The sequence below is a fragment of the Eptesicus fuscus genome, chromosome 21 (genome assembly GCF_027574615.1).
Source record: "Eptesicus fuscus isolate TK198812 chromosome 21, DD_ASM_mEF_20220401, whole genome shotgun sequence".
NCBI lineage: Eukaryota > Metazoa > Chordata > Mammalia > Chiroptera > Vespertilionidae > Eptesicus > Eptesicus fuscus.
The window spans coordinates 7580567-7650568 of record NC_072493.1 but is presented as its reverse complement, the minus strand read 5'-3'; the positions used below and the strand labels follow the sequence as shown (position 1 = coordinate 7650568).

At 52.4% G+C, this 70002-nt stretch overlaps 3 protein-coding genes across 4 annotated transcripts in view; all 3 read right to left on the bottom strand.

Moving 5' to 3' along the window:
- CPNE7 (copine 7) overlaps nucleotides 1–1929 on the bottom strand; it is an 11703-nt gene extending 9774 nt beyond the window's left edge. Inside the window, exons 1-2 of the mRNA XM_054710507.1 lie at nucleotides 1756–1929; nucleotides 39–221 (exon numbers count right to left, since the gene is read on the bottom strand). Coding sequence (XP_054566482.1) covers nucleotides 39–221; nucleotides 1756–1929 — 357 coding nt within the window. The remainder of the gene's footprint in view (nucleotides 1–38; nucleotides 222–1755) is intronic.
- Nucleotides 1930–15003: 13074 nt separating this feature from the next.
- DPY19L3 (dpy-19 like C-mannosyltransferase 3) lies at nucleotides 15004–37076 on the bottom strand. 2 transcript variants are annotated; one of them, XM_054710857.1, is made up of 19 exons: nucleotides 36942–37076; nucleotides 35808–35960; nucleotides 35253–35389; nucleotides 28860–28950; nucleotides 26898–27019; nucleotides 26012–26157; nucleotides 24645–24768; nucleotides 23857–23991; nucleotides 22528–22659; nucleotides 21970–22071; nucleotides 20971–21044; nucleotides 20626–20784; nucleotides 19811–19951; nucleotides 19409–19520; nucleotides 18775–18831; nucleotides 17983–18065; nucleotides 17441–17573; nucleotides 17100–17258; nucleotides 15004–16141 (listed from the first exon to the last, which is right to left on the bottom strand). In XM_054710857.1, exons 2-19 carry the CDS (start codon nucleotides 35908–35910, stop codon nucleotides 15941–15943), a joined length of 2211 nt encoding a protein of 736 aa, XP_054566832.1. In that variant the 5' UTR covers nucleotides 35911–35960; nucleotides 36942–37076; the 3' UTR covers nucleotides 15004–15940. The 2 variants fall into 2 exon arrangements, with proteins under 2 accessions (XP_054566832.1, XP_027999198.2); XM_028143397.2 differs by having other exon boundaries at nucleotides 19811–19924.
- Nucleotides 37077–41410: 4334 nt separating this feature from the next.
- Nucleotides 41411–57522, bottom strand: ZNF507 (zinc finger protein 507). Its single transcript, XM_008140165.3, has 6 exons — nucleotides 57498–57522; nucleotides 48499–50630; nucleotides 47235–47352; nucleotides 43770–43884; nucleotides 42847–42981; nucleotides 41411–42755 (listed from the first exon to the last, which is right to left on the bottom strand). The coding sequence occupies exons 2-6, from the start codon at nucleotides 50626–50628 to the stop codon at nucleotides 42407–42409; spliced, it is 2847 nt and encodes a 948-aa protein (XP_008138387.2). The 5' UTR covers nucleotides 50629–50630; nucleotides 57498–57522; the 3' UTR covers nucleotides 41411–42406.
- Between the last annotated feature and the right edge of the window lie 12480 nt (nucleotides 57523–70002).

The window sequence follows — 70002 nt, the reverse complement described above, 5'->3', positions numbered from 1 at the left end:
CTCTCCGGCCTCGTCCCTCCCGCGGGGACGGTGCCCACCTGCCCCAAGGTGCACTCCATGCCGCCCAGGAAGTCGTCGTCCTGACAGCTGAGGCTGCCGGGCCCGTGGCTGTCGTAGACCTCGAACCGCAGCTTCTGCGCCTCCTCAAAGTAGTAGTCGAGCGTGAAGACCTTGGAGAACACGGGGTGCAGGCAGCTCCGGACCACCTCCGTCCTGTCCACCTGCAGCAGCGGGGAGCAGGCCGCGGGGCTTCCACCAGGCCCGGCCCCGGCCCCGGCCCCGGCCCTCAGACGCCCTCTCCTGGGGGCCTGGCTCCCAGGCCACACCCTGGGGAGACCCCCGCCCAACCTGTGCCCACCCGTCAGGACCCAGCTCACCAGGACCCTGGGCACCTCCCTCCCTGAAATGAAGGGGACCCCCTGGTGGACGTGGGTGGCCACGTCTCTGCACCTCCTCATCTGGTGCCCGCCTTGGCCTGCTCCATCCCCATATCAGGATGGGGAAACTGAGGCTCAGCTCTCTGAGTTAGGGACGGAGCCCCGGAACCTGGGCTGGGCAAACCCAAAGCAGAGACCTCTCTCAGCACCAGGGGGGCTCGGGTCGGGGCACAGAGGCCCTGGGTCCAGCTCTCTCTTCCATCCAACTCACCCCACCCCCACCCCCAGCACAATCCCCTGTCAGTAGGTTTCTGTGCAGCCCTCGGGGTCCCACACCCAAAAGAGCGTGTGCATTAGGCAGCGCCCCAGCCAAGGCACAAGGGCTAAGGGGGGGGGGGACCTGGGGCACAGGACTCCTCCCCGCACCCCCTCTCCAGCGCCCCTACTGCCAGGCAGACCCTGGGCTGAGCCGCCCTTCACCCCTGAGGTGGGTGACCTCGGGGTTCCTCAGCCCCAGGGGGCGGGGGCGGGGGGGGTGTGTGAATGAGGAGAGACTGCACAAGGTCAGATCTCGCCCCCTCAGGAGCGGGGTCCCCTCCGAGGCCCCCACCGAGGCTCCTGCAGCCAACACCAGCTCCCCTCCCCGCAGCACCCCTTGTCGTGAGATGGTGGGAGAAAGCGCGTTGTACAGCGGGGAGCGCCCAGGGCTGCGACCCCCGCCCCCAAAAAGGGAGGGCTGAGCCGGGCCGTGGGCACCACCCTCAGGAGGGCACCACCCTCAGGACCCGGGAGTGTCAAGGGGAGAACCCGGGTCGCGGAGACAAAAACGCCGCCCAGAGTCCGGTCCACGGGGCGCCCGAAAGCGGCCCCTGCGATCCCAACCCGGCCCCAGGCTGCCTCGGCGGGTCCCCCAGAGTCGCTCCAGGGTCGAGGCGAGGGGCTAGGGCGCCTCTCGAGGGGCGTCCGGGTCTCGGGATCCAGTCCCGGCAGGAGCCGCGCCCCCTCCCTGCTCCGGACCCGCAGCGGTGCCTCTACCGGAGGAGGAGGACCCGGCCCGAAGCGGAGCTCCTGGCTGCCCGGCGCAGGGACCCGCCGTCCCAGTCCCACTCCTGCACCCCACCCGCCCGCGCCCGCAAGACCCCCGGGACCCCACTCAGCGCGCCCTCTGTCCCGGGAGCTCGGCCCGCCGCTGCCCCGTCCAGTCCAGCCCCGCCCGGCTCCCTCGGCTCCTGGTGCCCACTCTTTAGCCCTGGTAACCCCGACCCCGTGCACCCCACCCCGACCCGTGCACCCCACTCCGACCCCGAGCACCCCACTCCGACCCCGAGCACCCCAACTCCCAGACGCCCCGCCCTGCGCCCCCAGCCCCGCCGCCTACCTGCACCCACTGGCCCTGCGCCTGCAGCAGCAGCACCACGCTGGGGTCCGACTTGGTGAGCGGGTCGCGGTCCAGCAGGTGCCGGCAGCTCAGCCGCAGCTCCACCTTCGAGGCGCAGGGCGCCGGCACCACTCGGGGGGCGCCCGCCTCCCCGCGCGCCCAGCCCGCGCTCATGCTCCCGGCGCCGGGTCCGGCTGGGCGCACCGAGGGGCCGCTTCCCGCCAGTCAGCGCCGCGCCGCGGGCTAAAGATGGCCCGGCCCCGCGTGGCCGCGCGTCCCGGCGCGGGCACAGGCGGTTCCGCGGCCGCGACCACGCGGGGACTGAGGCGGGTGGGGGCGGGCGGGACGGAGGTGCGGCCGTGGAGGGGCGGAGTCTGGGCGGGATGTGTGTGATGGGGGGATTGGGGAGCGGACAGTGGAGGGGGCCTGGGCCGGGAGCAGCTGGAAAAGGCTGGCCCAGGAGAGGGAGCCAGCGAAGGCTGGACTGGGACCCGCCCAGGACACGGGGTGGGGGAGACCCTCCTGGACGGCGCTGGCCCCGCAGGTGCCCTGGGCCGGGGCCCCTCCAGGCAGGAAGCGAGGGCGCAGCGGCCGGTTTAGCACCGAGTCCTGGCGCCCTCCCTGGGCCCTCGCCCATCTCCAGATCCGAGGCCTCAATCAGCCTTCAGAGGGCGCTGCTGTGAGCCTAGCGTGGGCCGGGCTGGGGCTGGTGACAGACGAGCTGGCGGCCACTTTGGTGGGACTTGCCCAAGAGGAGGGCCAGCCCCTCGCTGTCCTGGGGGTGCCAGGCTGAAGGCCAGAGTCTGACCAGGTGCGGGGGTGGGGGGCCCTTCCACACCCTCCCCCAGAGCCAGCCGGAGGGCAGCAGGTCGGGGTCCATGGGAGGAGCCCCACTCTGCCCCAACTTCACCCCCCATCACCCTGTCCTGACAGGCGAAGGGCTGTGGGTAGAGGCCAAAACCACCTCCCTGCACACCCTCTGCCCATTTTTGCCTAAAAGTGGGGCACAGACCTGCCCAAAGCCATGTGGGAAGAGGGTCTAGGTCAGTGGGTCCCAGCCTGGTTTTGGCCACGCCCCACCTGAGCATCTCTAACATCCTGATGCCCCACATAGAATTCTTATTATTCACAAAGTGAGCTCCTAGTCACGTGGAGGAAGCCTAAAAGGCCATGAACTTGGTCTAAACAAGCTTCCAAAGAGCATGGCATCCACAAAAGAGAAAAAATAAAAGAACAAAAGGGCATTTCACTAAGAAATCACTAAGAAATTGTTAAAAAATAATAATGATATGAAGTGATAGGAATAAATAGCAAATAAAGTTTCAACACATATAATAGAGAACTGAAATGCATAAAAATGTCACAATATACACTGAGTGGCCAGATTATTATGATCTCTGAGTGCATAATAATCTGGCTACTCAATATATATATTATATATTATACTAGAGGCCCGATGCATGAAGATTCATGCAAGAATGGGCCTTCCTTCCCCTGACTGCTGGCACCACCTTTGCTCCGGCCAGAGCCGCCTTTCCGCCTTCCTACACTGCCCAGAGGCCTGGAGTGGCTGGGGCGGTGTGGAACGCCTGCGTCCCACCCCCAGCTGCTTGGTGCCTGTGTATGCAAATTAACCCACCATCTTTGTTGGGTTAATTTGCATATTCATGCCTGATTGGCTGGTGGGTGTTGCAAAGGTGTGGTCAATTTGCATCTTTCTCTTTTATTTGTGTGTGTGTGTGTGTGTGTGTATATATATATATATATATATATATATATACATATATATATATATATATATATATATTAAGAGGCCTGGTGCATGAATTCGTGCATGGGTGGGGATCCGGCCAGCCTGGCCAGGGGGAGGGGACATGGGTGGTTGGCTGGCCTGCTGGTCGAACTCTTGGTTTAGGGGACAATTTGCATATTAGCCTTTTATTATATAGGATATACACTGAGTGGCCAGATTATAATGCATTCAGAGATCATAATAATCTGGCCACTCAGTCTATATTTATATGCTGTACATGAGGCCCCTAGAGCCATAAGAAATGCAAAAAATTCACTGTGAATAACTTATTCTTGAATTGCCCCCCTTTGCACACACCCCACACTGGGAACCACTGGTCTCAGGTGAAAGGGAACAAGGATGAGGGGAGCAGGAACCAGGCTCCATGCACTCATGCTGCTCAGAGCTCAGCCTTGGCCCCCAGAAGAAGAGCCGGGGGTCAGAGGGCCTGCCCCACAGGAAAGGGTGCTCCCCAGTGGCAGTGGACAGCGGGAGGTGCCCATGGAGGAGGAGTCTCCATGGGCAGGAGGCAGCGGACGGCGTCCCTGAAGGTTGGACAATAGGGTTGGGCGCTGGTGCCCCTGGGAGGGTTTGCCGAGATAGTAACTGTCCCAGGGCCGCCTGAGTGAGCGGGGGTCCCGGCTCCAGACCCACTTCCTGAGCCTCTGGCTACTGAGGCGAGGGGCAGGCCACACACAGAGGTATGTGGGGCCAGTCTGGTACCCCTTCTCCTGCCCCACCCACCCTCCGTGTCCACCTCTTGGAAGCTGGCCCAGGTTCAGGCAGCTTTGGAAATCAGCTGGCACCCCATGCGTCCTTCCTAGCCCAGCTTCCCAGGGATGGAGGCGTGGAGAGGGGGACTCCGAGTCCTTAGTCCACCAGCTGAGCACGTGGGCTGTAGGGGTGCCTCTGGGGCTTGTAGGGGCTCCAGGCTCTCCCAGAGCCAGCTTCCCCAGGACACCGGCCCGGCCGGCATGCTGAGCGGCTGTGAGGATAAGGATGGGGACCCCGGTGAGTGGCTTGCTCTGGTGGGCACCCAGCCCCACAAAGGCACGTGCAGTGGCTCCTGGCAAGCCTCAGGGTCTCCCCCACCCCCGTGCAGGCTCCTCCCGCCAGGCCTTGGGGAGCTATCGCGAGGACTGACCCCGAAGCCTCACTTCAGCACCAAGGACAGCACCAGCGCCTTGGGCTCTGCGTGCGCTTTGCTGTGCTGACTGCCATGGCGTTAAGCCTCACAACCATCCCACGGAAGAGGAAAAGGGGGTTTCGGCCCACCCGGCCTGGCTCAGGGCGTGAGCGTCGACCTGTGAACCAGGAGGTCACAGTTCGATTCCAGGTCAGGGCACAAGCCTGGGTTGCGGGCTCGATCCCCAGTGTGGGGCGTGCAGGAAGCAGCGGATCCATGATTCTCTCTCGTCATTGATGTTTCTGTCTCTCCCTCCCTCTCCCTTCCTCTCTGAAGTCAATAACAATATATATTTATTAAAAAAGGCAGGCTGTGGTGACTTGCCCACGGCTGCCCCGGTTCAGCTCTTAGACATCGCTGCTCGCACTCGGGAAGTAACAGGGGACATTTCCGCCAAAGAGTCGGATGGGCCCACTGGGGTCTCCGGCCACAGCCTCACAGTGACAGGTCCCACACGGTGACCTTGGGCCTCTGTTTCGGGCCACGGCGGCTCCAGAAAGCACTAACAGAGAAGCCGCAGAGGAAAACACTGGACTCGGTGTAGCCCTGGTCTTCGGGGCCTGGGCCAGAGCAGCCTTCCTGAGGGCCTGGGGGAGGCAGCCAGGCTGTGGGGCTGCACGACCCTCCTCACCACCCAGCCCACAAGGGCCCAGGGACCCGGGCGGGGCTGGTGGGGAGGGCAGGGCGCCCAGACGCAGGAAATGAGTTCCCCACACTTCCTATACTTTGTTGCCGTTTTACAGGAAATAATAACACATGTTCCCTGTTGAAAAATTAAAAAATGGAGATAAGCAAGTGAAAATAAAGATCCAGACGTAAACTGTGAGCAGTCTATTTTTGTCCCCAGCTTTTTCCCAGGCAAATCTATTTGAATTAATTTTTTATAAGTTGTCTCCAACCCCGAGCCCTTACCACACATGGTTGGTCAGATGGCCAGCCTGGGGGATCCTCCTGTCACGTCTCAGAGCCAGGTCCCCGGGCCCAGGACTGCGCCAGGCACCGAGTTAGCGCTCCGTGAACGTGTGGGCAGCGAGGTCAGGCTGCTTCTGTCTGGCAACCTGTTTCTCTCAGGTTTTTTTTGTTGTTGACAACATTGGATGGCCTTCCTCCTTCCACGGACGGAATGTTGTCACCCCAAGGCTCCCAGGTTGGAACCCTGACTCCCCATGTGATGGTGTCCGAAGGTGGGGCCCTCATGAATGGGGTTCCTGCCCTCCACCACCTGAGGACACAGGACAGCCGAGGGTTCTCGCCAGACACCCCATCTGCTGGCACCTTCTTCCCGGACTTCCAGCCCCCAGAGCTGAGAGGAGAAGGTGGCGTCTGTTACAGCAGCTGAACACACTGGCATTTCACACCTACAGCAGGGGTCAGGGAGCGGCAGCCCCCGGGGCCAAGTCTGCAGGCTGCCTGTTTGGTAAATAAAGTGTTTTTTTTTTTTGCAATAAAACTTCAGCAGCTCCAGATGGCAGCAACGGAGAGAACCCGCGGAGGAAAAAGCGGGAGCGTGTCGTCCCGTCCATGCAAATAGAGCTGTGTCTGAGTTCCCTCTCCAGGAACACAGCTGAGTCCTGTCCCAGGGACCATGTGGCCCAGAAAGCCAGAAATATTTAGTGTCTTCCATGTGGTCCTTTAAGAAAAGGGTTCCAGGCCCTGGCGAGCACAATGTGCAAGGCCCACTCTTCCTTCTGGCTCCCCTACCCCTAGCCCCCCAGTGCCCAGAGGGCATCCTGCTTGCCCAGGGCAAGGGATGAGAGAGAGAGGGAGACCCACTGACCTAATCCTGGAGACCTTTGTAACCGAATACCAGCCCAATGCCTTTCGCTTTTGTCTGTTCAAGCCGCTGGGTGCCGCCCTCACCCCTCACATAAGGACCAGGGGCCAGATTAGACCAGGCGTGAAGGTCAGGAGGCGGGGACACAGGGCGGGAGCATGAGACCCTGACATGGGCCAGAGAGGCAGACGGTCCACAGGGGCCGTGTCTCCAGCTGATGGACGGCCCGGTTTCCTCTCCTGACTCATCTGGGCGTTTGATGATATTCTGGGGAAGCGCCCGCCCGCCGCTGGGCTTTGCGTGTCCCTGCACTCTCTCTGTGCCTTTCATCCGTGACCCAGTTCTGCCGCCTCCTCCCCAGGAGGCGCTGCCCTCTCTGGGGAATTTCCAGAAGGGTGGGAACTGGCCGGGTTGGGCTGCGCTCTGTTGGCCCCCAGCACTGTGGGATTGCGAGTCCATCTGCAGCGTGGGGACCGAGGCTTAATGAGGAGGGAGCCCCACGGAGGCCCTGCAGCCAGGCCTACTGCGCCCCACACCCCCTCCTCACCTCTGACCAGGTGGCCGGACCTCAGCGTTTGGGAGGCGCCTGGAAGGGGGATCTGCAACTGAGGCCATGCCTGAGCCCTTCCCAGGAGGGGGTCTGGAGAAGGCTCCGGAAGACCAGCTCTCCTCCCGTGCTCCTGTTGCCTGGCAACAGGTGGCCGTCTTCACTGGCAGCCCTGGGGAGGGGCTCCTGGCTGTCACAGTCAGGGTCCCAGAGCCTCCATGGCCAGCCTTTAACCACAGCCTGCACTCGGCACCTGCTGTATCCTGCCTGTTGGCAGGTGAGGAGATGGTACAGCTCCATCCTGTTCACGGTGCCGCCCCCGGGGCCCAGCGTGCAGTAGGTGCTCAATAAGTGTTTGTCAAGTGAGCAGAACAGAGAGAACCCAGAGGACAGAGAGAATCAGGAGAGAAGAGAACGCAGAAAACAGATAAAATGGAGAGATCCCTGACCTTTCAGCCTTGACCCTTAACCCCTGACCCTGACCCTAACCCATTTCCTCCTGATTCTTTCTGTTTTGTGCATTCTCTCTGTTTTCTGTTCCTCTCCCGAGAGGAAAGAGCTACCAGGCCCCTGCTGGCTCTTATGTTCACCATGGATGCTCCCTCCCAGCGAAATCTTCCAGAGAATTCGTTCTGTTTTTTGAGAACGAAATCTCGGTGAAGACAAGAAAGATAGAGGTGTTTGTTTTGTTTGTTCCTGGCTGTGCCCCTGCAGCCTGGAACCATGCCTGGCACACAGCCGATGCTCAGAAACTATCTGAAGGAACGAATGCCTGTTTTCTCGTCTGTCTGTCTTAAATAATTCCCTCCATCATGTCCCGCCTCCCCTGGCCCCCACCTGTCTGCCTGCCCAGTGCCCACACCCCCTCAGCCCGTGTACTTTCCGTGGCCCCATACCAGCTGCGCCCGGCGTGCGGTCAGCACTCAGTGCCTATCGGGTGAGCGTCCTGATGGTCAGTGCCAGGCAGGCCCGGAGCCAGAGCTGGGTGAGCAAACGAACATAGGACATTTTTGGGTGGGGGGGGGGATGTCCCAAAGCCCATGAGGAGGACAGCGAGGTGGCATCACCAAGGATGGGCCCTGCCTGGGACAGGGGACCACTCACTCCGGCGGGGAGGGGGCCGGGGCCCGGGCCACGCCTGAGAGCTTGTTTGCAAGTCGGAGGGGGCCAATGGACAAAGAACCTTCGGTGGTGAAAGCCACAGATCGGCACGAGCCCGAGCTCCCCCTGGTGGCCACCACGGGCATTGCCGGCAACACATTGGGAAATTTGTGTTGTTTTCTGTTGCCATGGAATTGTATACATTACTGCAACCATTGAGCCACATGGCCAGGCCAAACTAGCTTAAACTATATCAGCTCGTGGCCAATCCTGTATCATCTATTTGCCCTAGACGACGGCTGGGTTCCTCCCAGCTCCCTGTCAAACCCCATTTTTCCGTCTTTGGGTTCCTTCAGGCCTCTCAGCGCATTGAAGCTGGACTTGGAGGAAGGGACTTAGGAGCTGACAAGGTTTGATGGAGTCACAACAAGATGACGCCGAGCAGGCAACTGCTCCCAGGAGCCAGAGGCTTAACCTCATCAACTGCCACCTGGAGACTGTTTAGGGGACAGGACATCAAATAAAAGGCGCCGCCAACCTCGCCGGATCGGCTCGTCAGGTGCCTCACTGCGCACGGACCTTACCCGCCTGCAGAGGTGAAAGACTCCGGGAGGACGCCGTGCCGCCATTGGGGGCAGACTGCTCTCCCAAGACACAAGGAGGCTGTGTGTAGAGGGGGATCCCTTTTCCGTGTCCAGCACGAATAGAAGGCGATCGGTTCCTGAGTAGGGGCGGCGGGGGATTGAGAAAATGAAAGAAAGAGACAGACACAGATACAGTAGGGAAAGCTGGGACCGGGTGGGACCACTGCCCTCTGATGGAGAGACAGGGACCCAGAGCGGATGCAGCGTGTTTATTTTATACCCCAAATACCAGGAAGTTTTACTAAAAGTCAAGACAAAGGAGATTATTCGCATTCTTGGGTGGGCCCGAGTTGTATTCATTCCTGGTGCTTGGCTGGATTTACATAATAAAACCCACTCCGGGCACCTGGGCTGAAGGTCAAGCTGAGAACACTTCTGCCTTTTGGCAAAGTGTGTTTCCAGGGCGTGGCTTTGCCGACTGCCCTGGATTCAGCTGACAATTTAAAGCAGTGGTGGCAAACTCATTAGTCAACAGAGCCAAATATCAACAGTACAACAATCGAAATTTCTTTTGAGAGCCGAATTTTTTAAACTTAAACTTCTTCTAACGCCACTTCTTCAAAATAAGACTTGTCCAGGCTGTGGTATTTTGTGGAAGAGCCACATTCAAGGGGCCAAAGAGCCGCAGGTGGCTCTCGAGCCGCAGTTTACCGACCACGGATTTAAAGAAATGCCCATGTGCCTTCCCAGGTGCTCTCTATAGCTGTGCACCTACAGAGCGATGCTGAACTCAGAAGCCAGACGTGCGTCTGCCTGTCTGCCAATGACATTGGTCAGAACAACAGTTGCACGTGTGTGTTGTGTTTTTGCCCACGATTACAGTAGCTGCACAAGATAACGGCCAACACTCTTCATGGCTTATGTAACTATCACCCGAGATGCAAAACACGGAACACGTGACACAGAGGCCAAGCTTGGGCCATCCTAGGTCACAGCAGGGGGACGATCCAGAGTGCTTTTCACCAGGAAGGCCATGGACCGACCGCCTTCCCTTTTTGGGGAAATTTGGCCTCAGCTCACATCCCACGGTCACGGTGTTGCCCCATCCCAAGGGCCCCCCATTTCACCAAGAGAAGGTTGGGACTGAGGCCACACTGTGCAAGCCGAGGTCTGGCCACCAGTCCATCCTTCCATTGATTTGTTTTTTTCTTTATTAAAGTTTTATCTTTTATTTAAGCAAACCCTGTTCATTGTTTTTATGCATTTGAAATGCTTCATATATATATATATATATATATCCTCCTTTCCCCCAACTGATGGATGGAGAATGACGTAAACTGTACCTGTAGCACGGACATTCCTGAACACCTAACCAGGCACCTTATATGGACTGTACATTGAACCACCAATCAGCACCTGCCAAATACCCTAAGCCCTCGATTCCTAAGTCCCTAAGTGCCTAATCATGTGCCTTATATGAAACCACCAATCAGCGCGTGCCGAGTACCCTAAGCCCCACCCCTTCCCTTTCCTCCCCTCAAAAGGCGTGTTCACCCCAGCACGTGTGCTCTCTTCCTTTGGGAGGCAGCCCAGCAAGGTCCTTCTCCTCTAATAAAGCCTGTAGTCCTGGTCTCTGGCCCTCTGTCTCATCTTTCATATATATATATATATATTAGAGGCCTGGTGCATGAAGATTTGTGCAAGAATGGGCCTTCCTTCCCCTGGCTGCAGGCACCGCCTTCATTCTGGCTGGAGCCGCCTTTCCACCTTCCCATGCTGCCCAGAGGCCAGGAGCTGCTGGGGTGGTGTAGAACACCTGTGTCATTGCCATGGTGATGACGCAAGCGTCTCGCCCCACCCCCGGCCACTTGGCACCTGTGTATGCAAATTAACCCACCATCTTTGTTGGGTTAATTTGCATACTCAGCTCCTGATTGGCTGGTGGGTGTCGCGAAGGTATGGCCAATTAGCATGTTACTCTTTTATTAGTGTGTGTGTGTGTGTATGTATGTATATATATATATATATATATATATATATATATAATTGATTTTTTAAAGAGAGAAAGGGAGAGGGATAGAGAGTTAGAAACATCGATGAGAGAGAAACATTCATCAGCTGCCTCCTGCACACCTCCTACTGGGGATGTGTCCGCAACCAAGGTACATGCCCTTGACCAGAATCGAACCCAGGATCCTTCAGTCCACAGGCCGATGCTCTATCCACTGAGCTACACCAGCCATGGCCCTTCTATTGGTTTGTGACCAGAAGGGTTATTGTGCAGGGGAAACAAGTGTTTTGGAAAGTAACTCCTCAGGGGGGTCGGATCATAACCCCCTCCCTGAGCAGGCCACCGTGGGTAGCCATGCCCCAGGCACATGGCTCTTTCAGCGAAGGGTTCATCTTTGCTTTGCGCAAGCCCCGCTCCGTTCCTGTGCGTCAGGACAGGTGAGCACACACCTTCCACCGCCTCTTTTGTCCTGTCATCTGATCCTGGCCTCCCCTCCCCGCTCCCTGCCATTTTCCTTAGATTCCAAGCGTGTACAGGCATGTGCCAACCGTCGTTCCCCCAGCGTTTCAGGTCTTGCTTCCTGGCAACTGTCGTCGGTTGGGGCCAAATGAACTTGTAAAACCCCTACAGCTTGGAGGTCCCTGCGTGGCCACTCCCCTCTCCCCTTTCCCCTTCTCTCTCTTTAATGACATTGGTTGCAACTCACTACATTGATTTCACATTCCATTGAGTGCGGTTACTTGCATTTGAACAAAGCAACCCTGTAGAGCAGCCTCCCGCGTATGAAAGGAGCTGAACGGTTTAGGGGTCTCAGAAACCTCTTGGTGTCCCCGGTCAAGTCCTGTAACACGTGGCTCTCTCCCATCCCAGGTCCCACCGACCCACATCGTCATGCCCTCGCTGCAGACCCTCCTCCGTACAAAGAGGGCACTCAGCAGCTAACGTGTGTGGCCAGCTGCGTACAGGGTCAGCACAGAGCACCCGGGCCCACAGCGTGTCCTTTAAGGGGAGGGATACAGTCTTTGCAAGCATTTCCGCTTGCAATTCCCACATGGGCTTTGAACAAGCACACGCGTGACCAAATGTGTGCAGCCCCACCTCCCGAATTGCTAAGGGCCCAGGATCTACCCAGGAAGCAGAAGCAAGTCCAGGGCCCAGACCAACAGCACGCGCCCTCCTTAGGGACCGAAACGGCACGACCGCGAGGCGCCAGTGGGACAAGCAAGCGGCTCCTTGGGTTCTGACCGTCACTCTGACCCGCCGTGTCTGAAGCAGAAGAGCCTTATTTCGTATTTTTTTTTTTTTTTTAAATAAGTTTTTATTGGTTTTAAATCTTTTTTTTTTTATATTTTATTGATTTTTCACAGAGAGGAAGGGAGAGGGATAGAGAGCTAGAAACATCGATGAGAGAGAGACATCGACCAGCTGCTTCCTGCACACCCCCCACCGGGGGATGTGCCCACAACCAATGTACATGCCCCTGACCGGAATCGAACCCGGGACCCTCCAGTCCACAGACCGACGCTCTATCCACTGAGCCAAACCGGTTTCGGCTTATTTCGTATTTCGTATGTGCTCTCCATGCAAGCCAGCTATAAAAGCTCCTGGTGAGCTCTCGCCACTGGACGCGAGACACACAGGACATCGGCGGCCACGTCAGCCGACCCCTCCCAGGAGCGTTTCCCCATTACAGCCCAGCCCCCTCTTCTAGGCCAGAAAACTGCCTGTCATCCAGGAAGTGTTGTGACAACAGTAACCGAGACGCACGCACGGAGAGCATTTCACCATCTTCCTACTAATCCCAAGGTTTAGAAAATGGAATATTATGTCCGCTCAAGTAGGTTTTGGCCAAAGATGAGCTCAAGTCGCTGTAGCTCAGACGAGGCTCGTGTGGAATGACGTAGTATCTCCCCCACCCCGTCCTGTGTCAGTGCTTGTCCGTCACTCACCCGCCCCTGGAGGTCAGAGGGTCAAGGACCCCATCGTCAAAGGGACAGCAGCCGGCCTGGATGGCGCCCCACCTGTGTGACGCCCCTGCAGGAGAAGTGACTGGAATCCTTCCGTCCTCATGGAGCCTCCCCAGCCCCTGGGGCCGTGGCTGGCGTTTGGAGAAGTAAGGGTCCCGGCAGGGGCCCTGACCCTGCACACACACTGAGCTTCGTCTGCGACTCCCTGCACGGGGTCCTGCCTGTAACTCCCTTGGGGCATAAACCCTGCCGCCGATGGCGGGGTACAGTCTAGTACCGCCTGGCCGCCGATGGCGGGGTACAGTCTAGCACCGCCTGGCCGCCGATGGCGGGGTACAGTCTAGCACCGCCTGGCTGCCGATGGCGGGGTACAGTCTAGCACCGCCTGGCCACCGATGGCGAGGTACAGTCTAGTACCGCCTGGCCAGTCTAGATGTTTAAAAAGGGGAAAAGTACTTAAATCTATGAAGCAATCGAAGCTCAGGCAGTTCCTTAAATTTTGTTTTCCCAATATGTGATAATTTCAACCACACCCAATTTCAAAGCAGTTTTTAGGAGCAAATCAGCCTTGATCAGATCCAGTCATTCCTGTTCATTTTTGCAGAAGCAACTGTTGGTTTTACCCCATTTTCCCGGGTTCAGGGGAACGCTGGACTCACAAGCACAGAACTTCCTGGGAGGAGGGAGCGGGGAGGAGCAGCCCTGGGTGCTGGGCCGGCAGCCGGTGGAGATGCTGGTGTCACTAAATGGGGTCAGAGCACTTCCTGCACCAGAGGCCCCGGCTGCTGCTTGGAAGCAGGTGCGTGTCATCCTATCCCTGGAACAGCCGCCACCTGAGGCCGTCCCACATCATAGCTGCCCCCGAGGTGTGGTGGGGCTCAGGCCGGGCACCTGCTCTGGGCCGTCGGTCATGCTGCCCTCCCCCGGTGCTCCGTGAGAGCATTCATTTACATCTCAGAGGGACCTGGTCACCGGGAAGGGGAAGTGTCACTGTGTGTGTGTGTGTGTGCGCGTGCACGGGGACTCTGTCTGCAGGGTTTCGGGCACTCATGTTTCTCTCCGAAGCCTAAACACTGCTTGTGCGGCACCAGCCCCTGGAGAGACCCCCAAGGCCACACACACACACACACACACACACACACACACACACACACGGAGAGGACAGGCCTGGAACCTGCGCACGTGCTCCTGAGACTCCGAATCTGAGAAAGGCTGCAGCTACCACGAAGGGACATCTGCAATGAATGGGATTGTGTCTGAGCAAGAGGATTTAAAATGGAACCTGCAGCCAGGTGGCTCTGCAGTTCAGCGTTGACCTAGGAACCAGGAGGTCACAGTCCGATTCTGTCAGGGCACATGCCCAGGTTGCAGGCTCGATCCCGTGTGGGAAATGCAGGAGGCAGCCGATCCATGATTCTCTCTCATTTCTGATATCTCTTTCTCCCATCCTTTCTCTGAAATCAATCAAAACATATTAAAAAAAAAAGAACCTGCAGCCCATCAGGCTGTGCCCTGCGTGTGCTCGCGCCCTCAGCTCTCACCAAGTGTTATCACGCATCATCCCGACTGCAGAGGCTCCCCTCCGGGGGCACAGGAAAGGTGTGATTCAGGCGTGCCAGTCGCATGATCTAAGAAGCCCAGCTACCGTCCATTTTTATCTCAACAGGTTTTGATAAGAGCTGAGCAGCCTGGCGCGTGACATTCCTCTAGAACAGGTTTCCTCAAACTACAGCCCGAGGGCCACATGCGGGTGTTTTTGCCGTTTTGGTTTTTTTACTTCAAAATAAGATATGTGCAGTGTGCATAGGAATTTGTTCATAGTTTTTTTAAACTATAGTCCGGCCCTCCAACGGTCTGAGGGACAGTGAACTGGCCCGCTGTTTTAAAGGTTTGAGGACCCCTGCTCTAGCTGCTTAGAAGGCGTGGACGAGTATAGAATCACGGGACGTGTCACACACACGGCGATGCCTGTGGAGACGGACTTCACTCTAACCGCAAGGGGACGTGGGAATCACTCCCAACGGCAGGAACCGGGAGAACGTTAATTTCAGTGGCCATCTTGGTTTAATTAAGCGTACAAAATGCTTTTACCAACAGCTTTACATGCCCCGTTATTAGAAATTAATTATGAAAGCGATGACCGAAACCTTTCGAGCAGATGCAGAGCCCTCGCTGTTCAGGGGCGAGCGGGACTTAGAGGCACTTGGGTACTTGGAGGGAGGAGGTGATCCGCCCCCAGGCCCCTCACAGTGACGCCGGAGACCAGTCAGACTTGGTAGGAAAACGCCCTCTGCCAAAAATACTGTATTAGTGACTCAGTTAAGATACAATATTTAAAAAATATTCAGACTGTGCAAGGTTCTAGGCTGTAAAAAATACAAAGGCTAAAAACAAAACGTTTATAAAATTTTGCAAACCCAGTAAATTTAAACAAGTAAGAAATAAGGAAAAGTTATCTTTCTTGCAGGATAGGTTAGTGGTTTTAAAATGATAACACTGGACAGGGACACACACACGGCCACACACACATGCCTGCCCCTTTAAAGACTTATAATGTGGTGGGGGGACAAGGACAAATATGTGATACCTTAATCAATAAAGAAATTAAAAAAAAAAAAGACTTATAATGTGGAACCTGAAATGTTTCTGTGTCCGGCACTAACACACGCACATATATGCGCCCACGCACACACATGCACCCACAGTACATGACACGTGTTATACATTACATTCCAGACTGAGCACAGCAAAAAGTTCTGGTTACAAGGACCTAACATGATTGTTTTGGAAATATTAAAAGCATGGTAATTTGAAAATATTATAAAACTTTTAGGTGAAACAGGACAATAAAGAGCCTTTAAAAAGCCACCGATGGGCCTTCACTAGTGAGACAGTGTTACGTGATTGAGTTGCGCACCCTCGATGCGTTTCAGTCACCGCGGCCGGAAGTCACCGGAAAGCTCAGAGGGTTTCAAACCCTGGACGGGCCACGGATTTCCCACAGGACACGTGGCTGTTCGGGCCACCGATGGACACGTGCTGTTTCCCGGCCACGGAGTCCTACGTCCCTCCTGGGAAGTGGAGACCATTTATGCTGGAGAACATCCCAGAGAAGGACAACGGCGGGGACAGCGGTGTAAACATCGCGAAGCTACACTGCGGAGCGCAGAGCCTGCTGCGATCACAGCGCCAAGCTCCAGCGGCCATCACCACGAAACGCCAGCTATCGCGTTTGCCCTGACGGAGACGGAGCGGGAGGCCCGGCCACTTCCTTCTGGAGCCTGTAGACGTGGAAGGTCTTGTTCTGAAACACGCGGGTGAAGAGCGCTGAGTAGGCCGGCAGGCCCCTCCTTATCTCCTCGCAGAAGCGGGGGTGGCCTGCAGGCTGCAGACCTGCCTCGTTCTCTCCCGGGCCATCCATCATCTGAAGCCAAAACAAAACCAAGAATAATTTGGTAAAAAAACCAAACTTGTAAGAAACCACACGGTAGGGACAGGAGCTAGGTTTCTTCAGTGAACGTAAGGGACGTGGTCCCTATGGCAGCGGCTGCTTGAGGTCCCACGGCATCCCAACCCCGGGGTTGGGGGCAGAGCCAAGGCTGAGAAGGCGCGGGGTGTGGGGCACAGGGCACCCTTAGCGGTAAAGCTGAGCTCCATCTTGTGCTGAGGGGACCACACTGTTGCTCTCACAAACGCGGCCAGGAGGACTCGCTAGGACCCAGCAAACCTCAGCTCATTCAGTGGCTGCGTGAAAACGCTACACAGAGCAGAACTCACGCCAGGCCCATGCCTCCCTGCATTCGAGGAGGAGAGGAGGTACTCTGCTTGGGCAAAAAGCCGAGTTTCACATCCTTTTCCCCGGTTCCCTGAGGCCTTTAAGGGTGTGGGAGCGGGCGGTGTGGCGGTGAATCGAGTCACACACTGGGTGGTGGGGGGACAGGGAGGGCTCTGGGCCAACCACAGCTGGTGGCCACAGTCCGGATCCTGTGCTGGGCACCTGAACTTCTCTAGAGACTAGCTCTTAGGTCTCTGAGTCTTGAACTTTGTGCAGTGGAATCTTTCCCAGAGTGCACCTGGGCCCTGTGGACAGGGCCCGGGAGAGCAGGGAGACAGTACGGCTGCCACAGCCACAGCCACAGCCAAGCGGGGCTAGCCCACTGATGCTCGAGCAGAGGCTTCAGAAAGGCTGAGGTTTGGTTTTGGTTTTAACAGCAAAACCTTCCACATGACCTGTGGGCAGAGGCTCCTGACCAGCCAGCTGTAGGCCGGTGCCCGTGGGCGGGCGCCTGGAGACCATGCCGGCCCAGGGCCTGGGCCATCCACACTAATGCCGGGCGCTGGCCCCTCTCAGGGCCCCAGAGCCAACCCACGCCCGCGCTCACGTGTCCGTTGGCCACGTCCAGCAGGTCTCGCAGGCGGCAGCCGCGCCGGTGCCTGCGCTCGAAGCAGATGCTGTCCTCCAGGATCACGAAGTCGGTGCCCAGGGCGCGCAGCAGCGCGTGCACCTCCTCGGGGGGCCTCCGCGCATACACCTGGTACACCTGCGGGGCGAAGAACCCAGGATCGGGGCCTGGCCAGGCCCTCACCTCCCACGGGGCGGGACCTGAGCCCTGGACACGCCCCCGCCTCATCCCGGGGCCCTTCCCAGGTCCCAGGTCCCACACAGGCCAGGCGGCTCCCGGAGCATTTCCGCCCCGTCCCCAGCCCAGCGCAGGGCCCTCACCGCCCGGGTGCGCGCCCGCAGGCCGCTGTCCTCATAGTGCGGGTGGTTGGTGAGCGTCCTGCCCGTGCACAGCTTGACCCCGGCCAGCAGCTGCATGCTGCCCGCGAACACGGCCGTCCGCGGGGTGTTGGAGCTGAAAGGCGAGCGTCTCAGCCCCAGCGCGGGTTTCCCACCGGTTAGGTGACGGATGGGGGTCCGCCTGCATCGTTAACCCCCACGCTCTGCAGAGGAGCAGAGCGGGCATCCTCGGGGTTTGACCCGGGCTGGGACCTGCGCTGAGAGCAGCCGAGACCCATCCCCGGGGCTGCGCGTTTACCGCCACTGATGCCAGGGCCACAGCCCAGCGCCCCAGTGCACCCCGAGCTGCCTGCCAGCAGGCGCCCTGCACCGCAGGGGACCTGCCCATCACTCACTTTCCAGCAAAGGCTCTCACCCACTTAATGCCAGGAGCTTCTAAGGGAGGAGACAGTGGCGGGACCCCCATGAGAGGCGGGCAGGACCCAGGCGCAGGCGACCCCTGAGTGACGGGAAGGGCCTCTTACTTAATCCAGTGCATCAGCTCCACGGTGTCGGGGTCATAGAACTCCCTCAACTCTGACAGCTCGTCCATCACTCCTGGCCAGAACTGCAACGGAAAGCAAACAACAGTCTCCCTCACCCCAGCGGTCCCTGCGGCGGGGACAGGGTGTGCTGGGGCTGCAGGGCAGGAGCCGACGGGGAAGTGCTCGCTGCCTCCCCCTGCTGGGCTGGGCCACCCGCCAGGCGACAGTGTCCGCCTCTAACTATCGGAGGTGACAAAGCCTCAGGGTCCTCAACACGACCAACGCCCCTGTCTCTCAACGGAAGGCCTCGGACCTTAAGTCAGACTGTGCCATTTCGTCAGCGAGTCCACTGCGAACAGGGATCATTTTCCCCAAACCTGCGTGGCGGGAACCGTGCCTGGGCTGCCCTGAACTGCGTGTGCCCGGCCGTCCTCACGGGACGGGAGCCTCTCACACACGTGGTGAGGGCCACCGCACTCCGTAGAGAGCAGGTCATGGGGGAACAATGCTCCTACTTCATTCACCTCAAAACAGGTCTGGAAACATCTCTATGCGCAGGATTCGCATAATCTGAATAGTAAGTCAAAACCAAAACTAATCAGAATGACTAAACTGTGGTCGTGTTTACTTGACTGTTTGGAAACAGATCAGTCCTCCTACCTAAGCCAGCTCCCCAAGGCTGGGAGGGGGTCCTAACCCCGCCGGCCACTCTGCCGGTAGCCCACCAAGTCACCGCGTCACAGCGGCCATTCTGCGCCAGGTTAGCGACAGGAAGGAGGCACCGCGTCCTACCTTACAGCCCAGGCAGAGCAGCATCAGCATGGGGACCGCGTGCCGCACCACACACACCTGCGGAGACAGTATTCAGGTGACAAGTGTTTGGAACACGTTTGGCTCAGTTTTGCTTTGTAAACATATGACTTTTTTTTTAAATAACAGAAATACAATTTAAGGGAGCATTTAATGGAGTGTCCAACATGCACAGCCACCGAGCTAAGGTCAGGGCTGGGATCGCTGCCCACGCTGCCCGCTAGTGAGGCCAGAGGGCAGGACACTCAGAAGTGCCCCTGGAGGCTGGTCGCCACTGCCCACCGGCCACCACCGCCAGGGAACACGTTACAGTCACACCAGTGACAGCTCTGGACAGTAGATTATTGGTGATTTTTAAGTTTTCTTTTTGTGCTTTTCAGGCCTTCTAAATTCTGTAGAATGAGTATATCTAATTGATGGCTGGGAAAAAAAGAAGTGATTACAAAATAAAATTAAAAAAAATCCTCATGAAGTCATAATGTATCAGTTCTCTACTTTTAGCTTCACATTTCAGTATCTGTTTTACCAGGCTGATGTCTGGCAACTCCTCCATAAAACAGCTGGTAGGAGGAGACACTAGAAGCCGTGACATGGAGGGGCAGAGGCGGGCACTGACCCTTGCTGGGGTGTGAAGGCGGGCGACCTTCAGAAGTGACCCCCACACTCCAGGGCTGCACAGGCCAGAAGCTGCAAACACGCACACGTGCGGCGTCCACAGGTACTTCATTCTGCGGGGACAGTGGGCAGAGATCAGCCCAGACAGCCGTGCGGTCAGATCCTACCCGACGGCGCAGAAACGCCGGCCAGGGGAGCGATGACCTCCGGCCCGAGAGCCGACGCAGGATCTGGGAAAACCGGCTGTGACTGCCGTTTTGTCCTCGGAGGAGACGGCAGATGAGGACGTTTTGTGGGAACCAGGGCCATTAAGGAAGACGGTGACAGCCTCCCATGATACTGCTAACGGAGGCCAGGTGAGAGCGGCTGGATAAAAGGATAACCAGCGATGAGACGAGAATACCTCATTGTGCTCAACGCCAAGGCTCCGAACACGACGGTGTGTGTTAAGTTGTAGGCGATGTCGGGCCGCAGGCTGACCGCGCACCTTCCCGTGGGACCCTGGGCGGGGGAGTCGCTGGACAAAACAGCAGACACGTGAGAGCTGGATACAGGATTGTAACTTAGTCAAATCTCTTGTAGAGACAATACACGTACCCTCTCATGTATCCAGAAATGTATTATTTCCCCAAGATAAAACGAATTGCTATTGGTCATTTTAATTTGTTTATGAGGCTAAAGGTGTCATAAGAAGCAGAAAAACTAAAATGTAACGAATTTAATTTTAAGTAAAAAAAGTACTTCAATCCTTAAATTGTAAGAGAATAGCAAACAAAAAAAAATCCTTTTGAAATGCGGAAACTAAGATCTTGAAAGCTGTTTTACGAGTTACCAGTATTTTTAAAGTTTTTACAAATAAGAAGTAAAGACGTGCCATGAACTTGGGCTTCAGTTCCCGCTGAACCGAGGACAGTGCCCCTGGTGCATGTCCAGCCGATGACTCTACCAGCCGCGCCCACTAGAGTGACGCGGCCACGGTTAGCCACGCGCCTCACGTGTCTACACCGTCCGCCCTGTTTCCTGTTCACGGCACCCGCTTCTCAGGTGGTTTCCGCGAGTCAGGACCCCAGCCTTGCACACGCCTTTCTCAGTCATCTTTCCGTCAATCAAGTCCCCCACCCGCCTTGGGGCCGTGAGGCCGAACAGTGCCGCCTGTTCTGTCTGCTTCCCTCGACACCGAGCCTCACGGCCCAGCGCTGGAGTTTGAAGCCCGCGCACCTGAGGTGACGGAGGGCGACAGCCAGCGCCGTGGTCGCCGTGACGCCCAGGACGAGCACGTAGGCGTGGAGCAGCAGGGTGTCCGAGAGCCGCCCGAAGGTGTCCCAGGGCAGCAGGCCGAACGCCTCCTCACAGAGGTACAGGTTCGCGTCGAAGTCTCTGGGGACAAACGGAAACCAGGATTAAACCCAGGGTCAGGAAACGTCCATCTTTCCCTCAAAATGAGCCTGAAACGAACATTTGAAGGCACAATGATAACTTTAAAAGTCCTTGCTGATTTAATATGAAAAGTGAACACACATTTAATTGTTTAAAGAAAAAAAAAGATTTTAAATGTAGCCATACCTTGTTGCTCCAAATCCAAACTTTGCCTTCAGAAATTTAAAGATGTGCTCATCTGACTTCAGGTTCAGCGTTTTCTGTGGGGAGGGAGAGGCCGGAAACTGTCGGGGCCCTGCGTGCGGCTTCCGGGGCCTTCCAGGCTCAGGCTCGGGGCCTCACAGAACCAGCGGTGGCCAGCACGCGCCACCACGTCCTCAGGGTCCAGGACTCCTAAGCAGGGACCCTGAGGCTGTCCCTTCCTTTTTTATAGCAGAATCGCTGTGTCAGACGGGATCTCATGCGTAAGTTTAATATGTAAAGTAGATAAAAGATGGGCTTCTTCGGCTTTAGAAGCCCACTGAGTATGATCTTTTATTTTATTTTTTTGGAAATATATTTCTTTATTGATTTCAGAGAGGCAAGGAGAGGGAGAGAGATAGAAACATTAATGATGAGAGAGAATCATTGGTCAGCTGCCTCCTGCATGCTGCCTACCTGGGCATGTGCCCTTGGCCGAAATCAAACCTGGAACCCTTCAGTCTGCAGGCCAATGCTCTATCCACTGAGCCAAAGTGGCTAGGGCTGAGTATGATCTTTTAGATCAGAAAACCAATAACCCGATAATCTGCAGCCTCCAAGGGCCACAAGAAGAATTTTTTAAATTGAGAGAAATACTTGTTTAAGGCTTTTACAGTTGAGTTTCTAAAAAGTTTAATAACTCAAAAGGTGAGTTCAAGGTAGAACATGTTAGAGTGAATAGAAAGCGAGGACTAAAATCAATAAAATAATCCCGTTACTGAAACAAGTTAAAACTAAGCCTGTTCAGATCTTGGAACATAGAAACCCACACCTGAAACCTATATGCTCATGTTGACCAATGTCACCCCAATCAATTTAATAAATAAATATAAAAAAATACACCCCCCCCCCCCGCCAAGCTGAGCCTGTTTAAAGTAAAACTGATAACTCTTTAGAAATGCTAAATTAAACATGCCATTTTATTAACCTATTTTATTAACCTACCTTAATAATGTTGTTGAGAAAAAGCGTCAAACATAAAACCACAAGTAAATGTAACAATAGTTTCCCAAGCCTATTAAGGAAGTTTCCAGTTTTCAGATTTTTCTAGAAATTAAAAGAGTTGAGTTTTAATTCTTAAATTTTAATATAACTTCATATACACGTAAGGTTACATAAGGATTTAAAACATTGGGTCATGCAACACATAGGGGGAATATGTGGAAAACGTAACCTACTGGTTTTCTTATAATCTCAGATAACTTTGCAGATGACCAAATATAACAGCATCTAGAGTTCAAGTACGTGTGACATTTACTTATAATTAAGGTTGAAGCAGGAATGAGAACGAATGCTTTTGAGTCAACGAACAGCCTGTTCTAACCATCTCTGTGACGGCTTGTCCGTGGCAGCTCTCACCAATGCTAACCATGAATTTCCAAAAACCCAATGATGCCCTTCCCACTTTTTAGTGGGAATTTGGTCTTAAGTTTTCCTTTGAATGCTGCATGGAAGGTCCCACGAACCAAAAAAATTTACAGAAAAAAAAAAGAGAATTCCTACCTGAAGTTTTCTTGCAATTAATACTGAGAGGTTAAAACTGATAAGCAGCGATCCAAGAATCATGGAATTGAAGAACTGCAGGGCGCAGACCAGGAGCAGAGCTGTGACCTGTATGGAGTACAGCCACGTCGCCTGCCGGAGGGAGAGTCGAGGTGAGGCAGGTGATCAAGAGACCAGCGCCCCATCTCAGGTTACAGACACGCAGAGAACACCCACTGGAGTACAAGCTAAAAAGAAACTAAATCACACACACTTCTGTTTACTTTAACCACAAAACATTTGGAGTTCTGTAACGTTAAAGAGGCAACAAACTGGATACTATGAAGCAGAGGAAGCAAACGATGCTTTAACTGTATCCTGGACACAGGCAGACGCAATCTGTAGCCTTCAGCTTTCTTCCAAATTCTTTTAAGTTACTGTTGACAGCCGGCCATCAGTATTTTATCACATTCCATTCCGTCCCAACTCCCCACCCATATCGCCCATTGTTCCCTTTCATCTGCGCGCACGCGCCCACTTCCTCAGGGACTGGGACTGCAGGGACCCGCCCGTGGTAGACAGGGCCGCGCACCTGCCTCCGGGCCGCGGGGGGGGGGGGGGGGGCGGGCACAGGTGCCAGCTGAGGTGACTGGCGCAGGGAAATGCGCATGAACAGCTCTGACCAGGGACACTCTGGACAGAATAAACACTACAAGCAAGACTCCACCCACGTGGAGCCACGCAAAAATGCCTCAAAGAAAAAATTAAGAGCTGGTACTTTTCCTCTTCTCTTTGAATTAGACCATCCCAGGTTCACTGGTTTATGAAAATTCTTATTCAGCAGCAAGTCACATTTCCCCCGTTTTGTGTTCCAACCTCAAAGGAAACAGATCCTCGCCAGCATTTAAAAGTCAGGCCCTCACACACATGAGGAACAAACAGGTTTGAAATTCCTTATTTCAGAGGGAAGTCTGTGTGGCCGGTAACAGGGCTCACGCCCCAGGCTGGTTAAATGTCCCTGTGAGGATTTTATACGGGACCACAGGAAAGTTGCTACATACCCACTGCTTTCCTTGGGGGGCGGGGGGAGGGAGTCGGTACACAGCCACACATTTTGAGAGCTGTCTTATAAACTGAAATTTGAATCTTCTCTATAAAGGACAACTGATCTAGATATTTGTGCACCAAATAAATCCGCCATTTAATGTACAATAAGCAGAATAAGAGTTAAGATGGTCACACGAGGTTAACCGCCAGCTCAAACAGCGTTATTTCCTCCACGTTACACACGTGCGCATCTGCGACAGGCACAGCGCGACCACCGCCTCCCCGTCCCCGCCGCGCGCTCACCTTGGCGGCCGGCAGCATGTCCAGGGAGTCCAGGGCGAACAGCCCCAGCGCCTGCACCAGCATCGTAAACTGATTAAACTGCCAGGTCAGACTGAAGACAAACGTCGACATGAAGATGGTGAGCAGGGTCAGCCGCTGTGGAAAGAAAACCTCAGTCACTCACATGTCGTGAGGAAGAAAGAGCCTCGCAGACGGGTTTCGAGAGCAGGACCTCTGTGAGCAAACAGAGAACAGAGACGGTGGCTCTGAACACCGAGCGCTGGAGGCAACCACGTGCTGCGCGGACCCCACACCGGCACAGAGGTGACCACACACCAAGTTGCATCGCAAGAGCAGAGGCTTAAGGGTTCCCACTGTTTTGCAGAAATTGTCTGTGGATTTGCTGCAACTACTTAAGGCCGGGTTATGTAGAACACATTTTAAAAAATACATTTTTATTGATTTCAGAGAGGAAGGGAGAGGGAGAGAAACATCAATGATGAGAGTGAATCATGGATTGGCTGCCTCCTGCATGCCCCCCACTGGAGATGGAGCCTGCAACCGGGCATGTTCCCCGACGAGGAATTGAACCGTGACCTCCTGGTTCATGAGTTGATGTTCAACCACTGAGCCACACGGAACAACAACAAAACCAAACCATTTTCTTTGCAAAGGAGAAGGCTTCGTTTAACTCAAAAACTGGTCATGAACCAAGGACTCCGCACAGGCTCTGGGGCACCCGCACGTCACCACTTCTGAGCTTGGATGACACTGGAGGTTAGAAACGCAGGAAGGATTATGGGACTTACCTCCGCCACAGGCCGCAGGTTTGGCCTTAGGAAATACGTGATGGCCGCGACCTGGACCGCAAAGAAGGGCAGTGCCCAGTTCTCCCGCAGCGGGATGGTGAACTCCACCCGGGTGGTGTCTGTCCTGCACACACAGAGAGCACAGTCCTCACCTGTGCGTGGCCACCCGTCCGTGGCCACCTCCACTGTCCTACACTGGCGGCTATTTCACATGAAGGACACCAGACTCTGGTTTCTGGTTCTCAGTAATCTGTCTCCCTCCTCCATCCCCGCAACGTAAACTCGGCAGGGAGGATGTCCAGGTGCCCGTCCACACGTATGCAGCCAGCCAGGGGTGATCTGGGCGGACATATGCGTGTTCCTGTGACTGCCTCACTGCCTCCCACTTCACCCGTGCACGCTCCCCTGTGCTTGTCACGCTTTACACGTCCTGAACTGTCACCGCTGACCATTTTTACAGACCCCTGGCTTCCCTAGAAGGTGACCCCTAGAGGGCAGGTAGAGGCCAGGTTTCATCTTTGTCCACTGGTTCCAAGAACTCTCTCTACGCACTGTAGGCTTTCAATAAATATCTTCGATTTACTCTGAAAACAAACACGTTTGACTTCCATTCACTCTTGGCAGGAATAACAGGTTAGATCCAAATGCTAAGAGGCAGCCTGGCACAGTGGTTGCACCCCTGTTAGAACTCTGACCAAGACTTCGCAGCGTGTGTACTGATACAGATATGCACATGCCTTGACATATACTTATTCTCACAGACTCACCAACACTGTACGTTAGCCCTTGAGCTTCAATGTCCGCATCCCTAGGATGGGGTAATAACAGTCTCTCCTCTGTAAGGCTCGCCAGAGAATACACGGAAAGCATTTTGCAAAGTGCTCGGCCTACAGGAACCCCTCAGTGAGGTTATAGGAGAAAGGAGTTTGTTTGGGATTCTGACATAAGATCTACGTCAGACCCGGTGCCCGAGTTTGTAAGTTTCCTCCCCAGTATTGGTGTTGCGATTGCAGGTCAGGCAGTTTTTCTCTCTTGAATGTGTTTTTTAAAAAAGCGATTTCATTCTGCTCCGTATTTGGAATAGAAAGTTAGATGACGTAGCGTTCCTCACATGCGCAGGGCCTGCCGCTCCGCGAGCCGTGAGCTGCGTGCCGTGTTGAGGGTGCTGGTGAGGAATCACACGTCTCTGAGGTGGGGTGTGCGGCTGGAGACACTGGCCGCACAGCCCCCGGAACGCAGGCCGAGCGCTGGGCAGATGCTCCCTCACAGACAGACGTGCAGAGCAGCTTCCTCTGAGCTGGGAAGCAAGTGACTCCCCCTTTGCCTACTTTGTGTAAAGGGAGAAGGCGACAGCGACTCCGACTCACCTGTTGGTGACGTACCAGAAGGCCGCCAAGAGCCCCGACAGCCAGGTGCCGCTCAGGAGCCAGCTGGTGGTGTACAGGGCCGCGACGTAGACCGCCTGGAGCCCGAACAAGGTGTAGATGTAGAAGTAGACGGGCTCGAGGTACTTCTGCAAAAGGGAGCGACGCACATCACTGTTAGGGAAGCCCGGACCCTTCTCCTTCACTTAAACAACACGACAGAGGAAATCCATCAGGAGGTGGTGCTGATTCCACTCCACAGCCCACAGCCCTCCAGAGAAGGGGCTTTATCTTCAGGCGAGTGCACGCCCGGTTTGGCCCGGGTTTACCTGTTCACGTGAAAAGAGATCATTGTGGCCCTAACCGGTTTGGCTCGGTGGATAGAGCGTCGGCCTGTGGACTCAAGGGTCCCAGGTTCGATTCCAGTCAAGGGCATGTACTTTGGTTGCGGGCACATCCCCAGAGGAGAGTGTGCAGGAGGCAGCTGGTCGATGTTTCTCTCTCATCGATGTTTCTAACTCCCTATCCCTCTCCCTTCTTCTCTGTGAAAAATCAATAAAATATATTAAAAAGAAAAGAGGTCATTGTGATTTGGGAACTTTCCAATGTCTTTTATTTCAAAGATAAGTGAGAAGTGTGTCCACCTGAAAACGTTCATCACTTCCAGACTGTACACACATGGTAAGCCAGGAAGCATCACATGTACCACAGAGCTTATAAGACACGAATAAAAAGCAAATGCCAAGTATTTATGACGGTGACTAGGATACTGCTGTTGTTCCACCAAGCCGGCTGAAGATCAGAATAACATACGTCAAACTCCAACCTGAAATGGCAGATTCTGACGTTCACCTGCTCTTAACAACTCAACGCTACCAACACAACGTACCTGCACGGGCAGAGCTCGGTACAAAACACTGAGGAAGACCTCCTGGTAAATGTTCATTCGTTGAAGGAGGTTAATGGTTCGCATAGATTCTGTTTTGTTATCATACATTAAGCCACGGAAACCTAAGGTTGATAGTGGAAAAATCAGGAAAAAGAATTACAATTAAAATAATTCATTTATTCAAAACTACTCACAGCTTCTGTAGAAAGAGCCAGAGAATGTGCCCGCTGTGGAGCGGACGACACCCTCCGGGAGGCATCCTGACCGAACCAGAACCTGGCCCCAGCCGGCGCCAGACCCACCGCCACCTGATGGGCCACTCAGACCACAGAAACACGGAATGGCAGGCGCCAGGGGCTCCGCAAAACCCAGAAAGTGGGACACTCTATCCGATAGATCAATCAGCGTTTTCCACAAAAATTACAAGGAAAAATGGGAAGAAACCTACAGATTAGAAGAAACAGGTAGAGACGTAGCAAACGATTGCCATGCGTGGGCTTTATCTGGCTCCCAGGGACTATTAAACTCTGGGAGACACGGAGCTGCAACAGAACCACCTGAGCAAAGGACGGGTGAGCCGGGCCCAGCGAAACTTAAAAAGGTGGTACAGTCACCTTCACAGCAGCTTCTCACCGCACTGCGGGACTTCTGACATGTTAGGCTCGATGATTCTTTGTTGTGGGGACTGATGGTTGGTGTTTCTGTTTAAAGACACCGTCTTTTTCTTTTCTTTGGCAGGCAGGAGCTGGTGTCTGGCCCAAGGCCATGTGTCCCCCACCCCCAAACTTCACCCTCTTTCCAGTCCCAGCCCGTGGCCTGAGCCCGGGTCATCAGACAGGAGGCAGGGTCACCCACTGGAGGCAGGACATGCCACTGCCACCCCCCCCCCCAATTCCTCGTGTGTCCTGCAGGGGCGGGAAGGACAAACCCTTGTGTCCAGGGCTGACTTTCAACAGATCACAGCGAGGGAGCTGCTCTGCTCCCCACGAAACCCCACCCAGAAGCAGGTGGACACCCACTTCAATGCCCACTGCTGAGCCCTGGCCAACAGCGCCCTGACTCACGCTCACCTTAGCCTGCCTTTCCTGTACCGACTGTACCTCGAGGCCACCGAGCAGCTGATGAGAAAAAGGGTGTTATATAACAGAGTTCCGGCTCACAGATCCGGGAGGGAGGGCAGAGTTAGAATGTCACTCTGCAACGCTACTGAAATACAGGTATAGGCAATGCATCTTCAAACAGCTGCTAACACCATTGCGTTTGGGCTGATAGGTAATTAACCTTATTATGGGTAAAACTGCCTTTCTACACAGGAACTAATTTTTATGGCACAAAAAGAAAGATAAGCAAAATCACATGCCTCTCATTGTGACAGAGAAGCACAAAACATCACCTAAGAGGAATTCTTGCCAAAAACATATCTGAACCCAAGAGTCCAGGACAGGGCAGCTGTGCCACGTGGCGGGGGAAGCACATCAGCGCATGAGTGGGGGGGCCTTCCGGTCTCCATTCGCTGGAGCAAAGGTGAAGAGTAGGGGCTGTGAACACGTAGAAACAGTGAAAATGGGGGATATGGCACTGCAAAAATAAAGGAATGAATGAGTGGGGACGGCTGTAATTTCGCTTGGATACCAAAATCCCTCCATTCAGACAACAGCCCTTTCACCTGCCAAGACCTCTTCCCAAAGGATCGTGAGAAAAGTCAGCTGCAAGACCGAGAAATCACAAACATGAATTATGGGACGGGGTGGCTCGGAGAGGCAGGGAGAGGAGGGATACATAGAGTATTATACAACTTCTAGAGCAGAACATTTTCATGTTATTTAACAAGTGAAAATGACAAAGGGTCAAAGAAAAACAACACACATTCTATGGAGCATGTCATGTGCTTTTGTGCAGACGTGTTTTCTGGCTGACACAGCGAGAAGAATGCGGGCCTGCAGGGCGTTCGCGGAGCCTTACCGTGCACGAGGCTGGGCGCCTGCAGCATCTGCTTGTAGTAGGAGTAGTACAGCCCGCACTCCGTCCGGAAGGAGATCTCCCGCTCCACCTCCTGAAACGAAGGCAGATTTTCATTTGGGTTCACACAACCCCGTTTGGTTAAGTCTCTGTTGTCACCATGGAGAGAGGACACAGAACTACAACGCAGAAGGGAAACCAACTCTGGAGATACAGTTTTAGGAAATCTCGGAAAATAGAAACAACGGACGGCTGGTAACGGCTGAGGCTGGGTGTATATTTTAGGGGTCTATTATACAATTCTCTCTACTTTTAAGGGTGTGTAAAATTTTCTGTAAAAGCATTTTTAAAAACAGAGACAACTAGTTCCATTTAGTTGATGTTTCAGAGGCAACGTTTTTCTTGTATTTCACACAAATTAAAACAAACAAACAAACAGATCCCCCCCACCATTCTTATGTAATATCAGTGAGAAACAAAACCGAAAACAGCATAAAAAAATCCCCCACATGAAGAGAACTGTAATTGCATTAGACACTTGCCTAAAAGCTGAGGATATTACATGAGGTGAATAGTTTTCCTTTTATTGTAAGAGTGTAAGGAAGTCGTAGTGAAATGTGACAGACCTTTTACATGTGAATTTTACTTTGACAAATGGAAAGTGTTCATGTAGGAAAATGGATACAAGACATTTAAAGGGCTTTGACATACACAGTCCATTTTTAGAAGAACGAAGATTTAAAGCAATAGCTATTAGTCAATTTGGTTGTAAGATGCTTTTATAAAATTTAAGACATGAACATAAAATACGCAGGAAACTGGTATTGAGGATAGGAAGACTCCTGGAATAACCCCACTACTACTCGTCGATCCCGTATTTCATGTATGTATGTGTGAAGCACTCTGAGCGAACAAATGGTTATAATCTGTGTCATTACAGACTCCTTTACACCAGCGTTCGAAACCAGGCCCTGAGATCTGCGTCTCCTGTTACAGTTAAGTCCACATCCCACAACCCCGGCTCCACCGGGGAGACGGCAAACACCACACACCCGACTTCCTCGGCGAGAACCCTCTTCTACCTCCTCTGTAGTTCCCTTACCGCCAACTATTTTTCAAATACTAATAAATATTTCATTAAAGGAACCACTCATGCTATTTATCATCATACCTGGCAATTATTTACTTCTTCTACCTTTTAAGTATTTCTTTAAATATCTTTCTTATTCTTAAAAAAAAAAAAGGTATTATAAATCAATTCATGAGTAGTGCATTGAAGAAATATTCAATTATGTAAGAGTATAAACATCTAATTATTGATCTTGAAAAACAAACTATTATGTTCTATCATTGTTAAATCTTTTAAAAAATGGGAGGAGGGGTAGGATAGCAAATTGGATATAATGAGATTCCTTTCATGGAAAAAAAAATTATTCTGGAAAAATAAAATATTAAAAAGGCCTAGCCCGGTCGGTATGGCTCAGTGGTTGAGCGTTGACCCAGGAACCAGGAGGTCACTGGTTCAATTCCCAGTCAGGGTGCATGCCCAGGTTGTGGGCTCGATTCCCAGTGTGGGGCGTGCAGGAGGCAGCCAACAGATGTTATTTCTCTCTCATTGATGTTTCTATCCCTCTATCCTATCCTTCCTCTCTCTCTAAAAATCAACAAAAACATATTATAAAAAAAAAAAAAAAAAGGAAGGCCCAGTCAGGCTCTGAAATTTAATCTCATCAGCACATTTGCTGCGCGGGAAGGACGATACAAAATGACGTGGCTCCCGAGCTTTCCTGCTGCTCTGCGGTGTGCCTTCCACAGCAGGGCAGGCAGCCTCTCTGACCTCGGCGAACGGCGGCCCTGTTGCTTTTGATGACAATAAAGTAAACTGGTAGCGCTCCCCTCTACAATGTTCAGACTCCTACTTGGTCAAGGACCCACAGAGGCTGGGCATTGACGTTAACTGAGTCAACATTAGCTTCTTCCATGCAAAACTGCCACATTCAGTTTAACGACACCCCCTTTCTTCTCTCCGGCTGCCTTAAAGCATTCAAAGAACAGCCGCTTTCCATGAAACATGCTGACGTCACACCAACACCCCAAATCAGCCTGCAGAGCCCCATCAGTCACTCTCTTGTGGGGGCTTCTTCCCCAACACGGTTTCTGAGAGGAAATGACTTTTGTGATTATTTTTAAAAATGTATTTTTATTGATTTCAGAGAGGAAGGGAAAGGAGAGAGAGAGATAGAAACATCAATGATGAGAGAGACGCACTGATCCTCTTGCTCGCCCCACACAGTGGATCTAGTTCACAACCGGGGCCTGTGCCCTGGCCAGGAATCGAACCGTGACCTTCTGGTTCGTAGGCCCATGCTCAACCACGGAGCCACGCCGGCCGAGAGAAAAGACTGATTTCATCGAGACGGGGAAAGAAAGGCACTGCTCGAAGTACTCACAGGAGAAAGCTTTTCTGTCCTCCCCGCTCCTTAATACACCCGGAATGTGTAGGGAACAGAGGGTCGTAATTAGGAAAAATGCATTCAAACATGATGAATTGGTGATCTTGGCACCAGCTGTATGGAACCAAATGCTATACTTTATCAGACAGACATTTGCAAGTTTTACATCTGCTTCCTGCTAAGACAACATCTGCTTCCCCCATTCAAACACTTTCCCAGTGTTACAGCAATTTATACTTTGCCGGGTGGGTGGGTGGTGCCAAGGACGACGCACAGCAATAGCGCTACCTCTAAAGAATGCAGAACGAGCAAATACCTCCTATTTTACTTGCGTGGGTTCCACAGGGGAAGCGGTGCTGAGATATTGCAAGCGTCTTCTCTAAAGATAACGACAGAAATAAGTGGAAAGACAAAGGAATTGTCCTTTTAAGGAACTGTACAGCTCAAAACGTTTTGTAGTCGTGAATATAGTAATTTAACAGAAGCACTAAAAGGAAAGCATCATGAAAAACACTCACGACTGCTCAGAACGAGCGATCTGCCTCCTGGGCAACACGGAGGGTAACAAGTCCTTTCAGACAAATGACACCAAATGTGCAAAGGAAATATCTCATTCGGTTCTTAAAATCTCACGTAAATCACTTTTGCTTATAAAAATTGTCCCCCAAATGACTAGGCTGCAGGTCGTGGGGAAGCCACGGGAAGATTAACCTTATAACTGTAATCTGTTTCCGAATTAGGTCAACAAATCATCTCACCGGCAAACAGTAGCTCACAGGAAGACAGCTGTTCCCCGTCCGGCGCTGGGAAGCGAGCCCTCAGCAAACATATTCCCGGCACAGACCCGGTTACTGTCTGGCAAGTCCATGCCCATCTGTCAGAATGCACACCTATTGCCCTCGGGGTGACAGGAGCTGTGGCCCGAGAGTTGCCAAGCTTTGAGGCGCTTGGACGCCTGTCGAAGGGACTGCACTCCCACTGGGCTGACCCCGAGGTGACCAGTCCTGGTCTCACTGTGGCTGCCACGCTGTGGACTAACCCTACCAATTCTCAAGACTCCTTGCTTTGTAAGTGTTCAGTGTGAAGATATTCACATTCTGTGATATCAAATAAATACGTAACAGTGGGAAATGCTGGCATGAGGAAAAAAGACTAAAAGAATCGAGTGTCTCAAGTGCTTTCAGCCAAGAAGGAACTGCTTTTCCTCATCACTGAACTTCCACTTGCTGGGGAAACAAAAAGGTGTAAGAATGTAGCCCTTGTTGTCAAGGGGTTTCTTTTCCAAGGAGAAGGAAGAACACACTTTAAAGAAAAGAAAATGACTTCAAGGAAAGACTGGCATTAGTCTGAGGCCGTGGTCGGCAAACTGCGGCTCGCGAGCCACATGCGGCTCTTTGGCCCTTTGAGTGTGGCTCTTCCACAAAATACCACGGCCTGGGCGAGTCTATTTTGAAGAAGTGGCGTTAGAAGAAGTTTAAGTTTAAAAAATGTGGCTCTCAAAAGAAATTTCAATCGTTGTACTGTTGATATTTGGCTCTGTTGACTAATGAGTTTGCCGACCACTGGTCTGAGGGAATGAGGGCCTTTTGTCTGAAGTGCCAAACCAGCCCCCCGACTGGATGCTGACGGGCCTCTCCTTCCTTCCATCCTTCCTTCCTTCCTTCCTTCCTTCCTTCCTTCCCTTCCTCCCTCCCTCCTTCTCCCCTCCCCTCCCCCTTTCCCTCCTTCCTTCCACAAACACCTGCTGACCGACTGGTGACCTGACAGTTTAAAGCTAAGTATGGGACTCTTCTGCACCCTCCTTACTCTTCATTAACCAGCACCTGATTTCGGCTGTGTGCCCACACAGGGGTATTTAAGTCTTTATTCAAAACTAGAGGCCCAGTGCATGATTGAATCATGCATGTGTAGGGTCCCCTACACGCTTTCGATCACGGGGGAGCTGGGTGCCTGAGTGGACAGGCACCCAGCTCCCACGCTTTTGCTTTTGATCGCTGGTGCACCAGGCCTTTCAGAAGCCTCCAGCGCGGCGGAGGCTTCTGAAAGGCCTGGTGACTGAGTGGACAGGCACTCAGCTCCCACGCTTTTGCTTTCGATTGTGGGGGAGATGGGTGCCTGTCCGCTGGTGCACCAGGCCTGAGCGGACAGGCACCCAGCTCCCCCGCTTTTGATGGTCCGCTGTGGGACGTGAGCTCGCTGCCCCAAAGGCCCCTTCTGTGCCGCAGCACAGCCATGGCGCAGATGCTGAGCTCGAGCCGCTGCTGGCGATGCGAGCTCAGCGTCCCGCCGGCCCAATCAGCCACCCCAGCCACCCCGAGTCCTGCCCCCCTGCACCTCCTGGCCAATCGCGGGCATAGCGAAGGTACGGTCAATTTGCATATTTGTCTATTATTAGATAGGATACTGGGCTAATCAGTAAACATTAAACTGCTTAATTCCAGGGAACCTGTTTATAAACATTCCATTTTAAAGAGACATAGGTGAGTGAAATTCTTCTTGACAAGAAAAACTAGCTATTGTCACTAAATTGTAAGGATCATAATAATTTGTATAAAGGTATAATGATACATGCTGTGCCACAAGCCTACCAGAAATCAGTCAGATAATTAACTTGGCATTACAACAAGGGAACCAAAGCTCAAGATATTTTGGTAAATGCCCTATGAGGACTATCTTTAGGTATGTTGTTTCTTTTGAATATTCTCACAGATGAGAAATTCTTGGCCCTCGAAGGTTGAATTTTACCTTTGTAAGCAGCCAGTCATGAGACACCATGGTGGTCATGACCTTTAGGTTAAAAAAGAAAAAGGTATATTTGGTTCAAAAACACTGTCAATATGTAACTTTCCTTGCGTAATATACTAGTTCTGAAAACAATGCCAAATTAAAAAAACACTAGAGCTGGCTGGTGTGGCTCGGTGATTGAACATTGACCTATGAACCAGGAGGTCACGGTTTGATTCCTGGTCAGGGCACAAGCCCGGGTTGTGGGCTCGATCCCCAGTAGGGGGTGTGCAGGAGGCAGCTGATCAGTGATTCTCATCATGGATGTTTCTATCTCTCCTCCCTTCCTTTCTGAAATCAATAAAAATACATATATTAAAAAAACAACAACACTAGAAATGCTTACAAAGGGAGAGGAAAGAGGGACAATAGGAAACTGGTGTGTAAAACACCACAGACCTTCCTGAGAGTGGGATGAGAATTACGGCTCCTTTCCCGGGAGTCATGGCCGGCCCCCGGCCACGCGCATATCCAGTTAGACGTGGACACACTGCGACCACTGGGTGGGGACTCTATGGCTCAGAGCACTGTCTTTCGACTTTCTTTCTTTTTTAATACTACCCAACAGAAGAAAAAATTTTATACTGGAACCTCATTTGTACATACACACATACAATTAAGAGTTTCATAGCGAATCCCGCACCCCAGCACATGCAGGAAAGCGTTCCTCATGACCCACGGCACCAAGTTCACGATCCAGTTTGAAAAGCGTGCCCTACTCGGCTTGGCTCAGTGGATAGAGTGTCGGCCTGCGGACTGAAGGGTCCCAGGTTCGATCCCAGTCAAGGGCACATGCCTCGGTTACAGGTTCCTCCCTTGCCTGGGGCCCTGGTCGGGGCTCATGCAGGTGGCAACCAATCCATGTGTTTCTCTCACATCGATGTTTCACTCTCTTTCCCTTTCTCTTCCTTCTACTCTCTCTAAAATTCAATGTTAAAATATCCTCAGGTGACGATTAACAAAAAGAAAAGCGCTGGTCAGAGTAACTGCTGCTTCACTGGAATAAGTTAGGAAACGCACTGGATTGTAAACATTCTGATCTTATTTTACCAAAAAACACAAAGTTTTTTTACTCCATCGCCAAACTGTTTAAGGGACTGGATTCTTTGTGGGACCCACTGACGGAGACTCTCATGCCAGGCTCACAGACACCCCATACCTTTATGTTGGAAAACCATAAGTCATTTTCATGTAAGGTGGCCAGGTAGACAGACGTCAGGAGTCCAGCACAGAGGGCGACGGCTCCACCGACTGTAAATGACAGAATCTTCCATAATCTTCTACTGGTACAGCCTTCTGGAAAAAACAAACCGATAAAGAACTAAGTCGGTAAAGAATTGCACAGACTGCCCTGGCCGGTTTGGCTCAGTGGATAGAGCGTCAGCCTGCGGACTGAAGGGTTCCGGGTTCAATTCCGGTCAAGGGCAGATGCCTGGGTTGCAAGCTCAATCCCCAGTGGGGGGCATGCAGGAGGCAGCCGATCAGTGATTCTCATCATTGATGTTTCTCTCTCTCTCTCTGAAATCAATAAAAATATGTAAAAAAAAAAAAAAAAAGAATTGCACAGTCCTGTCTCAGACCCTTAGGTATGCTAACTTACTCATCAAACTGAAATGTTGGGGTGCCAGGACAAGCGAGGTCGCAGGGAGTTATCTTGTGGGAGTGACAGAGGCGCAGAGAGCAAGCGACCCCGAAGGCCGTGTGCATCACCCACCGGAGGGCAGTTTGGGTTCCAGCGCCACGTCCTCCTGCTGGGCTGCCCCGTCCCCAGACACGTCTGTGGCTCTGACTCCTTTTCTCTGCCTGATGGACATCATGGTGTCAAAGGCGCCCACGCATGGCTCTTCCCAGGCTCCTGCAGACGCACCTGCGGGGAGCGGAGTGAATGGCGCCGCAGCCAGCACCGTCCGCCCCGGCTTAGGTGACCTTCCTGGGCGCTTTCCCGTCCCCGCTTCACATCTCCACCTCCAGCAGAGCTCCCGAACCCCACACGGAACCCCACACGGAACCAGCAGGAGGCCGCTGAGACCCCAGCAGCCCTGCCCTGGTGGCTTCCCCGGCCACCGTCCCAGCGCCAGGCCACCTCATGCGCCCTGCACTGAACCCCACAGCTGCCTGCCCCCAGGGGCCCAGCAGCGAGCCTGGCGGGGAGAACCGAAGGGCAGGCGGGTGTCCCGTGTGGATTTCAATGCCCGCCTCCCTACCACCCCGTGGGGCCTCGGGAAGTGGACGCTCCACTGGTGACCTGCCCAGTGTGAGCGGTGCCGCGTGGAGCTTCGGGTGGGTTAGGAGTCCCTGAAGGAAACCACCTGCTCCATAGAAAAGAACCCACCACCGTGACACCATCCGCCCACTCACTCCTCCCTTCCTTCGCTCCCTCATCCATCGTGCGTTTGTTCACACATTCACTCATTCCTTTGTCCACTCACTCACTCCTTAGCTCCTTCCTTCGTCCATCCATTCATTCAGTCCACTCGCTCCTTCATTCGTTCGTTCACACATTCATTCACTCGCTCATTCCTCCATCCATTCATTCATTCACGTGCTCGTGCGTCAATTCGCTCAACATTCATTCATTCGCTCGTTCGTTCACACAGAACCAGGCGACCCCAGCGCACGCGGGACGAGCTCGGAGGTCCCCTGGTGCAGGCGCGGAGACTGTCGGAGCCCCACGCGGCCACCCTCCGGGCGCCACGACAGCGGGACACACGCTACGCCCCGCGGTGCCGGCGCCGTGACGGCCGTGGGCCGCGACGCCAGCTCCTGTCCCCGGAGGCCCGTACGCTCGCGGCAGGGACGGAGCGGCGTCGGTCACTGCGGACCAGCCCGGCCAGCCTGGAGCACAGACCTGCGCTCAGCCGTCCTTGCGCCGCTCCGGGCGGGCAGGGCTGGCGGGCGGGGCGCCGAGGGCCGGGGTCCGGCGATGCCCCAGAGCCGAGGAGCGGCGCGCACCGCCTAGGAAATGGGCCTCAGGCGACAGCGGCCCGGGAAGGCGCGCGCCTGGGAGGCCAGGCAGTCCCGGGCCGCTGCGGCCGCGCTCATAGGTTCGCGGAGCCGTCCGTCAGCGTGGCCCCTCCCCTCCCCGTGTTGCGCCGGCCGGAAAGAAGCGGTGAATTTCCGGTCGGTCGTCACCCTAGCGGCGCCGCCAGAAAGAGAGCAGCACACTTCCGGTCATCACCCTGGCGGGACCACATTTCAGTTGTGCAGACAGCACTGAGCCGGTGGGGCAGGGACCTGGCGCGGTGGTCGTGAGGAACACAAAACGATACTGTTCACAGCATTATTTGTATTATTATTTTTAATCCTCACCCGAGGGTATTTTTCCATGGATTTTGAGAGAGAGTGGGAGAGGGAAAGACAGAATGGTTGCCTCCTGCAGGTGCCCCGAGCAGGGCCCGGGCTGGACAGGAGCCTGCAACCCCGGTCCGTGCCTTTGACCGGAATCGAACTGAGACCCTTGGGTTCAAAGGCTGATGCTCTCTCCACCGAGCCGAACCGGCCAGGGCGCATTACTTAGTCTTTAATTGTGCGGTTATTTTAAACAAGTTGTTTGGTTTTCCATAGCAGCGATGACGACGCAGTGAACTATGAGTTATGGATGAGGCCTCTAGACCAGGAGCACTTTATAAAAATACCTAAATATTTTAGTCCTGAAGTGGGACTGAAGGGTCCTGGGTTCTATTCTGGTCAAGGGCACATGCCTGGGTTGCAGGCTTGATCCCTAGTAAGCGGTGTGCAGGAGGCAGCTGATCAATGATTCATGTTTCTAGCTCTCCCTCTCCCTTCCTCTTGGAAATCAATAAAAACATTAAAAAAAAAAAGCTTTCCTCTCTGGGAGCTTTAAAGCACAGAGCATACTTTTCCTACGGGACTAATGTGGGCCTTGTGGGCTGTACCATCTGTCACAAGTTCTCCATGCTGCTGCCCTCACTTGAGAATAGCCACAGGCAACATGTAAGCCAGGGGCGTGGCTGCGTTCCAATGAAATGTTACCTACAAAAGTGGAGGAGGGCGAGGTTTGACACAGGGCTGTCATGTAATCCGTCTTCTGTACAGGTGTCCACCAGCAACTCAATGTGAGGCAGGTGTGCAAAACTTTCTAGTCGGCACATTAAAAAGATAAAAAGAGGTGAAGTAAATTTTAATGACATTTAATCCAAAATGTCATCATTTTAACATGTAACCAACATAAAAAAACTATTGATACCGCCCATTTTTTTGTACTGAGTCTTTGAAACCGGTGTCTTGCACACGTACGGCACACCAGTGGCATCTGTGCTCAATGGCCAAGTGTCAGGATGGCTCCCACACTGCACCCTCTGTGCTGGGCTTTCTACAGGGAAGCTGGAGCTTAGTGCAGAGTGGAGTTTGGTTCTGGAAAGAGAGGGGACATAGCTGTGGCCCCTAGGGAGGCAGGATGAGGGGTCACAGCTATTGTGAGGGAACGTTTGGCCTCAGACATGTTAACACATTGTAGACAGATCACGAGAATTCTTGCTTCATATTACAGTGTTTGTAAAAACAAAAGTATCATACTTTAATAAAAAGGTATTAGCTTATAAGAACATGTAATAACAATGGGCTATTCAAAATGCAATGGGTATTTAATTTTAAAGCGTGCCTTTAACATTTATGTAAAGCGGTTTTTGTACTTGTTCAATAGAAACTTATCTGGCCACTGGGTAAAGCTAGCAATAGAACTACTGGTCCACAGTGTGTTAAGAGAAGGTGGCCCAGGATACTCGGGCACAAATAGACAACCAGATCAGTGACAGTCATGACGTTCGCTTCACGTCCCCACAGCAGATCCAACATGAGGAAACAACTGGTGTGGACCACACCATGGCCATTGTGGCACACACGTCGTGTTGGCCTTCCACCAGGAATGTAACTGCCATGCACAGAGCTAGTCTGGAACTTTGCATGAGAATGTAAAGCATGGGAGGATGTGACTTGGAAGACAGAAGGAACTGTGTAGCGAGGAAAAGGCTTCCAAATGGGCTGAGTTTTCACAATCGTTTGGTGCTAGTCAGCATTAGGTGGAGGAGTTACCAGAGGGCGATCCTAAGCTTTAGCTGACTCCTTGGGAAGTTCATTATCTAAACCTAACTTTCTAAGCGATCAAATCAGTATTTCCAAGGTAAGTACAGATATAACCTTTTGCTAATAAAGCCTTGAGGCAAGTGTTTTTAACAAAAAGTTTATTACCAAAATACAATATTAAAGTCAATACATGACAAATTCCTATAAAGCAAAATAAATTATTCTAACATTGTACAGTATTCCCGAAGGCAGCTGGCGCACGACAGCTCTGCCTCACTGGTGAGCGGGCAAGCTGTTCTGCCGTGAACACAACCCTGGAGTTTCGGGCATTAAGGCATGCAGCTCGCTGTGCAGGATAATTTCACAAAATGCAAACCATCCCATTTTACACATTGTCAGGATGAACTGTAGTCTTCCCATGTCAGTGTTTCAGAAATGTTCAGACTTTGGCTACAGAAGCAATGCTATAGTGTTACACAATACTCATTTCTTAAAAAAATACATGTCTTCATGTCCTTGAATAGCAAACTCAAGTTTCTATTAAATATATTTTATAGAATATGACTTAGAGCACCTTGCTGTACAATAAAAAAAGGTTAAATAAGTGGCTATGAAAACTGAAAATATACTGAGTCTCACCAGGGCAGTCTGCTCCTCTTTGCCAGGCCTCATACACTGCAGGAGATACAATGTAAACGTGAATGCCCCCGCTGCTCTGTGAGGAAAGAGAAACAACACCTGGCCACCGACAGCCACCTCCAACAGGATGAAAGACCTGGGCGAAGGCTGTACAAGTGTCACTACCACATGGTGCCTCCCGATCACCGGAGTGTTGGCACTTCGGAGCCTGGCCAGTGTGTTCTGGATTATTCGAGAAAGAGAGGAAACAGTGGAGCCCTGAAAAGTGTTCCTTATCATGGGCACATGCATCACCTTCCCCTCTCCACCTCCGCCTTATCCAGTAAGTTTATTTGAAAAACTATTTTCACTATTAACTCCTAGAATTATCAAGTGTTCAGAGTGGAGAACAAAAGATTCTGTATGGCAACAGGTCAGAGCCAGAAAATAAAATGTTACTCCTAGAAAGGGGACTCCTGCTGGTTACTTTAATACCTATCTCTTCCTCAATTACCACCGCATGTTTAGTCTTTAGAAATACTCAATTGTCTTTGGGAGAGTTATTTAAGGCTGGCCACAAACCGGTAAGGAGAATGCCTTGGGTATGTGGTTCCCCCTGCAGGCCAGGAGAGAGCTTTTGAGGATTGTCTAGGCCAGATGAACATTAAAAGACTTAGAACTTCTGGGCTAGTTTTTATCCCATGAGCTAGGGATACTTTAAATCCATGATTCCAAATGAAAAATTTAAGTAACAATCTATGGAAGTGGTTTAAGGAAATGAAGATAGTTCAAAAATTCACTGTTGAAATTGTTGGGATTTTTTTGGATATTCATATTTTCCAAATGATTACATAAAATTAAAGCCAAGGAAAATTTATAAAACAAAATTCTTCGAAGGTTGTTAATTTTCAGAATCAGATTTTTGTAAAGAAATACCGGGCCATAGCTACAAGCAATGGAAGAGTGGAATGAGTGGTAACAATATAAGTGATAATAATGAACTATTTAAAATATTTGAATTAGAAATGAAATGAAAATGTTTTAATTCTGAAAACAGGAGGAAATGAACATAAATCCACAGGCAGTGGACTTGGGGAATATAATTTACAATATATAAATTTGTTTTATCTTTGTAAAATCCACATATCAGGAATGGAGTAACTTTCATAAATAACTTATAGCTACCTAAACTAAAATGCTGCAGTTTCGATCCATTCTGTGTGTTTACGTCATCATGAAAATGAAATGCCTGGCCCCATTAAATAGTTCCTAATGCTACCTTAGAAACGTGAACTCGTCCCTTTGGGAAGAACTTTCTTTTCTAAAATGTGTCCCTAGAGCATCACATCCAAACCTGTCTTCCCCATTCCCCACTGATTGGCGCCAGGGCAGGAGCCGTTCAGGAAGAGCACCAGGAGGCGGCCCCACGGCCCCGCCTCTGACTGTGGGCACAGTTTCCTTCAACGAAACAAGGCGTAAATAAATGACCAAACTACCAATGCAAAAACAAAACCCCCTGTCCTCTCGACTCTGGAGAACGCATTAATACAAAACGTGTAAAAAAATGAGAAGTCACATCTATTCGACGGTGCACTCTAAAGCAAAAGCCGACGGGAGGAATTTCCTAGAAAGGAGAAACCCTGCAGACTTGCCAAATGTTATTTGTTATTAAAAGCTTTATAAACAACCCGAATTTTCATATTTTAGCCACATGTGGTTACCTCTCTTATGCTAAGTGTAACTAAATCAATGAACTCCAGGGAAGTAAAATCTCAAAGCCCTCATTTTAACAGATTCTGGATCTCACCCTTCTTCCCCCAAATGATTTTTATTGAAGAGATCAAACTATTAAAAAAAAAAAAGAGAGATCAAACTACTTCCAAGGCCTGATGATCAAGTGCAAATCTGTATACTTTGTTGTTTAAATAGACTCTTCCAGCTAAACGCTCGGACTGGTTCAGGAGAGGGGCAGATGGCTGTGTAACTGCCAAGACCCTGTGGTGACCTGTCAGATCCCGAACGGAACCTCTGGGGAGCACCTGCCCTGGGCTGAGACAGTGTTAGGAACCCCAAGGTCTGACTGAGTCTGGTGCCCACAGGAAACCCTGTAAATTTAAGACATTTACTCCTTAAATGCCTATTTATAATCTAGGTATAGATTCAGAGGTCTCCTTTCTTTCCTTTTTTTTGAAAGAGTAAAGCAACGTATCTGAGACCGAGTATCTGACACTTCCTCTCCGCTGGGAAGACTCAGGTAGAACGCTGGGAAGCCCTCCCTGCAGAGCCGCTATCTTGCTGCAAAGGAAGAAAACCAAGCCCTGCTTGAGACTGTGTCGCTTTTATAGCAATAGTTTTAGGACAGTTCCTGAAAAACCCTTTCTTAGCTCTTCTGTTTGCATTTCTACATGTAATAAGCTTTTAGTAATAAATACACTCAACACTAACAAGAGGTAACAGAGGGTTAATACAGGGTCACATCTTTGCTTCCTCCCCAACCCATTTTCCCTCACTCAGAATACTTAAATATTATTGCTGCTCATCCATTTGGAATTCCTTTGATTACATTACACATTTGGTTCCAAAGTCACACCTGTCATCCCCCCTCGTGTGTCTGTCGGGCGTCTGAGGAGGTGAGACGCATGCCCGTGGCGTCTAGGTCGTGTTGAGAGCTGCGCCGGGCTCCTTGTTCAGGATGATGTTGACAATCTCACCCTCGTGCTCCTTCATGTGATCCAACAGGTTTTCTTTGCTGGTAGATTCGAAACCACAGATACAGCAGCAGAAGAGTAAGACGCAGTACTCCATCCCTGGGGGGGCCACCCCGGGGTTCTTGTCTGAGCGACACGAGGAGTTACTTGCGGGGCTCAGTTTCTCGCGCTCGGTGGGAGCCTGGGGAGCCGGCTCCGAGGACGACACCACAGTGTCCACACCCCCAGTGGGGGGGTCAGCTCCTTCTTCACTGCTGTTTAACAGAGTCTTTCCAGGGGACTTCCCTAGAACCCTTAAAGCCAAACAAAGCACCAAACTGTGAGTGGGTTAGAATGCAGGGCTTGAACTTACACGTGACAGCGCAGGCCGCGTGGGGTCCGTACCTGCTGCTCTGGGAGATGGCGTCATTGATGGCCTTGTTCACCTGTTCGTAGTTGTAGTTGCGGTCGCTGGCGTGCTTCCACATGTGCGACTTCAGGGAAGGCGGGTGGCTGCACACGTACCCGCACAGAGAGCACCTGCAGCGGGAGGGAACCATGTCTGTAGAGGGAGCCCCCCCGCAGGATGAAAGCAGGGCCTTGCAAGGCATGTTCTGTCAGGTTTCTCTGAGATGTCACACAGACCTGCCCACACTCACCCGTGCTGCACCCAGGACCCAGGGGAGCGCTGGCACATGAAACAAGTGTCCTTGGGTGAGAGAGTGAGCCCAGGCCTGGCACTCCCTGTCCTGTCGGCCTCGCTGGGGTGGGAAACGGGTTCCTCTGGCCGCCAGCAGGACAAGCTGACTACGAAAGCAGCGGTTTATGCTCAAGAGGCCAGTTTACTTAGGAGTCATGACTTGTATCTGCCAGCGTATCTCCATCAACTGAGAATGCTGCTATTTCCTGAAAACTACTAGAATTAGCCTCGATGGAAAACCCAGTAATAAAATGATCTTGTTCTACACATGACAGATTAATTTCCAAAAACAGAATCTTTCACAGGGAATTTTATTGCTTTTAAGTGTTCAGACTCTTTTGCTAGAATACTCAGGGCCCAAATAACTGAACACTGTTATCTGACGATTCTATGAAACTGGAACCTGGTACTGACAGCCACGGGCATCGTCCCTCATTCCAACCAGACACAGGCTGCGGGCCGGGACTCCAGCTTAGACTCAGAGTCTTTAACCAACTGAACACCACCTGTGAATGCTGCTTAGCGTCTAACCCGTGTTCAAACAAGTGTGTGTGTTTAATAACTTCCACTTTTTTCTTCATTACAAAGTGCTGAGCACAAGCATTAGAACCAGGGTCATCACACTCACCTGTACGGCTTGTCCGAGTTGTGGGTCCGTCTGTGGTTTCTGACACCAACGTATGTTGTACTTGTGTAATCACACACGTCACATCTGTACTGTTTCTGGACTGAAGACTTATTCTCTGGACAAGGCATTTCAGAGTTTTAGTGACAGGCTTTCATTAGAGTCAAATGGCAGCACTTACATCCCACTGTCAATGAGCATTGACACCAGCAGTACTAATACCTCCATCCAGGCTCTCTCCAGACCAAGTTAACAAGTCAGAAAACGGCTCACAGGGCACCTGTCCCTGGGCCACCAGCAGATATAAAGTGAACATCACCTGACTGGGAGACATAGATACACTGGGTTGGTCTCTACATAACCTTGCACAAAATTCTAAAAGAATGGACTTGATGCCAGTGCCCGCTGACTACTAGCAGCTGAATTAATCAGAGATACACAGTTAATGTGAAAGGTATTAGTCTAATTAACATGGGTACATTGTCTTAGGGAAACAACGATTTGCCAACAAGCTATAATTTAGTATCAGAATCCAATAATCTAAAGTGTGGCTACAAAGTATCTGTAACAAACGGAATAGGAATACAAACAGCTTAGTGCTTTTTCAGTTGTGGGTTTCCTCTGTTTATGACTGTCAGCTGTCAATGCAACAACCAGGGAAAAGCAACTGTCTGCTATTACATGCCAGATAACGCTGTGCCACTAGTGACATCCAGCACTCTGGCAGGTCCGAGGACAAAGGTTATAACCAACGTGAATATGCAGCTCTCTGAATCCATAGGCCACCGTGCAACAGGGCTGGGCTGCTGAGCCCAGAAAGCCTGGACATGGCTGAGTGATGTGAGCAATGGAAACTGCTCCTGAAGATGCCCAACCCTTGTTTACTCTGTGAGCACCAAGTCCACAGCCATCCACATCCTGACTGCTCTATTCTCAGAACAAAGCAAGCACGGCCACCGAAGAGGGCAGAGCGGGAGGAAGCTTAGAGACAACACGCCACAGCACAGGGAGGTCAAACACAGGTACAAAAGCAAATCCACACTAAATTTTAACAAAACAAAATGGATATTTTCTTTTGCTAGTACCTACGTTTGCCAGACAGAACAAAATGTCCTAATATCCCGGCATAAATCTATTACATTAAATAGGCACACTAATCATGATTATAATCTAAGTGTTACTCTCAATTGGTAGGTTAAAAATTTGGACTTGATTATAAAGGGCACTGCTCCAAATGTAGTTTAAAAAATCCCTGAAAAACAAAGCCTGGGATGTCGGGTCATGCTCTGTGTGAGCGGTACTGCAGACCAATCACAACGAATAAAAACACCACGAAAAGGTGCCTGCACACAGAACGGGAGGCTGTGCCACCTTGAGCAGCTGTTTCCAGGGAGAAGGTACTGGGTTTCAACTCAAGACCTTGGGCTTCATCTTTGCTGCCAGCAGCACCGTGTGATCACAGGCAAATTATCTCCCCTCTGGGGGACTTGGCTTTCTTATCTACAAAACGGAGCGACCAGAGGATTCCGGTGCGGTCAGCACGCCGGGGGCACTGTGTTCTTCCTCTGCCGCATCTGTAGGTTCCTGTGAAGTCTCTGACGTGTCCTAGCTGCTAACTCCTCGCGGGCAGGAACCTGCCTGCTGTGTTTACAGCGACTCCCCAGGGCTTGGCAAATTGCAGGTTTGCAACAAAGAACAGTTTACTTAAATCTCACAAGGAAGCACACATGGAGGTGCTCTGCCCGAGGCTCTGGTGGAGCACCATCTGTCTTGGTCACTGGGCTCCTCAACGGCGCTGCCGCCTTTACTGTGCTCCCAGCACCAGGGCCAGCCCAGGATGGTCCTGACTTGGGCAGAACACACGTCCCAAGTTCCGTGGCCCTGTGCCTCTGAGCTGAAACGTGCCCTGAGGTGCCCGTGCCGTCCTAACGGGCAGAGATGGACCACAGGGCACACGCCTCCCTCTTCTTCAGTGAGATCACGAAGCGGTTAAAGTTTCAGTGAATGCCAATGACTCATCTTTCCCTTCTCTGTGAGCTAGGAACTTGTTCTTTGGTTTGACGACCAGATTTTGAAAGCTCAACGCTGAATGAATAAAGCGCCCAGGAGGTCGTCCGTCATCTGAACTGTCACTCTCTGATGACAAAAACGGGCGAGTGGGCCGGGTGGGGAAGGCATGGCCTGCATGTGAAATCCACCCTTGACCCAGGCGGCTACAAGATGGAATGTGGCAGAGACACTAATGTTGGACAGCTCGTCATAGAATAACGAACTGGTTACTTTAATTTTGAGCTCACATGTTAAATCTTTCCATTAAAATTGTGAGTTTTAACTTGTTAACGGCCCATGTGGATAGTGAGATGACTGCCTGAAAGGACATATTCCAGCCCTGTGCTCACCGCAGGCGGTGCCCCTGAGCAGGCCTGACTTTATCCCGCCATTAGGGATTCACGGCCCAAAGCTATCAAATGTTTTAAGGCTCCTTCACAGGGATGCGGAGCATAATGTGTGAAGGGAGAGGAGCACCTGGCTATTCTGCAGAAAGGAAGCAAACTGTCTAGCTCAGCCATCTCTGCAGAGGCAGATGCTCTGTCATAAACTCCTTTTGTCTGGGAGACGTTTGCAGGGGTGACAGCTGCTTGACAGGGGATGCGGGTGTCAGCACAGTTCTCTCAGAAACATTCCCGCGTCGGTTATGCGTGCTGGGGTATAATGTGATGAACATTACAGGAAAACATTTTACTCTGCAATTGTTTCTAACTTTAATTCTTAGGAAATCTAAAAAGGAAAGTCACCCCAATATGTTTTATTTCCCATAAACACGATGCACCACACTCAAGACACTGGGAGTTTATCAATTTAAGCGAGCTGACGCAGGGAAGCGCAGCTCAGCATGCATTAGCCCAGATTCTCGGGATGTGGCACCGCCTTTACATGGGGCACGAGTGAAATCTTTTGATGCTAATATTCCTATTAGCCGAGCCTTGACTGAGCGGTACCTGACGCGTACATAGAGATCTGGTGCCGTGTTTGAAAGAGAGTGCAGGTGACATCTGGCAGCAACCTTGGTTACGATAAGATCACAGCAGGGGCCTCAGAGTCTGGGGTGGGGGCTGCCATCTGTGAGCTGTTCTCGCGGGTCAGCTGGGCTGGGGGAGGGGCAGGCTGCTGCTTCGCTGCAGCTTCCCTGGCTCACGGGCCTGGCACCTAAGGTTCATGCCGCCTCTGGCTCTTACAGGACAGCAGAAATGTCAGTGTCAGAGCTCCCTACAAGGTGAAGCTGAGGACTTACTCACAGTACTTCGTTCAGGACTCAGAGTGTCCCCAGGAGGAGACCAGAACCCACAGTGCAAAACAGAGGAGGACAGAATCAGCTTTAGTCCTGAAAACCCCCCACCGGACAGACTGCTCAGGGCGCTTCTCACCTGGGAGGCGAGCCGTGCAGCCCGTGTGGGAATGCACACCTACCTTCCTGGGCACACTTCGCCTCAGCGGTGTCCCTGGGAATCCTGGGCTCAGCAGAAGCCGCGACTGACAGGGGATCTGGAAGGCTGTGCTGCTCTCTCTCATGGCTCCTCAGCTGACTCTGGACACGAGAGAAATGAACAGCAATTCCTAATGAACTCATTGCAGTTACAGGAGCCGTGCTTCCATGGCCTGGAACCTAGAACACACCACCAACGCTTCAAAAGCAAATGTGCCCCATCATTATCTGAGCCTTTGGCAGTTTATGGGAAGAACTGCCCTGGGGGAGCACCAGGAAGGCAGTTCTCTCCAGGTTCTGTCCTGGGTTCTGGCGTGGTGTGTGCACACTCACCCCATGGACAGGCCCAGGGAGAGGGCTGGAGGGCTCCCAGAGTCAGCGCTTTCACAGAAAGAAATCCCACCAGCCACTGCAAATCAAGAGCATAGTTGCTGCAGGCACCCCTGGGACTGCTCCCCGCCACCCCCCCCCCTTCCGTGTCCAGTGGCCGAAGCCATTCCAGATTCCAGGAGGGCAATCTGAGTGGAGTGGAATCTCCCTCAAAGGCCTTTCCTTCCTGAACCATCTCACTACCAGCCACCCCTGGGTCGCCAGAGAGAAAGTCCACGTCCCTGTTTCCCAGCGGGCCCTTTAGGATAGCAAAAAATACTTCCCCCGTCAACTGGCATATCGAAGAAAAAAAGTCCTAAATCACTGATCCAAAGAATGCAAGTTTCCTTTACAAAAACAGCATTTCACGCTGGTTGTTGGCTTCAAGGTCGCACATAAGGTGAAAGTCACATAGTCAAAGTGACCTTGAAAGTTCCTCAAACTGCCCATACAGCTAATATGTGGCTCTACGTCCATGGCACTGTCTCATCCAGCCCATTCTTCCTTCTGCAATGAAACGAGTCACTGTGGGCTGGCTGTGCAGCCGTGGAGGGAACGACTTGCATTTCGGGGCCGTGCGTTGCTGATGTGGGTTACATCTGTGCATTTGTGTGTATTGCATGCTGTCCCCCGCTGCACATACCCTTGCACTGTAAAAGCCACACATTCTGAAGAGACACTAAAACACTAAGGCCAGAGGCGGCCAGGGAGAGTCCTACCCCAGAAGTTCCGATGACCCAGATTTCACTCCCCATCGTCTGGGCCAAGTACCAAACCTTCTTGGGTCTGTTTCCTGATTGACCAAATGTGGGTGGACTGTACCCACCACACCTGTCCCTGCTCTGAGGCTGGGTTCCCAGCGCACCTGGGGCCGCGTACCTTATAATGGAAGGCCTCGGCGCAGCGCTTGCACTGGTACAGCCGGGCCTTGCAGTGGTGGATCATGTGGCTCTCCAGCTCCTTGCTGCTGTCGGCCACGTGCTCACAGATGGGACACTGGTAGGGCTGCCTCTGCCGGTGGACCCGCAAGTGCTGCTTGATGTAGCCCTTGTTCCCGCTCGCGTAGTGGCAGAGGCGGCAGCGATAGGGCCGCTCGGCGTTGGGGATGTACTCCACCACGCCGCCACCCGACAGGCCGGCCTCGCCGCTGGGCTGGCACTGGGCGTTGTCCTGCAGCTCCTTCAGGATGTCCTCGTCCGAGGCGTTCTGGTCCGTCCTTTCCCGCAGCTTCTCAATGACAGTAAGCAAGGACACGCTGATGCCCGTCTTCACCTGCCCGTCAGACAGCTCCTGCCTGCCCTCTGGGAGTGCCACCAAGGGGCAGCTGCTTTGGTTAAAACTCGTTAATCCATTTGAAGAGTTTTTAAGGGGTGACATCATTTTAGAATAGGCTGCCAAGGTGCTATCCACCTGCCTCTGCCCAGTGTCTGGGTCTAAGAGGTTGACGTTCCCGTAGTGCCCAAGGTTGGCTCTCGTGAGCTCGGCAGCTCTGATGGGCATTGTGACCAGGGCTTCTGCCGCCAGCGAGTGCAGCCTAAGGGACTCGGAATTCGTCCTCCTTCGGCCCGGGGGGGCGTTCTCGTCAGGGGCCAGTCCCTGATGGATCAGCTCGCTCTCCTTCTTCTCTGTGTTGCTCCAGCCTATGATCAGCCCCCCGATATCGACGGTACACTGATCGGCACGATAGGCCTCCTCTCTCCCCTCACAGCCTGTCGGGGGCCCTGGAGGGGCCGGGAGGCTCCCCTCCTCCAGCGCAGCGTTCACGAGGAAAGGCTTCTGCGACACGGTCTCCTCGGCGCTGGGCAGACGCTCCACTATCACGTTCACGTGGCCTTTCTTGTTGGGGCTGCTGCTGATGATCTTCTGTGCCGACGAGAGGAGGCTATCAGCCATCAGACTCTCCTCCACATCGGAGATCACCTCCAACACGTCCTCCTCATTAGGCCCAAGGGCCACCGACCTGCGGAGACCCGTGTCTCGTTCCGCACCAGGCAGGGCCGACGCCGAGGACAGAGGCTCTGAGCTGCAAATCTGTACCTGTACCGCCGGCCCGTTGTGGATGCTCAGCTCATTCTCTCCGATAGCGATGACCACGGCGTCGACCCCGCCGGGTGCAGCCGCCACCGAGGAGCCCAGCAAGCCCAGGGGCTCATTCTCATTTTCAAATATCGGGTAGGAGCAGTCCACCTCCCCGGCATGCTTCCAAGCGTGTGTCTTCAACATTCGCTGCTGCCCACACGTGTAGCTACAAAATAAGCACCGGTACATGCCGTACTGTTCGTAGGCATACCACTTCCTCCTCCCCCTGTCCTTCTCAGATGCGGCGGGGACGACATGTGTCTGTGGACCACGCACGCTAACAGAGAGGTCGGGAGTGCCTTCGCGCTTCCGCTCTGTGGGTCTCAGACACACAGAGTTGGAGGGGCTCACGCACGGTTCGGCTTTGGGCTGAACGGGGCCGTTGGCATAGTTTTCGTGGTCATTCACCACATGGGCTTCCAGCTCCTCTTGGCTTTTGGAGGTAACGTGGCACTCGGAGCACATCAGGATCACTTCGTTCTGCTGGCCGTGCTGCTTGATGTGGTCCTTGAGCACAGAAAAAGACGGGGACAGGAACTTGCAAAGGCTGCACTGGTAAGACATAGCCTTCCCATCGTTCTGGGTGAGAGGGTCCGGGCTGGAAGGGATCTGTGCCGGCTCGGCCCTCCTGATGTCAGCCACAGGGGGCGGGGCTCCTTTCGCTGGAATCTCCCCGAGCTCCTGGGCTTCAGGAGTGCTCGTCCCAGCACTGGAACGTGAGCGCTTCTTCCCAATCAAAAGGCATTTTTGTGACTTTTCATGTTCCACTATCTTGCTCAACTTCTGGATAACATGGATTAATGGATCTGCTTTAGCTGAACTTTGTCCATCAATTTCCAGTGAAGAACTGATGACAGTGTCGGCCGTCAATATAGCTTCCTGTTCCCCAATGTCTGGCACCAACATGGCGACGCTGCTGCTCACTTCCATATCTAGAAAGGAGGACAGACCACAGAGAGACACCAGGTCACAACTGGTTGGACGAACACAGCCATTCCCAGGGCAGAACCACCTTAACTTACTATGAAATACCATCCCTAGAGCCGATACATGACTGATGCAACTTCTTACACCAAATATAATTGTAGTTTTTCTTCTCTGCAAGCCTTTGGAATTGTGAAAATATGTAATTAACTTATCGGGATGGACACAGTGAACTCTGAGAAGTACTATGCAACGAAACTAAAGAAAAGCAATAGTCCAGTTCCTCCTTTTACTTCCTTCATCTTCCCGAAGATAAACCACAAACAACGCTGTGGGTTTTCCAGAGCTCATATTAGTGGTCAGCTATCACCCATACATGTTACTTTCTTTCCCCTGAAAGGAAAGGGCCATCGAAGACGGAAGCAATTGACATCCTAGTTGTCCACATATGCACGGGTCCTTAGGAAGAGATGGTCTGGCCAAGGAAGTCACTCAATAGAAAACACAATCTCTTTCAGCCTAATCTTAAACACTGCTTCCTGACAGCACCTACGTCATTTCAAACACTTCCTTTAGCTTAAAGTGAGATTATTTGTCGACTTGGATCTCATTTTTTAGGTTTAGGCTTTTCTTTTTTTCCAGCAACAAGTTTTGTTCTTCCACATTTCAGGTGCGTTTTGGAATCTCACACATTCAATAAACTCCAACAAAAGTTTTAGTGGCCCTAGCTGTAGACCAGGCGTCCTCAAACTACGGCCCGCGGGCCACATGCGGGTGTTTTTGCCGTTTTGTTTTTTTACTTCAAAATAAGATATGTGCAGTGTGCACAGGAATTTGTTCATAGTTTTTTTTTAAACTATAGTCCGGCCCTCCAATGGTCTGAGGGACAGTGAACTGGCCCCCTGTTTAAAAAGTTTGAGGACCCCTCCTGCAGACCAAAGACCATACCCCCGTCACAGGCTCTGAACTCTTATTTCAGAAGTTGAATCGTGGCCCCTGCTAGGACTGTACCCAAACTCCCACCAGACCCCACCGGGCTCAGATGGCTCAGCACGGTCTCCCCTACCCACTCACAGCAGTCAGGGTGCTCCGTATTTCCTGCTCTCAGGCACACTAACTTCCCATCTGGGCCCACATCAGGCAGAAGTACAAACATTTTACCCCTGGCTTCTCTGGTGCCCTTTGCCCCCACCCTCTTCCCAACTGACCACAATCACAACTGGGATGCGCTCCAGCCTTGACAACAGGGATGACCACCCAGCAATCCGGGGCCTGTGGCCCTGTAGCCACTCTCCCCCCTGAACAACCTGAGGGTATTATCTCCCAAAAGACGACAGATGCTCGTTGACTTACTAGTCAAAAATCACACTCCATGCTATACTGCGGAGTCTGGGATGCTGACCTTCAAGACTGTGACTGGCCGGGGGCTGCCACTGTCCAGAGTCAGAGTATCTTTCATACACATATTACCAGCCCAGGAAAAGATCAAAACTCAAAGTATGGTGTCTACCAAACATACAGCTTTTGCACCATCATGAAGTAGAAAATTCCTGTCTGAGGACCATCTGTATTCCCTTACAAAGTCTTTCTCAGGCAGAAAGAACAAGTGTCTGAAGTCTTTACACTCAGCCTCAATCACTAAGAGGGACCAGTGATTGAGAGAACAATCTGTTCCTCTAGAAAAACCCTGGGTGACTTTCTAAGTCACTTTGCTGCCTGTGAATTCCACGTTTAGGTCAAGGGAGCTGTGGCTCCTCACAGGACTACGGATTCCCCTTCTGGGCCGCTCTCAGGCTTTATTTCTTCTGTTCAGTTAAATACAACCTAATGATAGGAAACCTGGAACATTCAATTTCTTGCACAGACCTGGGGCTCTACTGCAGACCTAAGGCCTCCTTCCCAGGAAATGTGACCTCAGCAAGCTGACTGATAACCTGGAGGCTAGCTTTGCACACCCACAGGCTGTCCCTCTTCACTCCCTGACATGACAGGAGCGGGGCAGAGCACGCCAACTGCTCCCTGTGCAATGAAGAGGAGGAGGAGTTATCTCACCACAAACAAAACACATTACAAAACAATCTGACAAGAGACTCACGTGGAAAGCCGTGTGCTCAGGGAAACCTGTAGCAGGTGCCCCATCTCCCTGGGCATTTACGTGTCTCACTGCAGAGGCTGCACATGTTGGGGATAAGTACAGAAATGGCATCTCTAAAACAGACAGGATAACATCAAATACACCGAGAAATACCTGAAAAACCAGTCTGGGGACACTTGCAAAAATCAATGCAAAAGTTAAGTCTCAGTAGAACAAAGTCTCTGCTAATCAGATTAGATAACAGCTGGTAATAAAGTCTACAGAGAGTTAAGTTGACCTTAAGGCCAACTCTAAATTTTCACAGAGAGTTCACTTAGGCCCGTGGTCGGCAAACTGCGGCTCGCGAGTCACATGCGGCTCTTTGGCCCCTTGAGTGTGGCTCTTCCACAAAATACCACGGCCTGGGCGAGTCTATTTTGAAGAAGTGGCGTTAGAAGAAGTTTAAGTTTAAAAAATTTGGCTCTCAAAAGAAATTTCAATCGTTGTACTGTTGATATTTGGCTCTGTTGACTAATTAGTTTGCCGACCACTGACTTAGGCCACCAATGTGCATAAGTATATGGGACTGCAAGTCAAGTGAAGTAAAATTTATTTGAATAATAAGAGATGAAAATAAGGACAACAAAGACAATGCTAGTGGCTTAACAGCAACATGGACTGTACTAATCTGCATACTATGCATGGTCTCCAAGAGATCGATGTAAAAGCAGTTATGGAAAACGTTACTCTGGTGGGAGGCTGGTGGGAGAGAGAGGGTTAAAGGAGACTGGCAGATTTTGTAACTGGAGAGGTGAGCAAGTAGGGGCTCATTATACTATTCTACTTGTGTAATGCTTAAATTTTTAATATAAAAAGTTATAGAAAACATTCATATGTGCAAGGCACTAAGCAAAGCACCAGGAAGAATGAAAAAAAAAATTAAATTTACAGTTCTCACAGTTTAAAACTGAGTTGAGAGAATAAGACAAACCTGGTTAGAAATTTAAAAGAATTAACAGCTTTTAAAAATTGCGACAGTACACAAGGTAAAATCGTCAGAAACAGCCAATGACTAAACCCTAACAAGAGAATGAAGCGCTCCTTCGGTCTAGAGAGGTAAGCAAAGGCTCCGTGAAGAGGTAAGATATACACTGAATTCCAAACGATGTCACCGTCGGCCCTCCAGGCCTGTCCCAGGAGGGAGCACATCACCAGGACCCCTGTCCTCTGGTTGCTGGGGGAGTTATGTCAACAGGGAGCCATGCCTGGAGGTCAGGAGGCAGCAGAGTAACATCAAGATCCTCATTTCCCTGGCCTCCTCCCTTCAGGTGACCTTGAACGGGCTGTGTCCCTCCAGGCAGGCTGCTCTACAGGACACTCCTGGTTCTAGCCCCTCTCCCTGCTCCTGACCTGCTCCAGATCACCGTGCTATCCCCGGGGTTTGCCTACCCAAGCCCCTCACCTGGACTATGAGCACCTTTGTAAATACATCCTCCTTGAATTATCCAACGTTGAGGGTGCCATTCGCTTTCTTGGGACTCTGTTGACACAAGGGTGAGACTGACAATGACAGCAGCCATAACATCACATTTTCAGCAGTGAGAATAAGCATGTCATCCAGGGGCATGGTTGACTCGGAAGATTTACTGGGAGGAGGAAAGACTAGAGGTCTCAGCCAAAGGGGTTTCTTGTTTGCAGCCTTCAGACATAACATGAGACCAAATACATCAAATTGTTACAAATAAGTGAATAGCCCTGGCAGGGTTTTCTCAGTGGTCAGAGCCTCAGCCTGTGGACCGAAGGATCTCGGGTTTGATTCCCAGTGAAGGGCACGGGTTGCAGGTTCCCCAGCCCCAGTAGGGTGAGTACAGGAGGCAACAAATCAACGTTTCTCTCCCTCTCTCTCCTTTTCTTCCTTTCATGCTCTAGAAATCAATGAAAAAAAAATATCCTTGGGTGAGGATTAACAACAACAAATAGACCAGAATAGTTCTACCACCTTTCCCACTAAGTCTCAAATCTTTCCCAGACAACATTATTCCACAGGCAAAAGCTTGTAATTAACATCTTTTTCAAACAAAAGAGCCAAATTAGCGGTTGTCGTTATTTCCTTGTAATTTTCTATTTGGTTTATTTATGTATCTAATTAGTTCCTTTCAGGTATAGCAGTCAGTATGGTAATCAAAGTAAAATCAAGCTGAACAATTCGCGTGGGCCTCGATGGGATGGAGAAAGGCTGTTAACTTTCCTGTGTGTGTACGAAGACAAGTCAATGTTATAAAGAACCTTTTCTTTAAGGCTAAGAATTTGCTCTTTTCCAACTACAAAAAAATTGTGCTATAAAAGTAATGGCCAATTTCCCATTTTTCTAGATTATTGTAATTCTAAAATACAAAACATAACCTGTTAGCTGTGTGACCTTAGGCAAGTCAGTTTCTGTGGGTTTTATTTTATTTTTATTCTCACCCAAGAATATGTTTTTTATTGATTTTAAAGAGGGGGGGGGAGAGGGGGGAGGGGGGAGGAGGGAGGGGGGAGGAGGGAGTGGGGAGTGGGGAGGGGAGAGGGGAGAGGGGAGAGGGGAGAGGGGAGAGGGGAGAGGGGAGAGGGGAGAGGGAGAGGGAGAGACATGCCTTCCGTATGTGCCCTGACTGGGGATTGAACCCAAAACCTTTTTGGTGTATGGGAGGACGCTCCAACCAACTGAGCCCGCCCTGCCCCCACCACCACCAGGGCTGTTTCTGTGGGTTTTAGATTCCTTAGATAGAAAACAAAAGCACAGAGCTGGATGAACTTTCCTGTCCCTGAATTATAAACTATCTGTAAAAAATTACCCCCAAACTGCTACCCATTTATAGATTTACCCTACTAAAGTCAGCTATAACTTATTTACATTAAAATCTCCTTAGTTCAATGTAATTATTGTTACCAAGAAAAAACTGAGTATAAATATCACAGGTATATGAATTTCCAGTATAAAATTCCTTAGCTGGCATCTAGCTTGAGGTAATATTCTAGTTTGGCAGCTACAATTAAAACATCAGGTCCAACTAACGTCAATCAACATTTAGATTTAACATTTACTGAGCACCTATAATGTGCCAAGCATGTCACATAAGACCGTGAAGATGAATGGGGGGGGGGGGGGGGTCCTTGCCCTTGACAGTGTCTGTGCAGATTCTGTATATCACTCATGTAATTCCTGGTAATGTTAACTTGTTTTTTCCTTTTTAAATCTTTATTGCTGAAAGTATTACATATGTCCCTCCTTTCCCCCCGTTGACCTCTTCTATCCTGCCCCTGGTACTAATAATCTCTTTTTTGCAGACGAGGAATCTGAGACTCACAGATATAAAGTAATAAATGGTTTAAGAATTGGAATCCAAGGCTATATGATTCCAAACCTATCCTTTCTCAATACACCAATTTCCTTTTATTGCTCAGTGAGAACAAAGTTTGTAAGTAGTGATATTGAAGAGAAACAGCCTCTCACTGCTACTTTGTATCAACCAGGTAAGCGAGTTTGATCTTTGGGAGGGTCTAGCGATGTTACAAATAAGGAAACGGTAGTGCCCTTTAAGTGACTTAAAGGTTACATGGCTGCTAAGTGGCAGCGCCAGTGTCTTTCAAATCAGTTCCTGAAATGAGTAGTTCCTTGGATCAATCTTCAACATCCAGCTGTGGCCAAGAAGGAAAGTAGGTAGCATCAAACATTTCTCTTACTTGGAGAAACAAAGTAATGATTTTTTTGGGCAGTGAGACATTTCTCAATATTCTATGGCAAAAAAAGAACCCAATTATGGGATGCACATTTACACAATTTACCTAATAAGTAGAGTTTAGGACTTTGTATAAGTTATAACAAAATACCTCTGGAAACTTCTCCCGTAATTTTAGTGTATTTTATGCGTTAGCTCCGAATTTATCTAATTGACTCCAAATACTATTGGTTTTGCTGATACCACTTTCTAATTTATAAGGAACGATGATTTGCATACTGTTTTTTTTTTTTTAAATCTTAACTGAACACAATCTAACAACGGTGATTCTGCAAACATCAAACACTTCCACGAGCAAGGCGGGCTGAGGGGCAGGCAGCATCACAAGGCGAGAGGCCGTGTCCGGACCCACGGACCCACCTCCCCGGGAACGCAGGGCCAGCCCCGCTCCCACGTGTCCCCGCGCCTGGTGGTTTCACTATCTAGAAAGAACCTGAAAGTTCAAAGGGTGCTTATTCGTTTCACCTGGTTGCACCTTACGGCGAAGGTCACTGCCGGGGCAGAAAGTGTTTGTCCTCCCCGGGAAGGGAACGCTACACGGGTTCCCCGGGAAAGGAAAGGAGGGGCCGGGGTCCCTCAGCAACCAGTGACGCACGCGCGGGGCCCGGCGGAGAACCACAGAGAAAGTGCGCGGGAGGCGACAGCCCCGAGGCCGCCTGTAACAGAGATGCGGGCTGAGGGCCGAGCGCAGCCCCGCCGGCACAGAGGCGGCTTCCGGCGCGGAGGCAGCCTGGCGGGCCTGTCACTCAGCCGCACAAGCCGCTCCCCTGGCGCCCCCGACTCACAGGCGGGAGCTCTCCCCACGGCCGGAGAGGCTGGGACAGGGGCGGCTGGGCTGCTGCGCGGGCTGTTTCTGCACCTGCAGTTCTGATGGGCCGGCGGCGGGGGCGCGGTGCGGGGCAGCCGCGGGCCTCGTCGCGGCCGCACGGGGACCGCAGGGGGCGGCGGCGAGGCCCGCGGGGAGGCGCACATGGCCGGCGGCGGCGCCCGCAGCGGCGAGGGGCGGCCTCGGGACGCAGTACCTGCGGTCGGGCGGCGGCTGCTGCTCCGCGGGCCTCTTGGGGCCGGGCGGGCGCCCCTGTGCCCTCGCCCTCGCCCTCGTCCTCTCCCGCCGCGTTCCCAGCTCAGCGCCTTCTTTCCCCCGCTTTTCCGCTCCTCACCGGAGATCCAAGATGGCGGCGCAGAGCCGGTCACGTGAGACGCGGGCGGTCAGGTGACAGAGGGCCGAGTCTAAGGGGCGGGGCGATCATCAGGCCACGCCCACAGCAGCCTCGCGAGGGCGAGCTGGGCGGGCGCGGGAGGGCGGGGCGACGCGCAGACCGCGCCCACAGGCTCTCGAGGGCGGGGTGGGCATGGCGAGGTGCGGGCGCGGGGTGGGCTCCCGAGGCCACTGCGCTGCTCTCGGGGTCGTCGGGGCGGAGTCCGCGCGTGTCACCTGCGTCTCCTTACGTTTCAGCGTCCGTGCGCCAGGGCCCCGCTGCAGCCTCTGGATTCGGTGCAGCTTTTGGTTGGGCTGCACCTTGAGTGGCTGATCACGCAGAGAGAGGTCCCGCTGGGTGCCCGGCTCAGCGTCAGGGGTGTGGGGAGATGGGCAGGGCTGTGCGGGCACCTCTGTGGAGGGATTGAGGGTTTCCCGGGGAAGAGCCCGTCCTAGGGGCTGCGGTCCAGACCTGGCAGCTTCACCCAGTCATGCAGTCTCCATCCGCGGAGGGCCCCGTCCGTGGGGCCGTTGGGATCTGGCTCCTGACAGACAGGCCAGGGTCACGAGCAGCCCGGCTTCCACACGCAGTGAGAACAGCGCTGCACCCAGCGTCACCCTGGATGCTGGACGGTGTGGGTGCTTGGAGAAGGACACCGCTGGGTGCTGGGGCTGGACCAGCAGGGGGCCTTCCGCAGTGGGAAGACAGCAAAACGGAAGATTTGGTGACAGCCATGGACTGATCCCTCTGGGGTCTGTGCAGCCGGCTGGGCTCACAGGACTGAGAGTCGCTGTTGGGACAGTCGGTCATTCCTGAGATAGGCACTCTATACACGTTCACCTGATGTGGGGCTTGGCAAGCCAGCAGTTAGAAATCTTATTTTTTAAAGAATATTTTGCCAATTGAACTAAATAAGAAAAGGGGAAAATGAAGGGTTGGAGATCTATATCTATAGATCTATATCTATATCTATATCTATATCTATATCTATATCTATATCTATATCTATATATCTATATCTATATCATTTTCAATAAAAGAGACTGAGCAGGAGAGTAGTGTGAAAGAGTGGAAGGAAAAAAAATGGAGACAAACCAGAAATACCTAAAAGGGAGACCGTGAGATCAAACAGTCTGTGGGCAAGTTCCTTCCTGTCCCTTTCGCTGCCAACACGAACAATTCTAGTTGATAACACTCCAAAGAGGGGCTTTTCTGTAGCAATGTCCTCAAATCTGGCCATGGGCAGAACCGAAATCAGAGATTTATTTGATGGTGGGGGAATGTAGAAACATGGCCGAGAAACCACAATCTAGGGAAGACGAGGGAATTCTAAAACAGGTGGAGGAAGGCAAATGCATATGTGGAGTCCCTGTGTGCTCTCCGGTGTCCACCAGCTAGTTCCAGCCTCCCCATCCAGCCCCAGGCTAGACAGGACTCCTGGCCCCTCCTGGCTCCTCCTGGCTCCTCCTGGCCCCTCCTGGCCCCTCCTGGCCCCTCCTGGCCCCTCCTGCCTCCTCCTGGCTCCTCCTGGCCCCTCCTGGCTCCTCCTGGCTCCTCCTGGTCCCTCCTGGCCCCTCCAGGCTCCTGGCCCCTCCTGGCTCCTCCTGGCAATTCCTGGCCCCTCCTGGCCCCTCCTGGCTTGGAGGTGTGGCTTGCGGCCGGTGCTGGCTATGAACGGTGGGCAAAAGTGAGGGGTGCCACGTCCATCCTGGAGCAGTTAGTGGCCCGTGCAGTTTCGTCCAGAGCAGCGTTCCCCGCTGGCTAGGTGACCGGTAGTGTTTGAAATGTGGGCCCCCCTGTCATCCTGCGTTTTAGGGTGACACGAAGGCACGGAGCCCCCAGCTGACCCACGATGATGGATCTGCAGGGGGAGGGAGTCCTGAGGTTTCAGAGCTGCTTGTAATGTGACAGCTGCCGCTGACTGACACGCCCCTGCCTCCTGCTCACTGAAGCCACTGGAGGAGGCAGAACGGAGGGGAAGAAACCATTCCCGGCAGACAGGAAGGTTAATGGAAGATCAGCACCTTCCTTCCTGAAACAGAGATGGTATCAGATGCAGAGTCTAACAGAAAAAAACTCGGTAACTTTATTTTTATTTATTAATTTTTTTAAAGGTTTATTTAAAAAATATTTTTTATTGATTTTTTACAGAGAGGAATGGAGAGGGATAGAGAGCTAGAAACATCGATGAGAGAGAAACATCCATCAGCCGCCTCCTGCACACTTCCCACAGGGGATGTGCCCGCAACCAAGGTACATGCCCTTGACCGGAATCAAACCTGGGACCCTTCAGTCCACAGGCTGACGCTTTATCCACTGAGCCAAACCAGTTTCGGCAAAAACTAGGTAACTTTAAAAAGCCAGTATAGCCTGGCCCGAATGGCTCAGTGGTTGAGCATTGGCCTATGAACTAGGAGGTCACAGTTCGATTCCTGGTCAAGAGCACATGCCAGGTTGTGGGCTCGATCCCCAGTGTGGGGCATGCAGGAGGCAGCCGATTCATGATTCTCTGTCATCACTGATGTTTCTACCTCTCTTCCTCTCCCTTCCTCTCTGAAATCAATAAAAAGCATTTAAAAAATAAATCAAGGAGTAGTCTGATAATAATACATGGTGTTTCCTTGACAACCCAAACCAGAGCACTGTTTACATTTTGGGAACCCCAAAGGGCCACGCAGGAGGTAAGATGAATGAGACGCCAAGCCAGGCGGAACTTGAGACCGACTTGTTTCCAGGTACGATACTTAGGAAGGACGCCTTGCCTCTGGTGTGATAAGATGAGGTTAGATTTCTTTTGAGGGGATGAATCATGTAAGCCTCTGGCCCAGCACAGAAAATCGGAGGAGACAAGTTAGCCTGTATTTCTTTTTTGTTGTAATTTTTACCATGACCTTAAAAATATATATAGTACTTTGAATAGAGTGCCTTCAGAAAGGATAGATCGTGGAAGAGTGAGAGGAGGCAGGAAGGCAAGAAGGGAAAAAAGAGGATGTGGTATTGCGGCTGAGAAGATGAACGGACACATCCCCTGACTTTGTGGAGCCACGAGGGCTCCGTGTTTCTGACGTGTTCTTCCGCCTGTAAAACAAGATTTCAATCCATTCTATTTCTGAGCCTCAGATGTGTGGTATATGGAAATGGGGAGTTTAATTATAGGAGTCCTCTGGGTTCAAAATGGGACGTCGCCATTAAGAATAAGACAAGGCTAGATTTTATTAAGGAGTGAAAAGGTGGCTTGCTGTAAGTCAGAAGGGATGTAAGATTAAAAGACACGATCTGTTATTCTATATACAGCTGTCAGTAATACATTAACATGAGCTCTGGGTTCTTTACACGTTGTGTCCTGAATATATACCTAGAAATACTTCCTAATTATAGTTCAGGTCTCAAGAATCATCATAAATTATCTGACTGTCACTCATTCTCTGCTAAAAGCCTACATGATTTCCGGAGTACGCCGACGTCTGCAATGCCTCGTGCTTCGAGGCACCCATGTTAGTTCATTTCTTGTTGCTGATCAGCGTGTGCCAGGACACACCGCAATGCAACCGACGACGAGGAAGGGCTGGAGGCAGAGCAGGGCGCCTAGCGGGAGAGCTGTCCAGAAAATCACGGTAAACATTTAAAAAATATTTTTATTGATTTCAGAGAGGAAGGGAGGTGGAGAGAGAGATAGAAGCATCAATGATGAGAGAAAATCATTGATTGGCTGCCTCCTGCACGCCCCCCACTGGGGATCGAGGCCACAACCTGGGCATGTGCCCTGACTGGGAATCGAGCCTTGACCTCCTGGTTCATAGGTCGACACTCAACCACTGAGCCACACTGGACCGACAGTAAACATTTTAGACTTTCAGACGTAGTTTCATTGGCTCTAGCTGATGTGGGTCTTGCTTAACGTTCAGCTCAGCTGCTCTGGGTCTGAGTGGCTGAAGAGTGTGGAAGAGGCCCGCGGGTGCTCATACTCTCATAGCATCTCAAGCAGCTCTGCCGTCCAGGTGGGGACGGAGTTCCGTACGAGCCCCCTGTAGTCCCTGGGATGCTCACTGTCTGGTACCCAGGACCTGGGAGCAAGGACCACAGTCTGTGATGGTGACACCCAGTGGCTCACCTGGGATGTGCGGTGAAGACGCAGCACGCATGCACGGGAAAGACAGCCCAGGCCGGTGACGGTGACCCAGGCCCAGCCCCAGCCCCTGGGTCCGCTGAAAGTCTGGTGTCTGGCAGCGTCCCTGAATTCATGTTGATTTACGGCTGGGCTCCAGGAAAGGCACCCGCAGGCCGGGAGTGGGGGTGCAGAGGGGCTGTGGGAGGACATTGGGGGCCTCCTTGGGTTGGCATGTGCCACAGACGGAGCGTGGCTCTGGGGGGCCTGGCCGGGCTGCGCGGTGGGCCTGGAGCCCCCGCCAGGCTGTCTCTCTGCTCCCCGCAGGCCGGATGGAGCGCTCCGCAAATTTCAGGCGTCGTGGTGGATACTCAGTCTCTCCTCCACCGGGGAAAGGGAATGAGACGGCGCCTCCCAAGGGCTGCCTCCTGGGGCCACGGTACCGGCCGGCGCCTCGCCGAGGTGGGTGGCAGCTCTCTGCCGTGTCCAAAAGCCTGCTGACAGGTAATACCACCTGCCTTGGAAGGCGACGGCGAGATGATGATAGGATGTGTAACGTCTTCCCGCAGCAGCTGCCTCCTGAACGGCGGCCTCTATGGATGGGAGGCGGGGAGGGAGGAAGTGAAAGGAAGAAGGGGCCATCGATGAGACAGGCTCCACGAGAGAAGTAACTGCTCGTCAGAGGGTGAGGGGTAATCCCGTGACCTAAAAGGTGGCGCGTGTTATGGTGACAGCTGCAGGCGCCCTGGGTCTCGCCGCTGGCCCGGGGGAGTGCTGCTTCCTGCTTCCCGCAGGGCAGCCACCGCCACCGCCGGCAGGCAGCGAGAGGCCCCCCTCGAGGCCTTCAGCTCAGAGCCCCCGACACTGGAGCACCAAGCAGGACACGGGTTAGGACAGGACCTTCTGGGCATTTCTTTCTTTTTTAAAAAAATGTATTTTTATTGATTTCCGAGAGGAAGGGAGAGGGAGAGAGAGCAACATCAATGATGAGAGAGAGTCATGGATCTGCTGCCTCCTGCACGCCCCCCACTGGGGATCCAGCCCATGTGCTCCGACCCGGGAATCGAACCATGACCTCCTGGTTCATAGGTCACTGCTCAGCCATGGAGCCATGCCTACTGGCAGAGAAGGGCTTTGGTCAGCAAGGGCTGCTCACTGCCCTGCATGCTGCCAGGAGGTGTGTGGGCTGCAGGTTCCCACCGCGTGGCTTGGGCTGCACCCTCCCCTCTCCTCTTCTCCCCTCTCCTCCCCTCTCCTCTCCTCTCCTCTCCTCTCCTCTCCTCCCCTCCCCTCTCATCTCCTCTCCTCCCCTCTCCTCTCCTTTCCCCTCCCCTCCCTGCCCCACCCTTCCCCTTCTCACCCCTCCCCTCCCCTTCTCTCTTGTCCCCTCCCCTTCCCTACCCCTCTCCTCTCTTCTCCCCTCCCTTTTCCACCTATCCTCTCTTCCCTATCCTCCCCTTCTCTCCCCACCTCTCCTCTCCCCTCCCCTTCTCTCCTTTCCCCTCCCTTCTCCCCTCCCTTCCCCTCCTCTCCCCTCCCTTCTTCACCTCTCCTCTCCCCTCCCCTCCCCTTCTCTCCCCTCTCCTCCTTTCCCCTCTCCTCTCTGAGTTGGAAGCCGAAGCAGGCGCAGGAACCCAGGAGCAAATGGGGTTTTCAGGTGGTGAGGGCGTTGTGGCATCCAGTTCCCGGGTGAACAGAGTATCTTGTCTGGTAATTACAATGAATGGCTCTGCTCCTCAAGCGTATCTGTCAATAAATCTCTTCTAATAACCGCCTGGGCACAGCCGTGGCCACGGTGACGTCTCTGATTCTGGCCGGTGGTTGGCCGCCACGCCGACCTCACGGCGTCAGCCTGCTTCCTGACCTGTGACTCCCGGTCCCAGGAGTGAGCGGTTCCCTCCAAGCGGTCGGCGTGCAGCCAGCTGAGACACAGCTCACCCCTCGCCCTCACAGCCTGGAGATGCCTGTAAAACTCCTCAACACCGGATGAAAACCTTTGAAACCCCGACACGTCCACCGTTGTAGTCACGAATGCCGTCCAACCCACTTTTGTGCGACGCTGGGGCGTGGCCAGCAGGGAGACCCGCATCCCATCATCCCCCGCCTGCGGCATCAGGGCAGGCCTCACCCAGGCCCTCCTTCTGTGTTTTTTAAAAAAATATTTTCACTGATTTCAGAGAGGAGGGGAGAGGGAGAGAGAGATAGAAACATCCATGATGAGAGAATCATGGATCGGCTGCCTCCTGCACACCCCACACTGGGGATCGAGCCTGCAACCAGGGCACGTGCCCTGACCGGGAATCGAACCGTGACCTCCTGGTTCCTAGGTGGTCGCTCAACCGCTGAGCCCCGCCAGTGGTGCCAGTGCCTCCCTCTGGAGAGTGCCAGCCTCCGGCTCTGCCTGCAGGAGCCCGTCTGCTCTCCGGGGGGCCTGGCTCTGCAGCCACCTCGCCACTGCTTATCCATGAAGGCCTCAGTCCTCAGGCTGCAGCCGGCACCTCAGATCTGCCCCTGTTTCTCAGCTCAGACACACCTGTGTCCCCAGGAATTCTGGGGTGTCTAGAGCGCCATCTCAAACCGAGTTTGCACACCGGATGAGGTGGGGGTACGTTTCAGTGACCGCAAGCAGTGCCACAGAAGGTGGAAGGAGAATCTGGAGGCAAAAAATCCTCAGTGAGACAGGCTCTCGAGCCCGGCCGGCGTGGCTCAGTGGTTGAGTAGCAACCTACGAACCCGGAGGTCACGGTTCGATTCCCGGTCAAGGGCACATGCCCGGGTTGCAGGCTCGATCCCCAGTAGGGGGCGTGCAGGAGCCATCTGATCCAGGATTCTCTCTCATCATTGATGTTCCTATCTCTCCCTCTCCCTTCCTCTCAGAAATCAATAAAAATTAAAAAAAAAAAAAAAGAAAAACAGAGAGGAGCCAGGCAGTGTGGGCTCAGACCGGAAGTGGGCTTATCCTGGCCGAGAAGAGGATTTGATGCCGTTTGGTGGGATTTGAGTCACTGAGTGATGTCGACGGGATGGCGGCTTCCCTGTTAGTGATGTGCTCAGGGAGGCAGCCAAATGCCAGAGCTGAGCCCGAGCCCCAGTGGAGGGCGGGTGGCGGCGGGCTGTCCGCAGTGAGGCCTCTCACTCCGTGGGCCCGGAGCGCACACAGCGTGTACCTGGCCGGCCGGCCCGCACGCAGCAGCAGCAGCAGGAACAGGGCGGGCTCTGCTCCTCCTCCCGTTGGGGACGAGGGAGAGGGGATCCCCAGGCAGGGACGAAACTGAGAGGAGAAGGGAGGACTGGAAGAGGCGGGAGTGGGAATGCCAGGAGAGCAGGGGAGACAGCAGGTGCTGGCCGCTTCGGGGGAGGAGGAGGGGAGGCGGTGCGCCCGCAGCCTCGGCCCCCGCCGGCCTTCCTGCCTCCTCCTCTGGGGTCTCCTTTGTCTTTTCTTCATAAGTCCACTTTCCCTTTGAATTGCAACCTAAAGCAGTTTTAAAAATATTTTATTTTTTTGTTCATCCTCACCCGAGGATACTTTTCCATTGATTTTTTTTTTTTAGAGCGAGTGGGAGGGAGGGGGAGAGACAGAGAGAGAAAAAATCATGTGAGACACATCGATGGGTTGCCTCCCGCAGGAGCCCTGACCAGGGATGGAGCCTACAGTCTAGGTACGTGCCCTTGACCGGAATCGAACCCGGGACCCTTCAGTCCACAGGCCAAGCTGAACCGGCCAGCACAAAGGGAGCATTGCTAGTTGTTCGTTGTATCTCTCACAGCGAGGTCGTGTGCAAACACATGCACGGAGCACAGCACGCGCGCTGTTCCACACGCCCCCTCTCCCCACGGGGCTCGCGATCTTAGAAACTGCGTGTGTGGTGGGCAGAGCATGCAACAGACGTGCTGTGATGTTTCTCCTACGCCCTCTGTGATGGACCTTGGGTCTGTTCCCAGCGATTTGCTGTCACACGTCTCATTGGACGGATGGCTCCGTGCACAGGTGTGTATTTATTAGAAAAACCAAGTTTTAGAAATAGGACTGCTGGGCAGAGGGTATCGGCGTGTTGCATTTTGAAAAACACGCCCACCCTCCCCGGGCTTCCGATTCGAAGCACCGCCTGCCAAACCCGTGAGATCGAAGTGGATCTCTGACAGTCTGTGAGGCAAAACACGCGTCCCCAAGTGCGCTGGCTCCTGGCACTGTCCCCCCGCCCCCCGTGCACTGGGGGGCGTGTGAAGGGGCGTTTGATAAATCCCTTTGGAGGAGAGTCAGGCTCAGAGAGGTCACCAAGTGGGAGAGGCTGAAGAGGGAGAGGGACACGCCGAGGGCTCTCCAGGAAAGACAAGCCCAGGGCTACGTTGCCTGCAGACGCGGCGGAGCCTGCATAGCGCCCTGTCAGCCTCCACTCTGCACAGATGGCCCCTCACTGACGGATGGACGCCTCTTCCCTGGACGGTGATGCAGCACCTTCCTCCCGCGGACCTGGTACTCAGGACGCCCTTGAGCATCGCAGAGCATGTGTGTGTGTTTTTTTTAAATGCTTTTATTGATTTCATAGGAAGGGAGAGGGAGAGAGAGACAGAACATCCATGATGAGAGGGAATCATCAATTGGCTGCCTCCTGCATGGCTCCTACTGGGGATCAAGCCCACAACCTGGATGTGTACCCTTCTTTTATTTATTTATTTATTTATTTATTTATTTATTTATTTATTTATTATTTTTTTGTTTTTTTGGGGGGCCTGTGGCCTTGACTGGAATCGAACCTGGTACCCTTCAGTCCGCAGGCCGACGCTCCATTCACTGAGCCAAACCAGCTAGGGCATCGCTGGAGTATGTTTTTTACTGCAAATTGCATATACAACCCATTGTTACGTTGAGCATAAAAGTTTAGGTTTGCTGTGACATGACCCCAATGTGACATCGTCCCCCCTAATGCCCGCAGCGACTTGCTGGCGTCCGTGCCTTAGGCCCAAGTGAGCCGCTCATGCTCAGGAGTGACCTTGAGGGGGCAGCAACGTTGCATTCAATTCTGGGGCTCCCCAAGTCCATTCCGAACAGAAAGTAAAAATCGCCATCAATCAGCATAATACTGATGGTTATAATTTTATTATCGGAGCATTAAGTCCATAAAGCATAGCTGCAATGCCATTTGCATTGTGTACAGTTTTTACTGGTTACTTGGTATGTCTTAAAACGCACGCTTAAGACAACACAATGAAGGAGTGGGTGGTGCCAAAGCTGGGATTTATCTCATGCTGGATTCAAGCGAAATTCTGCCTGCGTTCTCTGCGTGGCGAAATAGTCTCTTTGCAGACTTTTGACTATGGCCTGTCTGCATTGTCTGATTACTTATTTTCCTGCAGGTTGTGTAACCCTTTTCTTAAATTTATGACTTTATATAGGAAGGTCATCAAATATATGGTGTCGTTTCAGGGAAGGAGAACGTGTTGTGTTAAATAATGAGGCATAATGAAACTTATTTATGAAGGAAATCAGAAAAATTTATTGCTGAATCAGTATAAGAGAAACATGCAAATTAAAAAAACAACAACACCCCTGCTTAATAGCATATTCATTACCAGGGACCTTCCAGGTATGAAATAATTGTGTGAAAGGCAGGGTAGTAGGTGGGGTACAGTTGCTACATCAGGCACAATCCGTGGTTACTGTGCTTTTTGGTCTTGTCAATTGCTATGAGATGATCATAGTATCTACACTAATAAAAGAGAAATATGCAAATTGACTGCACCTCTGCGATACCCACCAGCCAATCAGGAGTGAGTATGCAAATTAACCCAACAAAGATGGAAGGTTAATTTGCATATGTAGGCGTGGAGCAGCCGGGTGGGGTGGGATGTCTGCTATGGGGGTAGAGTGGAGGGTGGAGGGAGCTACAGGAGCGGTGCTCCAGCTGGAGCAAACACTGAAGGCTCCAGCCAGAGCGAAGGCAGAAGGCGGCGGCTGGAGCAAAGGCCTGGGTCCTGGGTGCTGGAGGAAAACCAGTGCCAGCAGCCAGGGGAAGGAAGGCCTATTCTTGCACGAATCTTCGTGCAATGGGCCTCTAGTTTCTGTATAATTACTTAAGATGCAAGACACTAAAAATATTTCGATCCCACCCTAGCCAGTTTGGCTCAGTGGATAGAGCATCGGCCTGTGGACTGATGGGTCCTGGGTTCGATTACGGTCAAGGGCATGTACCTTGGTGACAGGCTCAATCTTCAGCCTTGGTTGAGGTGCATGTGGGAGGCAATCAATCGATGTGTCTCTCTCACACCAATGTTTCTCTTTCTGTCTCTCCCTCTCCCACTCTCTCTCTCTAAAAAATCCTTTGGTGAGGATTAACAACAAAAAAAATTTCAATCTATATTTTTGCAATTTTTTTTTCCATTTTATGTGATGGATTGCAACATGCAAGCTATAGGAAGCTGGAGAAATAGATTCCAATGTCGCACACCAGTCACCAGCCTCCACGTTGTGTTTTCTTAAAAAGGTTTAGTCAAAGACCAAGACCGAAGTGATAACCAGCACATCGTTCATGTTATTGACGTGGGGACACATCCAGAAACTTCTCGCAAGGCTGACTGACCATATCCGGGACTGGCTCCCTGGGCATGAGCCTCACGGAACTCTCTGTCCCGGAAGCCACGGCCAGGCCTTTGCACGGGCTGCTGTGGGTGCTCAGGATGCACGGCTGGCTTGCCGCCTCCTCCGAGAGGCCTTCCCTGACCTCCCAGGCTACCCTAGTGGCTGCTCCGACCCCACCAATGTCTCCCAATCACTCCGTCCTGCTGTTTACAACATGCAGAGTTGCCTTGTCTGTGGTAATGACCGGCCTCCCCCTTCCAGCATGTAAGTGCCAGAGGAAGGGCACCTTCTTAGCAGGTGTCCCGTGTGGGGGTTCAGCACCAAGGACAGCTCACCCGGTCCCGCAGGCCCGCACATGGGGCCCCTGAGTCCTCCCTCTTTGTGGCCTTTCTCCCCACAAAGGTCTCTTGACTCACTCCTCTCTGTCCTGAGAGTTTCTGGGTGAGCGGCCCTTTCCAGTGTTACTTCTTTTTAAAAATATGTTTTTATCGATTTTTAGAGAGAGGAAGGGAGAGGGACAGAGAACTAGAGCATTCATGAGAGAGGAATGTCATTGATCGGCTGCTTCCTGCATGGTCCATACTGGGGATCGACCCTGCTTAGCCAGGCCCCAGTTTTCCAATCCTATGGAATGTGTTGCACCCTTTAAAGGGGTTGAGCCGCGCCAGCGTGGCTCAGTGGTTGAGCGTTGACCTATGAAGCAGGAGGTCATGGTTGGATTCCTGGTCAGGGCACATGCCTGGGTTGCGGGCTGGATCCCCAGTGTGGGGCGTGCAGGAGGCAGCCGGTCAATGATTCTCTTTCATCATTGATGTTTCTCTCTCCCTCTCCTTCTCCTTTCCTCTCTGGAAAATAAAATAAATAAAGGGTTGACCATGAAGGTCAACATGTGACTGATGTGTGTGTCGACATGTGTGTTCATCGAATCATTTACGCACAGTGTGTGGCTGAACACGTGTGGACAACGTTGAAAGCCGGAAGATGCGGGAGCAGCGGCTGTTGGTCTTGGCGTGTCAGCATCGCTGGGGGTGCAGGGGCCCTGCCGCTGGCAGCCGCTCTGCGTCCGGGTTCGCACTCCCCGACAGCCCGCGAAGGCAGCGCTTATGGTCGGGCTCACGCGTCTCCCGGGCTCAGCCTGTGAGAATCAGGGGCCTCCACAGCCACTGAGTCTTCCTGGCAGCCTCGGGGCTGGGCCGTGGCCAGCCCACCACTCCAGACGAACATGGAAGCTCTCCAACCCAACCCTACGCGCTCTTCAAAAATCAAAGGCAAATCGTTAGAAAATGAGGGAAAGAGGCCTTTCAAAATTTTTATTTTATTACTATTGTTTTTTAAAATATATCTTGATTGATTTCAGAGAGGAAGGGAGAGGGAGAGAGATATAGAAACATCCATGATGAGAGAGAATCATGGATCGGCTGCCTCCTGCACGCCCCACACTGAGGATCGAGCCTGCAACCCGGGCCTGTGCCCTGACGGGGGAATCAAACCATGACCTCCTGGTTCCTAGGTCGACGTCAACCACTGAGCCACACCAGCTGGACAAAAGATGCTTTGGTGAATTATTTTTCCCAGCTCCTAGAAGATTCCCCAAATTTCCAGTTGTGTTGAACCTGCTAGGATTTCCCACACGGTCCTGAGGCCCA

Bases quoted from the DNA above. Each gene is read 5' to 3' on its own strand.
- DPY19L3 (XM_054710857.1), bottom strand. From the start codon at position 35,910: ATGATGTCCATCAGGCAGAGAAAAGGAGTCAGAGCCACAGACGTGTCT. The intron at 20,785-20,970 runs GTATGGCTACAT...GTTTGTCCCCAG, and splicing joins TTTGGATTTGGAGCAACAAG to AGACTTCGACGCGAACCTGT. The intron at 19,952-20,625 runs GTGCGCGGGCTT...TCCTGTATCCAG, and splicing joins GTCGCCCTCCGTCACCTCAG to CTCTCACGTGTCTGCTGTTT.
- ZNF507 (XM_008140165.3), bottom strand. From the start codon at position 50,628: ATGGAAGTGAGCAGCAGCGTCGCCATGTTGGTGCCAGACATTGGGGAA. The intron at 47,353-48,498 runs GTACGCGGCCCC...TCTCGTGTCCAG, and splicing joins CCGAGGCCTTCCATTATAAG to AGTCAGCTGAGGAGCCATGA. The intron at 42,982-43,769 runs GTGAGTGTGATG...CTCCCGCTGCAG, and splicing joins AACTCGGACAAGCCGTACAG to GTGCTCTCTGTGCGGGTACG.